The sequence below is a fragment of the Schistocerca americana genome, chromosome 1 (genome assembly GCF_021461395.2).
Source record: "Schistocerca americana isolate TAMUIC-IGC-003095 chromosome 1, iqSchAmer2.1, whole genome shotgun sequence".
In the NCBI taxonomy this organism is placed as follows: domain Eukaryota; kingdom Metazoa; phylum Arthropoda; class Insecta; order Orthoptera; family Acrididae; genus Schistocerca; species Schistocerca americana.
The window spans coordinates 349,428,395-349,500,483 of record NC_060119.1 but is presented as its reverse complement, the minus strand read 5'-3'; the positions used below and the strand labels follow the sequence as shown (position 1 = coordinate 349,500,483).

The 72,089-nt window shown below is 39.2% G+C and overlaps 1 protein-coding gene across 1 annotated transcript; it reads left to right on the top strand.

Moving 5' to 3' along the window:
- The first annotated feature begins 51,125 nt into the window (after positions 1-51,125).
- LOC124622541 lies at positions 51,126-58,748 on the top strand. Its single transcript, XM_047148280.1, has 2 exons — positions 51,126-51,261; positions 57,940-58,748. Exons 1-2 carry the CDS (start codon positions 51,258-51,260, stop codon positions 58,338-58,340), a joined length of 405 nt encoding a protein of 134 aa, XP_047004236.1. The 5' UTR covers positions 51,126-51,257; the 3' UTR covers positions 58,341-58,748.
- Positions 58,749-72,089: the final 13,341 nt, after the last annotated feature.

Below are 72,089 nucleotides of genomic sequence, written 5' to 3'. Positions count from 1 at the left end.
AGGACATAGAGGTTGGGACTTTTGTAGGATAAAATGAAGTGAAACATGAAAATGCATCAGTATAAACTAAAAATAAGTTATCATTTTGGATCTTGGAAGCAGTCCTGTCAAAGACATTTTCTAGTGGATTAAATGTCAGCAACCCGATTTTCGAATTCTGAGCAAGTTTCCTCTAAGCACAATATTTACAAGTTGCAATCTGTAATTATCATCTGTGTCCATATTTTGGCATATTGTATTTCTAGTTTTAAAGACACCTAACTGTCTCGCCTTTGGTGACTTATGAAAGTAGGTGAAAATATATAATACTAGCTCTTGAGGAACCACAATTTTAGTTTTTTTTTTATCTTATTGAGCATTACAGTATAAAATGCCATTTTTGAGAAAGTAGGGCTTCACTACTTCATCTTTCCTTAATGGCACAAATATCTTGGTATTCTATAATTCCTTTAAATAACTGGCATGAAACAGTAAGTATCAGATTGATAGCTTGTGGGTACTACTTTATGCTACTATTTCTTGCTCAAACATCCAACTAAGAGTATCTATCATGATATTATCATTCCCTTGACTCTTAACTGCCCTTTCAATAATGCATCCTGTCTGTTGGAGTTGAACCAACACCCAACTCAGAGCTTGATTATCAATTTCTAGATGGAAATTAGTATGCTTTCTCCAGACCAAGTAGCACCACCAAAACTTCAAGTTTATAAACCAAATAGTTTTTTTTCTAGTTCATTCAGGCCTCTTGTAAGCTATAGTGTGTCTCCCCTCCTCATTTTGTTGTAGTGAAACTGCTCTGATTTCCAACAATAAAGCATAAATTTGAAGTTTAAATTGTTTATTAAACTCTGGCAAAGCTAGGAGTGGAGCTGAATGTAATGCTTGCTTCAAAGCTGTGAAAGTTGTACTCTGTGATTCATCCAACTCCAACTTTTGAACTTTCTTGTGCAATTCATTTAATGGTGTCACCTTTAGGGCATATCCAGGATTAAATTTTCTAAAGAAGTTTGCTGTTCCAATAATCCAGGCAATTCCTGTACTACTTTTAGGAGGTGGAAAGTCCAGGACAGATTGTACCTGTTCCAGATCTATAGTTACTATAGATGGCTAAATCATCTAAATAATTTTAGATATAAGAAACATTAATATCAGAAAATACTTGGTTCATCAATTGAGAGAGTTCAGTAGCTCTGGTTGATAACCAGAATGGGACTCTATTAAACTCATAAATATGCCAATCAGTGGTAAGGGCTGTAAGGGACTTAGATTGCTCTGCTAATGGTATTTGATTATATGCTTGGTTAAGAATCATGGTAAAAAAAACTTGAGCTCTCTTAAATCGTCCAAAACTGCAATGTAAACCAAGTAAGGGAACCAATTTCATGGGAACTTTTTTATTTAACTGTCTGTAATTGACCATAGGTCTACTCTCACCATTAGGCTGGGGCACTAAAAATATGGAAGAATGATTTATCTCTTTATCCAACATTAATCATTTAGCTGTTTTAATATTTTCATTTGTGGTATCAACAGTGTATTTGGAGGTTTATGTACAAAAATATTATCAGTAACCTCAATGCGATATTCTACTAAGGAGTTTGCCACTAACTTGGTAGTTAAAACATCTTGAAATTCCTGGCAGATAGCTTTAATTTACTCCTTAACCTTACTATCAAGATGGCCAAAGGGATTGATTTGCGTTTACGTAGACTATTTACCTAGCCAAATGGCTGCTTGTGTTGACTGTCCATAATTTTGCCCTGTCCTTCATTATGCTGGCAAATGAAGATATTAGTATCCAGTTTAAATTTGAAATAGTAGTTATTACCTGCTGAATCAGCATGTTATCTTGAACGGAAAGTCATCATCAGCTGTAGAAGTAACTTCAGGTGTGCACCAGGGAAGTCTATTGGAACCTTTGCTGTACATGTTGTATATTAATGACTTTGCAAACAATATTGATAGTAAAATCAGGCTTTTTGCAGATGATGCAGTTATCTGTGATGAAGTACTGTCTGAAAGAAGCTGCATAAATATTCAGTCAGATCTCAATAAGATTTCAAAGTGGTATGAAGATTGGTAACTTGCTTTGCACTCATGTGACCAGTTCTAGAATATTGCACAAGTGTGTGGGATCTGTAGCAAATAGGACTAATAGGGGATATTGAACATTTACAGGGAAGGGCAGCATGAATAGCCACAAGTTTGTCTAATTCTTGGGAGAGAGTCACAGAGACACTGAAAAAACTGAACTTGAAGACTCTTGGAAATAAACTATCCTGAGAAAGTCTATTAGCAGAGTTACAGGAACTGGATTTAAATGATGACTGTAGGAATGTACTACAATCCTCTATGTATTGCTCACATAGGGATCATGAGGATAAGATTAGAATAATTACTGCATGCACAGAGGCATTCAGTCAGTCATTCTTCCTACATTCTATACATGAATGGAGTGGGAAGGTACAGAGGGATGTAGCCTCTGCCATTCATTTCACACTGGTTTGCTGAGTGTAGATGTAGATGTAGATGAAATAAGCCCCATTTTAGTAATGAAGTTGGATCCTAATATACAGTGTATGACTAGAACTGATATTGTTCTCATTTTACCTATCTAAGTACAGGGGCCCACCCTAATCTTTATGAGAGCCTGTAACTTCAATACTCATACTACTGGTGGTATTGTGTCTTGCGCATTTTGTAAGGGCAACTGTTTATAGTGAATTTTATGTTCTCTAAACAATTGTTCATCTAAGGCAACCAAGGAACTTCCAGAGTCTCATAAAGCACATACTGGCTCTTCATATATAGCACGACATACAAATGGCAGCCTTCCTTGGTTTCTACAACTAATTCCCTTAATCACATTTAGTAGGGTGACCCTCTCTTTTCTGTTTTCAATGGGTCCCTTCCACACTGACAGTCTTTCTTATGCTGCATTTAATGTCTGCAGTCACTTTCAAAATGACCTTCTTTCCCACAATGCCAACAATGCGAGGTATGATCCTATCTGTCCTTGAACGTCTAACGTTTTTTGGACGACCGGAGACAGTGTGGTATTGAGTTGCGAGGCTCACATGTGTCTCAAATCAGTTAACTTGCACGTTGTGTGTAGCCGATCCTCTTCTCCGGGTAATCAGCTACGTTGATCTCCCAAAAGCTTCTTCTTTGAAGACTATAGCTGGTTAAAGGAATTTATTAAACTACTTCTCCATTCTTGAAACAATTTGGGTACTCATAGAATACTTTTCAGTTCAGTCACTTAATATTTTCAACTTTCACAGACAACAACTTCTGCAAGCTAACTTATTCCTTAAACATTAGACTCATTTACACATATTCAAATAGCATACATGTGTCTTGATTTGTTCATAGCCAAGACATGAAGTAATTGAAAAGTCTCTAGTCTCAAGTGAGTCCAATACATGAATGAACATAGAAACCTATATTCAATTGTTCATTAGTCTTTTATCAATCAACACAGACAGTAAAGAGCTCAGAATACTACATAAACTTTCCATGTTCTTCTCGACCTGTACAGGGAAACTCTGTGGACCATACAAGAGGTACTTGTCTGATGCTATTCGGCTGCCGAGTCCATCTTTTTCTTGTAACTGTTTTTAAACCTGCTCATACAAATAGGCGACACACAGTGGGGTGTATTCATTTCTCCCACTCACCTCTAAAATATGGGGTGTTCAAAATGGTGGAAGGCATAGTGGTTCTAGAAATTACTCCGAAATACTCAAAGTACTACATATTCCCTCCCTTAAATCGAACACTCGATATTTTATATAATCATTATGTAAATTTATATCATATACTGTTCTAACAGTATAAATACCAACATAGATCTATGTACTCATTTAGAATAAACTGTAGCTAATCTTTCATTTATTCTACTCTCACTCTATTTTGACATCAAACTCGAATGTTAAATGGTGACCTGGTAAGTTTTCCTAATATTTAGGATTTGTTAGGACTCTGTCTCAATTTCCAATTGCAAACTCCAGGTGTTCACGACATTTGAGTACTTTATTCTTTATTCTAATTTTTTATACTGCTTCTTTATTATGCAATGGTCTTATTATTTATAAACTTTTTGTAGTCTGGAGGAACTCTGGGCAAAATAAAAGTGTTCCTATTGACACTCATAAAACATAATAATGCTAGTGAAGTATAGAATTGAAACTTACAAGAATTATTTCTACAAAATTTTGTGACTTTTGTCATGATACTGCCCTTTCCCCTCTAGAAACAGTACCTTTACCTCAAATATGGGTTGATCCTATGAGTACCCTTTCTCCTTCCGTTTTGGTAGGTATGCCCCATTTTTAATTTCTATTTTCCTGTGGTACAGGTCAGTCCTCTTCTTGGTGCCCCTGTCCGCCCAGTATAGGTCAGGCTTTCTTAGGTCTGCCTATATGCCCTTTTCATCCAATACATGCTGGGTGCCCCAATCCCCTTATCCTTCTTGAGTAGGCCTCATGGTTCAGTCCAAGTAACTAGGCGATGTATTTCCTATATATACATGTTAATAAATATCTACATGATAGTTTTTCCTAGTAACTAGGCAATGTAGAACCATCACAATAATCAACCATAAGTGCATATTTCTCTATGTGCACATTCTCTCCCCCTACAACACCTCACAGTTGTCATATACTTTTAATTTTTGCTTTCATTGTTTGCATCTTCGTGTTATGGTGTGTGTATGTGGAAGTGTGTTTGTGTAGCCTGATTCTTTGGTCTACTTATATGAAATAAGTTGAAAGTTATTGGAAACCATGGAAAATAAGGACTTCAGTGTTAGAAGTATATGCATATGGAAAGAGGGAAAGATAGACCGGTACTCAGATCAGAAGTGAGAGAGGAAAAAGGAGAAATGGTTGCTAAGATCAAAGAAGAGAAAGAAGATAGCCCCAAAGACAGGAAACCCATCTCATCCCCTTTCCCCAGGATCCCTACTTTGCCAGTACTTGATTGTGAAGTCGGAAGACATATGATGTTAAACGTCTCCTACAGAATGGACATTCTCACCTTCAGCTTTGAAGTCCCCGAAGAAAAATCTTAGCAACCCCTACGGAATGGCAAATGGTGAAGAACCAGTCACACTTGTCTGCGAGGGTTGTCTGAAAGGTGTGGCGTGTATTTAATGTTAGTCACGCTTGTACTTACACTACCCACCCCTTCCGAAACTAATGCAAACCCTCCCATCTACTTGATATCTCATAAAAGATATAAAATGTTCTATAAAAATAGAAAATTATACACTATAATAACATAGTTGTTTAGTCATTCAGTTTATACTACAGTTTTATACACACATAAAATCCTCTATTCATTTTATGTCGTCTTGACATCACTCACTTTAAATAGTGCCATCATATTATACCTTTCACTCAAATAATATTTTATTCATTTCATTTCATGTGTAGAGATCACTGTTCCTCTGTGATTCTCTTAAGTTTTCTACTTTACCATCATATCCAGTTTTCTATGCACTAAAATTATAGGATAGTTTAAGAATTCAAGGATAGATTACAGGATAGTTTAAGATTTAAAGGGAATTCTGTGCCGGAAAAAACTGCACTGAAGAAACACCAAAAACAACTAGGGATCCAACAGTCGTCACTCCGCTCATTAACACAGAACGTTAACGTCCCTGGGAGACTGATGTGATCCCACCTGGATCCCATGGATCTGATCTTAACCTTGCTTGAACCAGTGCAAACCATTACTACTCATTAAATTTTGTGTGAAGGTTTCCCTACAACAAAACAACCACCACTTTACTAGGAAACACAACATTAGGTAAGGTTATTCTATTTTCTGCTTTGTCATGGACAGATTTGAATTCTTCGCACAAGTCATCCACAACCTTGCTAGCATCATTAAGTTCGGAAAAAGCGACCATCAAAATGTTTCTGGAGATTATACTCTCAGTAACTTTCGATCTTTAATTAGTTCAAATGGTTACGCCAAACTACTTACATTTATAATGTCCAAGTTGGCTAGTTTCTCTTTAACATCCCTTTCCATGGTATCAACTCAAGTGTTGATGCCTGCAATTTGTGATTGGACAAAAGAAATTAGCTTATCCTGTTTTTCAACACTCTCCTTCAGGATGTGCAACCTCTGATTTACAACATCGAATGTAACATTGCATATGCTTTGAAAATATCCTAATTTTTTGACAAGTTTGGTTTCTACATTATTAAATTTATCTTCAATGTCAAATTGTAATTTATTTGCAAAATCCTGAAATTGGTTACTCTGTGTCTGACTAAAGTCAGTGAACAGCTGATTGATGTGACTACTTAAAGAGCTAGTTAATTCACCTTTCAAATCTGTCTTAAAATTTTCCCCTTTAGTGGTTAAAATATCAAATTCAGTCTTCAAATTTCTCATACCTTCATGTAACTGGCTAAATTCCTTATTTTGTTCATCTACTTTTGCACTTAACAATCCTAAAGTCTTATTCTGAACGTCCAATTTATTATTTACTTGCGTATTCACTGTGTCTATTTCTCTACTTAAATTAGCACTCTGTGCATCTAGCTTTTCACTTAAAGTTACACTTTTTGCTTCTAGTTTTTCACTTAAATTCGCACTCAGTTCATCTCTCAAGGAATCATTTTGAGCATTTAAATATTTACTTAGAGTAGTAAATTGAGCATTTGACTCTGTTCTTACTGAGTCTAACTTTAGACTTAGTTCTTTGATTAAATTTTCTACTTCAGCCCTGTCTGGCGTTTCCTTACTCACTGCAATAGCCATGACTGATTCTGCTAGTTGCTCTTCTTGATGCATAACTTTATTGATTTTAGACCTAGTAATCATCTAAAAGAAAATTAACCACTGAGTACAATAACTACACTAACAGTTTATCATTCAACAGTTCCCTCAACTTTACCAAACAATTATAGTTTTTTGCTCACTCAGTGTAGAGTTCTAGCTGCGTTGGTTTAACGGATGTGTAATCAGCACCAGTGGACAGCACTGGCGCCGGCGTCGTCGAATGTTGGTTTTCTGCATCGTTGTCGACAAGTGGATGTGAAGTCAGCACCGGTGAGCAGCAGCTGGTGCAATTGGTGTCAGTGGCTGGTTACTGCATCAGTGTTGGCATGATGTATGTGTGTGAAGATGGCTCACTCTCCACACCCAATCTTCTTAGTCGAAAGGTTGAGGTCTTATCTCTGGTTTTTTTGCCACTGTTACTTTCTCATGTCTTTTACTGTGATGCACTTGCAACTTTCTTCCATTGGTTTATTGGACTCAATACAATTACTGGAAACAGTTCTCATATCTTGTTAGGCCTTGTTGCTATGGCAACACCTAATATCTTCTTCCCGTTTCATCTTGAAATTCCCATTTTCCTCGGGTCCTGTCACTTGGGTCGCCACGTTCTAACATTTTTAGCGACAGAAAATAATATCTTCTTATTTCTGTAATCTACTGATCACATATATGAACTTTAGTGTCAACGTACTCATTTGATTAATGATGTACTAGAACTGCTATGCGGAACAAAATTCTCTTCTTAGACATATAAATATCTTCGTCATGTCACTTGTATCTCGAGCATTAGAAATAATTAAGCACATTGAGACATGTGAATTGGTTTAAAACCATATGAAAATATGAACATGTGTCTTGACTTCTCCAAGTCCAAGACATGAAGTAAGTTAAAAGTCTCTCATCTCAGGTGAGTCCAATACATGAATGAACATAGAAATCTATATTCAATTGTTCATTAGTCTTTTTACAATCAACACAGACACTAAAAAGCAAGGAACACTACATAAACTTTCCTTGTCCTTCTCGACCCATACACAGAAACTCTGTGGACCATACACCAGGTACCTGTCTGCCGCTGTTCGGCCGCCGGGTCCATCTATTTCTCGTAACTGTTTTTAGACTCAAACATACAAATAGGCCATGTGCAGTAGGGCATATTCGTTTCTCCCACTCACCTCTAAAATATCGGGTGTTCGAAATGGTGGAAACTTCAAATATTGTTCTAACATCTTGTGTTAACAATTTGGAACCATGTGGTCTGTTTACTCACATGCAAAACATCTAATTTGGTTCTGATGACCAATCTGCTCCCATACTCACCTCGTCTCTCATCCACATATGTTATCCCTTGCACATGATGTGCTAAACTATTCAATTCTTCAAACGTCTCTAGTTTTTTAGAAGCCTGTCCTGTATCTATCTTCTGGTCCTAGCCCATTGAGTATGTGTTGTAAAATTTCTCCCTCAATAAACAATAGGCACAATTTCCATGCATCCTTTCTTATTCTGTCGACATAAGTAGCAACTGTTTCCTCCATACTCTGCTGACAGACATACAGAGAATTTGTTAATGTCTGTAATGCTCTGGGTGGCACCATAATCGTGAAAATCATGTATTGCAACTCACTGATCCCATGTTCTTGCTGAAGTTTCTAAAACCTAGTTTGATAAAGACCCTTTGATTTTAATGATCAAGATTCATAATATGTCACAGTCAGTCATTACCATTATGTGTGTTTAGTCTTGCAAGTGAATTAATACATTCAATAGCATAACCACCTCATTGACAGAATCACATGACATATTTGTACATTCTCTTAGGTACCCTTGCAAGAGACGTGATAATTTGACAAACTTCCCCCTATCAAAAGGTACACTGCTCAATGCTTATGGTTTGGTACCATCACTCATTTTTAAGTGTGAAGGGAAACCTCACCTAACCACTGACTAAGTTCTGATATTTGTGACTGCAGTTCATAACTGTCACCAACAGCTAGGCCTGCCAACCTTCTAACCTTTTCACATTGTGATCTAAAAAAGTTTGCAACCTTCTAACCTTACCACTAATGGAATTTGAATCAAGAACCAACTCTCAGTCATTCACATTTCACTAAGTGCAGCATGAACAACAGCAACAGCCAAACTTACCTCTTTATCTCCTTGTAAGTTAATGTCAAGAGGTTTACCAGTATTCTGATGTCATTTTTATATCAGATCAACAATATTCAGTCATGATTCACTGCCCTTTCTGTAAAATTGATATAGGGAGTTCATCATCCCACAGATAAGCAAGATCTTACACAATATGACTATCCATTCTGAAACAATATTTACAGGAACAATATTTCGTACTTCTGTCTGTCATTCTTCAATAACCTCCTGATCTGCTACCAATGAAGTGTAAAGATTGAGTTTTGGTTATGATGTGTTTCACCTCATGCATGATCTCTCACTTGGTTAATATGCGTGCCAACTTTTACCTTACAAATATCTTGTGGTCATCATTCTTGAAGTTATTTGCTGTAGTGGACTTCCTATGCAGTGAATCTAGGCATGACGTGTGACTTCTTCACATTTTGCAGTGGACAGGCGCTGAAAGAGAGCTCCCATCTATGTTGTTGTTGTTGTTGTGGTCTTCAGTCCTGAGACTGGTTTCATGCAGCTCTCCATGCTACCCTGTCCTGTGCAAGCTTCTTCATCTCCCAGTACTTACTGCAACCTACATCCTTCTGAATCTGCTTAGTGTATTCATCTCTTGGTCTCCCTCTACGATTTTTACCCTCCACACTGCCCTCCAATACTAAATTGGTGATCCCTTGATGCCTCAGAACATGTCCTACCAACTGATCTTCTTGTCAAGTTGTGCCACAAACTCCTCTTCTAACCAATCCTATTCAGTACTTCCTCATTAGTTATGTGATCCACCCATTTAATCTTCAGCATTCTTCTGTAGCACCACATTTCGAAAGCTTCTAGTCTCTTCTTGTCCAAACTATCTATCATCCACATTTCACTTCCATACATGGCTACACTCCATACAAATACTTTCAGAAACGACTCCCTGACACTTAAATCTATACTCGATGTTAACAAATTCCTCTTCCTCAGAAACGCTTTCCTTGCCATTGCCAGTCTACATTTGATATCCTCTCTACTTCGACCATCATCAGTTATTTTGCTTCCCAAATAGCAAAACTCATTTACTACTTTAAGTGTCTCATTTCCTAATCTAATTCCCTCAGCATCCCCCTACTTAATTCGACCACATTCCATTATCCTCGTTTTGCTTTTGTTGATTTTCATCTTATGTCCTCCTTTCAAGACACTGTCCATTCCGTTCAACTGCTCTTCCAAGTCCTTTGCTGTCTCTGCTAGAATTACAATGTCATCGGTGAACCTCAAAGTTTTTATTTCTTCTCCGTGGATATTAATACCTACTCCGAATTTTTCTTTTGTTTCCTTTACTGCTTGCTCAATATACAGATTGAATAACATCTGGGAGAGGCTACAACCCTGTCTCACTCCTTTCCCAACCACTGCTTCCCTTTCATGCCCCTCCACTCTTATAACTGCTATCTGGTTTCTGTACAAATTGTAAAGAGCCTTTCGCTCCCTGTATTTTACCCCTGCCACCTTCAGAATTTGAAAGAGAGTATTCCAGTTAACATTGTCAAAAGCTTTCCCTAAGCCTACATATGCTAGAAACGTAGGTTTGCTGTTCCTTAATCTTTCTTCTAAGATAAGTCGTAAGGTCAGTATTGCCTCACGTGTTCCAATATTTCTACGGAATCCAAACTGATCTTCCCCGAGGTCGGCTTCTACCAGTTTTTCGATTCGTCTGTAAAGAATTCGTGTTAGTATTTTGCAGCTGTGACTTATTAAACTGATAGTTTGGTAATTTCCACATCTGTCAACGCCTGCTTTCTTTGGGATTGGAATTATTATATTCTTCTTGTAGTCTGAGGGTATTTCGCCTGTCTCATATATCTTTCTCACCAGATGGTAGAGTTTCATCAAGACTGGCTCTCCCGAGGCCGTCAGTAGTTCTAATGGAATGTTGTCTACTCCCGGGGCCTTGTTTCGACTCAGGTCTTTCAGTGCTCTGTCAAACTCTTCATGCAGTACCGTATCTCCCATTTCATCTTCATCTACATATTCTTCCATTTCCATAATATTGTCCTCAAGTACATCGCCCTTGTATAGACCCTCTATATATTCCTTCCACCTTTCTGCTTTCCCTTCTTTGTTTAGAACTGGGTTTCCATCTGCGCTTTTGATATTCATACAAGTGGTTCTCTTTTCTCCAAAGGTATCTTTAATTTTCCTGTAGGCAGTATCTATCTTACCCCTAGTGAGATAAGCCTCTACATCCTTACATTTGTCCTCTAGCCATGCCTGCTTAGCCATTTTGCACTTCCTGTCGATCTCATTTTCGAGACATTTGTATTCCTTTTTGCCTGCTTCATTTACTGCATTTTTATATTTTCTCCTTTCATCAATTAAATTCAATATTTCTTCTGTTACCCAAGGGTTTCTACTAGCCCTCGTCTTTTTACCTACTTGATCCTCTGCTGCCTTCACTACTTCATCCCTCAGAGCTACCCATTCTTCCTCTAATGTACTTCTTTCCCCCATTCCTGTCAATTGTTCCCTTATGCTCTCCCTGAAACTCTGTACAACCTCTGGTTTAGTCAGTTTATCCAGGTCCCATCTCCTTAAATTCCCACCTTTTTGCAGTTTCTTCAGTTTTAATCTACAGTTCATAACCAATAGATTGTGGTCGGAGTCCACATCTGCCCCTGGAAATGTCGTACAATTTAAAACCTGGTTCCTAAATCTCTGTCTTACCATTACATAATCTATCTGAAACCTGTCAGTATCTCCAGGATTCTTCCATGTATACAACCTTCTTTCATGATTCTTGAACCAAGTGTTAGCTATGATTAAGTTATGCTCTGTGCAAAACTCTACCAGGAGGCTTCATCTTTCATTTCTTAGCCCCAATCCATATTCACCTACTATGTTTCCTTCTCTCCCTTTGCCCACTCTCAAATTCCAGTCACCCATGACTATTAAATTTTCGTCTCCCTTCACTACCTGAATAATTTCTCCAATCTATACAAGCTACTAAAATGACATAAGCAGTTTTGCAAGTACCCTTCTGTATTATAATTGCAGTGTTTCCTGTGTACAATTTGATTAAAGTTTAGGGTGATGCAGATATCTCAAAACTTGTTGCTCACAGTAGATTGTAACATGTACTGCTGTATTCTTTAACAGTAGAGAATGACTATACTTATGTACAATCTTCAACTGTTGTGGTGATGACATTATCACTCATGATACCACCAAGCCATCATGTTAAAGCCTAAGCAGGCATCCACAGCAGGTAGAGCCATGCACTTGCTGTTGTGGCTTCTCAGTGTTCTAAGCTGTGATGTATTTTGCATCCATCTGCACACGCGGCAAACAGTGAGATGTTCCACAATTAACAACTACGTAAACAATGTTTCTGGTTTCCCCAAACATCCTTTGTCAGCCTAAATGGTTAGAAGGGGAATATGTTATTCCACAGAATCAATATGGTACACCACAGATGCCACTGAGATAAAAGATGTAATGTAATCCAACTTTCTTGACTAATTGCAAACATCTCATAACGTTAAAAACTGTTCATCAAATAATAAATTTAAATCTTCACTCAGTTATTTTCATCAGCTGCACTTAATGCCCCTTAAGACCAATCCCTTTATTATATCCCCAAACAATGTTAACATGTATAAACATAATGCTTTTCTTTCAGTTCTTGTAGTTAATGAATATTAGAATTGAATTGAATTGAATTTTATTTGATCCTGTAAGATTACATTGTGTACAGTAAATGTACATGTAATATAGGACATGCCAAAGTATTAACATTCATTATCACTTATTTCCTGTGACAAAATTGACAGTTATCACCCACTCTGTCTCTGCGTATTTATCTGTACATATTAACAAAATCACCATTTCTTTTCTTTGCAACATAAGCCTTGCCTTATCATTTCTTGCATACACATTCTTTTTTCATAATTCATAAGAGCTAAGCTCTCTCCTTTGGATTTTCACTCTGGAAAAAAATCCATAACATATTCCAGCATGCTTAGTAAAAGATAGTGTATGTCTTTAATAGCCTTGTTCCATACATAAAATACTTCATTCAAGATACTGATGCATGTCTATTCAACCATACTGTTGTTAATTTCATAGCTTTCCCATTTCACATTTTATTGTTCTATTAGTGTAGGATTTCTGTTTGCATTGTTATCCAATTATTTTATATGTACATTGTTCCATTTTTGTAGATAAAAACGTGAGAGATATTTGTTCTCTTTGATCAAGCTATATCATTATTTCAGTACTCTTATTCAAAGGTAACAGTATTTACTTCGCTTTCAACTCCTTGATAACAACAGCATAATTTTCTCAAATTGATTGAGACAGAAAACATTTAGCTTCATGTTTACCATAAAGACTTAGATGCCGACATTTTAATCTACACCAATGTCTAAAATTTCAAATCTCAGATCTGTGGTGAGTCAGACATGTGCAGATATGCAAAAGAAAAGAATCATCAATGCCCCAGCAAGTCTATTAGCCTTTAACAATTTTGGAACACACTTCAACAGTGTGACTAACAGTCACTGTACAGCTTCCTGCCTCTGTAATAGGTCTATCCTCCTCCTCTCTAATAACTACATGAAATTGGGAACACCCCATTTCCAACCCCTTTTTCTACCTTTTCGCCCATGCTTCTAATAATGCCATAACTTACACATATTCTGTGAACCTAATAATAAGTTTTCTCTCATGTTATTTCTCGTACATTGATTTTACCACTTCTTACTGATAATATTCCTCCACATTTCTCCAAGTAGTCTTCACCTTTGAATAAGTACTTGTTGTCAGTGACTGTGCCAGAGATCTACCCACTGCTATTAAATAATCAGTTTTATCTTAATCCTTTATCATCAAAATGGTCACATTCTAACCACATAAAAAATGCAAAAATGTAGTTCCACACTGGGAACCAATGTCTCAAAGGTATTTTTTTCTCTTCATTTCCTTAAACAAATACTTGCAATATGTATTAAAAAGTAGCTTCTTGAGTACTTTTGAGAATAATTCTAAGTTTGCTCTTAGTCTCTATTTAATCTATACAGTTTTTATAAAATAAGATGCATATACTTAATAACTCATCATTCCTTCAATTTTATTCCTCTCAACACATTATATAATTAACTATGGCCCTTTTATTCCAAACAGTGGAAAATCCAGGATGGAATCTAACAATATTATGAAAAGGATAGTTGTGACTCACCATGTAGTGGAGATACTGACTCACAGATACGCGCAACAAAAAGGCTGTCACAAAATAAGCTTTTGAACAACAAGGTTTTTGTCAGAAATAGCAGAGCATGATGGGAGAGGCAACTAGGTGGGGGTAGGGAGGAAGCTGAGGTGAGGAGGGGGAGGGATAGCAGGGTAGGAGTGGGGGATGGTAAAGTGCTGCTGGGGAGCATGCAGGGATGCGGTGGAGAGAGGGTAAGGCAGCTATGTGCAGTCGGGAGCTTTGACAGAGGGGGAGGGGGGGGGGGGTAGTGGAAAAGGAGAGAAGACTGGTGCATTGTGGGATAGTGGGGAATGGGGAAGGAGCTAGATTGGTGAGGACAATGACTAATGGAGGTTGACATCAGGAGGGTTACAGGAACACGGGATTTATCACAGGCAGTGTTCACAACTGCGCAATACAGAAAAGCTGACGGTGGTGGGAAGGTACAATGAGAGGTAGTTGAAACCCTGCTGGAGAATGTAATTCAGTTGCTCCAGTCCTGGTAGTACTGAGTTAAGAGGGGAATGCTCCTCTGTGGCCGGACGGTTAGACTTTGGGAGATGGTGGTGACTGGAAAGATAAGGCATGGGAGATTTGTTTTTGTAGAAGGTAGGGGGGGGGGGGGGGGGTAACTGCAGTGTGTGAAGGCCTCAGTGAGATCCTCAGTATATTTCAAGAGGGACCACTCATCACTGCAGATGCGATGGCCATGGGTCGCTAGGCTGTGTGGAAGGGACTTCCTGTTACGGAACAGGTGGTAACTGTCGAAGTGGAGGTATTGCTAGTGGTTAGAGGTATTGATTTAGCCATCTTTGAAGTTGAGGTCAACATCTAGGAAGGTGGCTTGTTGGGTTGAGTAGGACCAGGTGAAGCAAATGTGGGAGAAACTTTTGAGGTTCTGGAGGAATGTGGATAGGGTGACCTCACTCTCGATCCAGATCACAAAGATGTTATCACTGATTTTGAACCAGGTGAGGGGTTTAGAATTCTGGGTGTTTTGGAAGGGTTCCTCTAGATGGCCCTTGAGTACCATATTTACTCGAATCTAAGCCGCACATGAAAAATGAGACTCAAAATCAAGGAAAAAAAATTTCCTGAGTCTAAGCCACACCTGAAATTTGAGACTGGAAATTCAAGGGGAGAGAAAAGTTTTAGGCCGCACCTCCAAACTGAAACAAAGTTGGTCCATTGTAATATGAGACACACTTTAGGTAGAATGAATGACGATACAGCTACAGTAGTTTGTTTTGAGTCGTAAGCTTAGCAGTTAAGCTTTACCAGGTTGCCATTGCTATGCGTCAGGCGCTCTGTCCGTATTTATATGGATACCTGTCCTTTTTTGCGTTCTTCATCTGGTTTGAATTGATTGCTCATTTTTCTTCGATCTGATAAGTGCCGTTCTTTTTGTTATAGGTGTTTATGTCACTCTAAGCTGAAAATGCATTATTGTACTGTCTCATGCATTGTTTGTCACAGTCTGATAATGAGTGTTTACCGCCTGTTGCCGCTCGCGGCATGACTTGATTTTGTGCGCGCTACCACCGCTTACAATTAAAAACAAAGAGAGAGAAATCATCTCATTAGTGAAACAATGGCAAGAGACTGTTATTTGTTGTTACTTGCACTGCTGCTTTCTTTGATAATGATCAACAAGAGCTAAATAATATACTGTGTATGATAGAAGTTGTTCTTAATGAGAGTTTAGCAAAAATTTTTCTCCATTTGAAAATCTTTGCAGATGCCTCTTTAGTACATTACATTCTGCGCAGAAATTAGAGTCATCTTAGATTTAAAAATCTAGTCAATTGCCGTGCTTCATTTCTGACTGTATCAGTGGCTGTTCACATGGACAGACAGCTTGTTTGGTTGCTGTGCCCACATAGAATGCAGCTCAGTGGTTGCAGCTTAGCTTGTAGACCACATGACTGGTCTCACAGGTGGCCCTCCTTTTGATGGCATACATGCTGTTTGTGACTGGACTGGAGTAGGTGGTAGTGGGAGGATGTATGGGACAGATCTTGCTTCTAGGTCTATTACAGGGATATGAGGGGTTGGGAGCTGGGACTGTGTAGGGATAGATGTGTATATTGTGTAGCATTGGTGGATAGTGGAATACCACTGTGGCAGGGGTGGAAAGGATAGTGGACAGGATATTTCTCATTTCAAGGCACGATGAGAGGTAGTTGAAACCCTGGTGGGAAATGTAATTCAGTTGATCCCGTCCTGGGTGGACCTGAGTTAGGAGGGGAATGCTCCTCTGTGGCCAGACTATGAGACTTTGTGAGGTTGTGGGTGACTGGAAAGATAAGGCACAGGAGATTTGTTGTTTTTAGAAGGTTAAGAGGATAACTGCGGTCTGCAAAGGCCTCAGTCAGACCCTCGATATATTCCAAGAGGGTCCGCTCATCACTGCAGATGCAATGGCTGTATGGAGGGGACTTCTTGGTATGGTACGGGTGGTAGCTGTTAAAGTGGAGGTATTGCTGGTGGTTAGTAGGTTTAATATGGACAGAAGTAGTTATGTAGCCATGCTTGAGGTGGAGGTTAATATTTAGGAAGGTGGGTTGCTGGGTTGAGCAGGACCAGGTGTCGTATGTGTGTTTGTTGTCTATTTTTGCCAAAGGCCTTTTTCTCAGGAAGCTTATTTTGTCACAGTCTTTTTGTAGTGCCTATATGCTACTCAGCATCTCCACTATATGGTGAGTAGCAACTATCCTTTTCATTCCATTCCAGATTTTCCATTGTTTGGTTTTGGCTGACAGCTTTCTCCCGTCTTAACCAAACGCTGTTTTTCTTTCTTACTATTTTCTAATGCATTACTATACTCAATATCTGTCCTTCTTTCTCTTCTTTCCTGTGTTTCTCTTGTTGCCTCTGCACTGCATGCTGTACTTATGAGGCACACTATCAACCATCTCGGGCACACACAACAAGCAGCTACAAGACCATGTTGATTGTTGGTGCAGCATGTTATGTCCTGCTTTACCCCCACTGATATCATTAATCCTGTACCTTCAAATTGATGACTCTCCCTGCATCACTCTCCCATATTCTCACTTGTTATTTCCTGCTGCTTTCCATTGCCATGCTATCTTGTATCTCATCCTACCAAACCCCTCCCCACCCTCTACTTCTTCTCCATTCTACCACAGTTCATGTAATATCACATCATCCAGTCCCGTTTGCCTTTCCTTTTCCCCTTCACCGCAATTAGCCATCCTCAGATTTGCAACCCATAGAAAAATATTTTTTTATTTATATGTTTTCTTTGTGACTTCGCACCAATTTTAGTGGGTTTTTGCCTTTCACTATTGTTTACCTCCCTCAGATTATATCTTGTTCCCCTCCCCCTCCCCCCCCCCCCCCCCCCATTTCAGCCTTTTCGTGATTTTTCTCATGTATTTGTGTGTATTTTGGCAAAATTTTCAGACATAATTCTATGTTATTTATGTATTTTTTTTTCGTTTTTTCCCTATCCACTATGGATCCTTGCTCCATCCATCTGTGTCAATAGAGAAAAGTTCCCTTATCCCTAGGCAGAACCCAGTCCCACATACTGTTGCTGCATTGTTGCTTGGCTCATGCGATCCCCCCAAATGTCCTTACCATCAAATTACTCATCTCCAGCCTCCACCCTTTCTTCCACAATGACCTCCATCTGTTCATATTCTGCCAATCCTTAGTCCTCACTGGCACAGTTATGCAAAACTATATCAATCAAGCCCAAACCTCCTTGCAGCACTTTCTCGCCTTCCATAAAATTATCTTATTATGCAGTCCCAAATTCCTGGAATGCGTACCACAAATTGAAACCCTTGCCCTCCAGGAACTAGAACAACCTGCGCATCACCCCTATCACTCCTACATGTTTCCTAAAGCCCATAAGCCCAACCACCCAGGACACCCCATTGTGGCAATCTCTGCTTTTGTAGACAAACACCTCCAGTCAATTACCTGGAACCTACTCTCTTATATAAAAGATAGCAATCATTCCCTTCACTGACTCTCCACAGTTCCCGTTCCTTTACCACACAGTGCCCCAGTGCCCTGCTCATCACTATTGATGCCATCTTCCTTTACACACCCACAATTACTTCTCCTACCCACACTCCTCCAGAACCTTAACAGCTTTGCCCTCATTTGCCTCATGTGGTCATACTCAACCTAGCAAGCCACCTTCCTAGATGTTGACCTCCACCTCAAAGATGGCTACATCAGTATCTCTGTCCATATCAAACCTACTAACCACCAGTAGTACCTGCACTTTAATAGCTGCCACCTGTTCTGCACCAAGAAGTCCCTTCCATACAGCCTAGCTACCCATGACTGTCACATCTGCAGTGACGAGCAGTCCCTCTCGAAATATACCAAGGGTCTCACTGAGGCTTTTTCAGACCATAATTATCCTCCCAACCTTCTACAAAAACAAATCTCCTATGCCTTATCTTTCCTGTCACCAACACCACCCAAAGTCTCACAGTTCAGCCACAGAGGAGCATTCCCCTCCTAATTCAGTTCCGCCCAGGACTGGAGAAACTGAATTACATTCTCCACCAGGGTTTTGACTACCTCTCATTGTGCCCTGAAATGAGAAATGTCCTGTCCACTATCCTTCCCATCCTTCCCACAGTGGGATTCCATCATCCAGTGAACCTACACAATATACTCATCCATCGCTACACAACCCCTGCTCCCAACCTCTCACCTCATGGCCCATATCCCTGTAATAGCCCTAGATGCAAGACCTGTCCCATACAGCCTCCTATCACCACTACCTACTCCAGTCTAGTCACAAACATCACTTATCCGATCAAAGGTAGAGCTACCTGTGAAACCAGTCATGATCTACAAGCTTAGCTGCAACCTCTGTACTGCATGCTATGTGGGCATGACAACCAACAAGCTGTCTGTTCGCATGAACAACCACCGATAAACTGTGACAAAGAAATGACTAGACCACCCTGTCGCTGAGAACACCACCCAGCATGATATTCTTTATTTCAATGACTGTTTCACAGTCTGTGCCATATGGATCCTTCCCACCAATGCCAGCTTTTATGAAATGCATAGGTGAGAACTCTCCTTGCAATATATCCTATGTTCCCGTAACCCTCTTGGTGTCAACCTTCACTGGACATTGTCCTTATCCATCTAGCCCCTTCCCTGTTCCCATTCCAGCACTACACAGCCCTCTAATCCACCAATGCATCCAGTCTTTTTACTTCTCTCCTTTTCCACTCCACCCTTCATCTAACCTTCTGACTGTACCTAGCTGCATTACCCTCTCTCCACCTCATCCTTGCACACTCCCCGTCAGCATTTCACCATACCCCACCCCTACACTACTATACCTCCCCGTCCCCACCCCAGCTTTCTTCTTCTTCCCCGCCCCTAGTTGCCTCTCCCATCATGCGCTGCTGCTGCTGCTCGCAGTCTGACTTCAGCTGCCAGAGGTGTTGCCATGTATGTGTGAGTTGTGTTTGTGTGCATGAGTGTGTTTGTCTGTTGTCTATTTTTGACAAAGGCCATGTTGGCTGAAAGCTTATTTTGTGACAGTCTTTTTGTTGTGCCTATCTGTGAATAAGCATCTCTGCTATATGGTGAGTAGCAGCTATGCTTTTCATAATATTGCTTTTTTATTTCATTTACTTGTATCCTTTTTCAGTAATATTCCCTCATCACAGTTAAACTGAGTCTTTTGCATAATTTTTTGTATTACCTGTTAAACAAACTGGAGATAAGAACAGTTTTAGCTGTGGCAGCAAACCAACTGACTCTCCAAACTACTATTTTATTGCTTACACATTAGCAGGTCATCTCCACTTAGGGAATAGTTTCCTTTCCCGTCCACTCTCGCCTGCTTATGTGATATGCCTAATGTATATTTTAACATTAAACATGTCCGTCTCACTTAACAGTATATGAATTTGATCATTATAAATGTGTTACTTCCCTGAGCTTTTCTACATAGGTTGTAAATACCACAAAGTGATCTGCATATGAGAATGTGAAAGAGAGATGTAAGAAATGAGGAATGGATGTGGTAGGATCAAAGATAGAAAGACCTCCAAAGACAGAATCCCATACCCCCCCCCCCCCTACACACACCACACACACACACACACACACACACACACACACACACACACACACACACACACACCAGGATCCACTTGGTGATGATTTTATTTGCTGACAAGCCAGAGGATGAAGAATGTTTGGAAAACCCTACAGAAAAGACTTGTCCTAACTCCACCCTAGATGCCCCATAAATTGACCCTGCGGCGGAGGTTTGAGTCCTCCCTTGGGCATGAGTGTGTGTGTGTTTGTCCTTAGGATAATTTAGGTTAAGTAGTGTGTAAGCTTATGGACTGATGGCCTTAGCATTTAAGTCCCATAAGATTTCACACACATTTGAACATTCGAATTAACTCTGACATATCCCTGTGATTAATATGAAGATAGGAAATAATAACACATTCATAATTTGTTGCACAGTCTTTGTTATAAGTAAGTACATCTCTCTGTTGTCATTATTTCCCCAGGCTGTTATTGCTTATAGCATGTAGTATCCTGTATTAAAAAGTCATGTAAACTCAACCATTATTTTTATGGAATGAAAAGGAAAGGTACTAAAATCTCTTGTAGAAAACATACAAATTAACCTTCCAATAAATAAAGGAAATCTTTGCAGATATTTGCTATGTTTTATTGCATGTGTGTGTGGCTGAGCACACACAATCACACTTTAAGAAAAATATTAAATATTTATATTGCTTTTAATCACCATTTACTAACATATGTCTTTCATGGTTACACCTTAAGTAGCATATTTTTATGGTGACCTTATACCTTCTAGGTCTATATAGAACCTTAATCAGTTGCATTTATCTATAGGATAGGACACAAAACTGCTCGACAGAAAATGAAGTATGGAATACTGAAACAGGTAACTCTGGTACCTGACAGACATCGGCCCTCCAAATCTGCAAAGATCACAGATTCTCTTGGGGATATGAATTTCTGTAACATGTCAGTATTGTATAATCCATTTTCTTGACCAGTCTCTGGGTCTACTAAGAATACTGCTTTTGCATGAGGAACCATGTGCTTAGCACCCTGAGGGTTCCTCAGCATTGTGGAAAAAATTTGCTTGTTTCCTTCTTCAAATAAGAGCTAGGATGGAAACTCTTAATATTTCTAACTCATCAACCATGAATAAAGGTGTAACTGCTTTTTTTATTGGATTTTTTCTACTGTACTTTCCTACTGTTTTTGTAAATTTATCATCATCATATTTTGTAAATACTCTGCTTTAATTTCTATTTACATGTACATCCACAAATCACACTTAGGTGCCTGGCAGAGAGTTCATCGAACCTTCTTTACAATAATTCTCTGTTATTCCACCCTCAAACAGTGTGCGGAAAAAACAAGCACCTATGTCTTTCTGTGCAAGCTCTGGTTTCCCTTATTTTATTATGATGATTGTTTCTCCCTAAGTAGGTTGCCATCAATAAAATATTTTCATATTTGGAGGAGAAAGTTGTTGATTGAAATTTTGTGAGAAGATTCCGCCACAACAAAAAATGCTGTTGGTTTACTGTTGTCCATCCCAAATGCTGTATCATGTTCATGACACTCTCTCCCCTGTTCACAATAATACAAAATGTGCTACTCTTCTTTGAACTTTTATGATGTACTCTGTTAATCCTATCTGGTAAGGATTCCAGGTCCACAGCAGTACTCCAAAAGAGGATGGACAGGTGTACTGTAGTCTCCTTAGTAGGTCTGTTACATTTTCTAAATGTCCTGCCAATAAAACACAGTTTTTGTTTGCCTTTCCCACAATATTTTCTATGTGTTCTTTCCAGTTTAAATTGTTTATAATTCTAATTCCTGGGTTTTTAGTTGAATTTATAGTCTTTAGATTACACTGATTTATTGTGTAATGAAAGTTTAATAGCTTCCTTTTGGCACTCTTGTGGATGACCTCACACTTTTCATTATTTAGGGTCAATTGCCAATTTTTGGATAATTCTGAGTTGTTTTGAAATTTCTTTTGATCTTGTGATGAGTTCACTAGACTAATTCACAGCATAATCTGCAAACAACTTAAGACAGCTGCTCAGATTGTCTCCTAAATGGTTTATATAGATAAGGAATAGCAGAGGGCCTATAATACTACCTTGTGGAATTCCAGAAATTACCTCTGTTTTACTCAATGAAGTTTCATCAGTTATTACGAACTGTGACTGCTCTGATGGGAAATAACATATTCAGTCATATTGAGACAATATTCCATAAGCACGCAATTTCACCACAAGCTGCTTGTGTGGTACAGTGTCAAAAGCCTTTTGGAAATCTAGAGATACTGAATCAATTTGACAATAGCACTCAACACTTTGTGTTGTGTGTGTGTGTGTGTGTGTGTGTGTGTGTGTGTGTGTGTGTGTGTGTAGATGTTTTCTAAATTTATATTGACTGTGTGTCAGTAGACCATTCTCTTTGACGTAATTCATAATGTTTGAGTACAATATATGTTCCAAAATCCTGCTGCATATTGTCCTCAATGCTATGGGCCTGTAATTTAGTGCATTACTTCTACTACCTATCTTGAATATTGGTGTGACCTGTGCAACTTTCCAGGCTTTGGGTACGGATCTTTCATCGAGCAGGTGGTTGTATATGATTGTTAAGTGTTGAGCTATTGCATCAGGAACCTAATTGGTATACCATTTCGACCAGAATACTTGCTTTTATTAAGAGATTTAAGTTGCTTCACTACTCTGAGGATATGTACTTCTAAGGTACTCATGTTGGCAGCTGTTCTTGATTTGAGTTCTGGAATATTTACTTCATCTTCTTTGGTGAAGGAATTCTGGAAGGCTGTGTTTAGTAACTTGGCTTTCGCAGAACTGTCAACTATAGTATTTCCATTGCAATCATGCAGAGAAGGCATTGACTCTATCGTGCTGCTAGCATACTTTACACACCACCAGAGTCTTTTCAGATTTTCTGTCAGGTTCAAGATAAAGTTTCATTGTATAAACTATTATAAGCATCTCACATTGATGTTTTAACATGCAATAGGCTGTTTGGACCCTGTATATTCTCAAATTTACAATGTTACCCTTTTTTCAATCTTATATGAAATGTTTTAAACTCCAACTGTATAGTAGTATAGTCATGCTAACACAATTAACCCCTGTGATTAAAAATGAAATTTCATAAAATTACTGTACTACAAAAAGATAAACTTTTGTTTATTTGAATATATATCATAATTGTTCTTTTGTGCTGCTGAGTGAATTTCATTTTCTGTAAATTATTTTAGATTTATTGTTCTATATTTCGATCTTAGTATGACTATATCTTTACTGATGTACTTTGGGATGTTAACTGTGGGTGAGTTGGTGTGTGTTTCTCTGTGGGAAGGTAGGAATGAGAGGGTTTTAAATGTTTTTCTGTTGTGGACAAATTGTAAATTCAAGTTGCGTACAAGTGGAATGTATTTCACTGAGTGAACATTGTAATTGACGACAGCAAGGCATCTAGGAGTATTAAAAATGAAAGTTACATACAAATTAGTTTGTCATCTATGTTATAAAAGAAACAGACCTACTAGAGAATCTGGTTTCCAGACAGAAGAAATTCAGACAATGGAATGAAGGAGATCCTGAAAAAACAAGATGAGTATTTTTTCTTTAAAACTACCACTAGATCCGACCAATATTTTTTACTCTATGAACATTTATTACAATTAACAGTCACCCAAATGTGTGTAACAAAGGAGGTCATTAAACTGGTGCCATCATGACCAGGATATTTGTACATTTGGATTTTTGACAGTATTTGTGTTTCAGGTGACCAAAGAGCATATAATTGTATTGCAAATATGTAATTTGACATAGTAAATGTGGAGAAGTTTTGGAATAATGCAACACTATGGACATACATGGCTGTAAAGGTTGAAGCATTGTTACTAAAGTTGATGCCACCTACCCAATCCAGGACAATAATAAGCTAAGTACCAAATAAAACATTTATTTTTGTATTTTCTCAGTGCAGTGTTGTGTGAACATTTTGACCAGTCTTTTTTTTTTTTTTGCATTGATAATTTACGAACAAATTTACAAAAACTGAAACGTGATCAGAACAATGAAATAAATATGTCAAACCTACCAGTTTCAACTAGTGACTTTAAACAGGACATAGCATTGATATGTTTGAGGATGCATTAGACAATAGTCAACCAAAACACTTAAACGAAATCAGTCCAGACTCAGGATTTTTAGACAGTAGCATCTTAGATTCAAGTCTAGACCATGAAAAACAAGTACAGCCATACATAAGTAAAACAATGCTGAGTGAGAAACCCAAACATACATGTTTACTGCATTAATGTCATCAATGGAAAAAAGTAGTGAAAAAAATTAAAAAAACTGTCGTCAATGAAAGAAAATAGTGAAAAACTTGAAAAAAAGGGCATCAATGGAAAAAAAAATTAGTGGAAAACTTGAAAAGTCAATAGTCTCAGAATGTAATCTCAATAGAGCAGAGCTTAATGCACAATGTTAAAAAAGACTTAGTTGGTGCGTGTTCTCAAGTGAAAGCTGTAGATGAACATGTGAAAAAAGTAGAAAGGAGGGTAGAGGTTTCAAAATCCAAAATACAATCATTAGAGACAAAAACAGGGGAAATAGACAAGGATCTCAGATCTGAAATAGGTGATGTTGAAGTTAGGTGTAAAGATGCTGTTGGAGACACTAGTAAACAAGCTGTAACCTTTATAAATAAGTTAAAATGAAAAAATAGACTGTAATGCATCAGAAGTAGATGAAAAAGTTCAGAAGATAGTTGAGATAACAGACTCAAATGTGTCAGCCTTACATAGTGATGTCACTATTATTAAAAAAAAAAAAAAAAAAAAAAGTACGACGGCTACAAGGTGGGACTTATCTAAAATCATTCTGTAATGCAGGACACCAAAGCTTTCCTACTATGCCACTAAAGTGTTTCCCCAGTGCCCAGTGACAAGCATTTTCATCCAGTTGATTTTATAAAACATTGCCATGATAGTTTTCTCCCTGGTACGAGTGAATTAAAAATTATATCTAAAAACAAAGATGATGAGACTTACCAAACAAAAGTGCTGGCAGGTCAATAGACGCACAAACAAACACAAACATACACACAAAATTCAAGCTTTCGCAACAAACGGTTGCTTCATCAGGAAAGAGGGAAGGAGAGGGAAAGACGAAAGGATGTGGGTTTTAAGGGAGAGGGTAAGGAGTCATTCCAATCCCGGGAGCGGAAAGACTTACCTTAGGGGAAAAAAGGACAGGTATACACTCACACACACACACACATACCCATCTGCACATACACAGACACAAGCAGACATTTGTAAAGGCATAGAGTTTGGGCAGAGATGTCAGTCGAGGCAGAAGTAAAGAGGCAAAGATGTTGTTGAAAGACAGGTGAGGTATGAGTGGCGGCAACTTGAAATTAGCGGAGGTTGAGGCCTGGTGGATAACGAGAAGAGAGGATATACTGAAGGGCAAGTTCCCATCTCCGGAGTTCTGACAGGTTGGTGTTAGTGGGAAGTATCCAGATAACCCGGACAGTGTAACACTGTGCCAAGATGTGCTGGCCGTGCACCAAGGCATGTTTAGCCACAGGGTGATCCTCATTACCAACAAACACTGTCTGTCTGTGTCCATTCATGCAAATGGGCAGTTTGTCGCTGGTCATTCCCACATAGAAAGCTTCACAGTGTAGGCAGGTCAGTTGGTAAATCACGTGGGTGCTTTCACACGTGGCATTGCCTTTGATCGTGTACACCTTCCGGGTTACAGGGCTGGAGTAGGTGGTGGTGGGAGGGTGCATGGGACAGGTTTTACACCGGGAGCGGTTACAAGAGTAGGAGCCAGAGGGTAGGGAAGGTGGTTTGGGGATTTCATAGGGATGAACTAAGAGGTTACGAAGGTTAGGTGGATGTCGGAAAGACACTCTTGGTGGAGTTGGGAGGATTTCATGAAGGATGGATCTCATTTCAGGGCAGGATTTGAGGAAGTCGTATCCCTGCTGGAGAGCCACATTCAGAGTCTGATACAGTCCCGGAAAGTATCCTGTCGCAAGTGGGGCACTTTTGTGGTTCTTTTGTGGGAGGTTCTGGGTTTGAGGGGATGAGGAAGTGGCTCTGGTTATTTGCTTCTGTACCAGGTCAGGAAGGTAGTTGCGGGATGCGAAAGCTGTTTTCAGGTTGTTGGTGTAATGGCTCAGGGATTCCGGACTGGAGCAGATTCGTTTGCCACGAAGACCTAGGCTGTAGGGAAGGGACCGTTTGATGTGGAATGGGTGGCAGCTGTCATAATGGAGGTACTGTTGCTTGTTGGTGGGTTTGATGTGGACGGACATGTTAAGCTGGCCATTGGACAGATGGAGGTCAACGTCAATGAAAGTGGCATGGGATTTGGAGTAGGACCAGGTGAATCTGATGGAACCAAAGGAGTTGAGGTTGGAGAGGAAATTCTGGAGTTGTTCTTCACTGTGAGTCCAGATCATGAAGATGTCATCAATAAATCTGTACCAAACTTTGGGTTGGCAGGCCTGGGTAACCAAGAAGGTTTCCTCTAAGTGACCCATGAATAGGTTGGCGTACGAAGGGGCCATCCTGGTACCCAGGGCTGTTCCCTTTAATTGTTGGTATGTCTTGCCTTCAAAAGTGAAGAAGTTGTGGGTCAGGATGAAGCTGGCTAAGGTAATGAGGAAAGAGGTTTTAGGTAGGGTGGCAGGTGATCGGCATGAAAGGAAGTGCTCCATTGCAGTGAGGCCCTGGATGTGCGGAATATTTGTGTATAAGGAAGTGGCATCAATGGTTACAAGGATGGTTTCCGGGGGTAACAGACTGGGTAAGGATTCCAGGCGTTCGAGAAAGTGGTTGGTGTCTTTGATGAAGGGTTGAAGGTGTTGATCTACATAGGCAGAGATACGTTCTGTGGGGGTTTGGTAACCAGCTACAATGGGACGGTTGGGATGATTGGGTTTGTGAATTTTAGGAAGAAGGTAGAAGGTAGGGGTGCGGGGTGTCGGTGGGGTCAGGAGGTTGATGGAGTCAGGTGAAAGGTTTTGTAGGGGGCCTAAGGTTCTGAGGATTTCTTGAAGCTCTGCCTGGACATCAGGAATGGGATTACCTTGGCAAACTTTGTATGTGGTGTTGTCTGAAAGCTGACGCAGTCCCTCAGTCACATACTCCCGACGATCAAGTACCACGGTCGTGGAACCCTTGTCCACTGGAAGAATGACGATGGAACGGTCAGCCTTCAGATCATGGATAGCTTGGGCTTCAGCAGTGGTGATGTTGGGAATAGGATTAAGGTTTTTTAAGACGGATTGAGAGGCAAGGCTGGAAGTTAGAAATTCCTGGAAGGTTTGGAGAGGGTGATTTTGAGGAAGAGGAGGTGGGTCCCACTGTGATGGAGGACGGAACTGTTCCAGGCAGGGTTCAATTTGGATAGTGTCTTGGGGAGTTGGATCATTAGGAGTAAGATTAGGATCATTTTTCTTCGTGGCAAAGTGATATTTCCAGCAGAGAGTACGAGTGTAGGACAGTAAGTTTATTTATAGATCATTAGAAGGGGGAAGCCTTTTCATGGGCCAACCAACTTGTCTGCAGCAATTTATCCATAGATGAGTTTGAAAAGTGTTTCTTAAAAAAGTGTTTCTTAAAAAAGTTTTTGTCTGATACTGAACAGGCAAGGATAAAGAGTGAGGTTTCAAATGGGCCAATGTACAGGGAGCAGAGCTTTGCGAAGACCCGGTCATAAAACTTGCACACTTAGACAAACCTTCTGATGAATTAATTCAAGATGCACTTAAGAGAAGGATACCAGATGCAAAATTCTGCAAAATACACAGATATACTGTTTTGTAGAACACAGGAAGACTCAGATGTTTGGAAATTATGCTGGCCAGAACACTTTATTGAAAATTAGTTAGTTATACTCTTGAAAGCTATGGACATTTTTGTGCACAAAAACATTTACAAAAATTACAAGAAATCATTTATTTTTATAATATGTCAAAACATGTGAAGAAAATTATTGCTAGTTGTGACAAATGCCAAAGAGTAAAGGTGAGTAACCAAACTAGTCAAGGTTTGATGCAGAATGTTTTATGTAAAAAACCATTAAGTCTCATGGCTGTCAATCTTTATGGACCCCTTCCCACATCAAAAGGAGGATACAGTTACATTATGGTGATGGTAGACATTTTCTCAAAATTTCTTAAACTCTACCCTATTAGGAATGCCACTAGCCATGCATTTGCATTAATAGTTGAAAATAAGTATATCCCTACAGTAGGTAAATCTGAAGCTATGTTATCAGTTATCAGTTATCAGTTATGGAAGAGGATGTAGATGAAGATGAAATGGGAGATATGATACTGCGTGAAGAGTTTGACAGAGCACTGAAAGACCTGAGTCGAAACAAGGCCCCCGGAGTAGACAATATTCCATTGGAACTACTGACGGCCGTGGGAGAGCCAGTCCTGACAAAACTCTACCATCTGGTGAGCAAGATGTATGAAACAGGCGAAATACCCTCAGACTTCAAGAAGAATATAATAATTCCAATCCCAAAGAAAGCAGGTGTTGACAGATGTGAAAATTACCGAACTATCAGCTTAATAAGTCACAGCTGCAAAATACTAACACGAATTCTTTACAGACGAATGGAAAAACTAGTAGAAGCCAACCTCGGGGAAGATCAGTTTGGATTCCGTAGAAACACTGGAACACGTGAGGCAATACTGACCTTACGACTTATCTTAGAAGAAAGATTAAGGAAAGGCAAACCTACGTTTCTAGCATTTGTAGACTTAGAGAAAGCTTTTGACAATGTTGACTGGAATACTCTCTTTCAAATTCTAAAGGTGGCAGGGGTAAAATACAGGGAGCGAAAGGCTATTTACAATTTGTACAGAAACCAGATGGCAGTTATAAGAGTCGAGGGACATGAAAGGGAAGCAGTGGTTGGGAAGGGAGTAAGACAGGGTTGTAGCCTCTCCCCGATGTTGTTCAATCTGTATATTGAGCAAGCAGTAAAGGAAACAAAAGAAAAATTCGGAGTAGGTATTAAAATTCATGGAGAAGAAATAAAAACTTTGAGGTTCGCCGATGACATTGTAATTCTGTCAGAGACAGCAAAGGACTTGGAAGAGCAGTTGAATGGAATGGACAGTGTCTTCAAAGGAGGATATAAGATGAACATCAACAAAAGCAAAACAAGGATAATGGAATGTAGTCTAATCAAGTCGGGTGATGCTGAGGGAATTAGATTAGGAAATGAGGCACTTAAAGTAGTAAAGGAGTTTTGCTATTTAGGGAGCAAAATAACTGATGATGGTCGAAGTAGAGAGGATATAAAATGTAGGCTGGCAATGGCAAGGAAAGCGTTTCTGAAGAAGAGAAATTTGTTAACATCGAGTATAGATTTAAGTGTCAGGAAGTCATTTCTGAAAGTATTCGTATGGAGTGTAGCCATGTATGGAAGTGAAACATGGACGATAAACAGTTTAGAGAAGAAGAGAATAGAAGCTTTCGAAATGTGGTGCTACAGAAGAATGCTGAAGATTAGATGGGTAGATCACATAACTAATGAGGAAGTATTGAATAGGATTGGGGAGAAGAGAAGTTTGTGGCACAACTTGACCAGAAGAAGGGATCGGTTGGTAGGACATGTTCTGAGGCATCAAGGGATCACCAATTTAGTATTGGAGGGCAGTGTGGAGGGTAAAAATCGTAGAGGGAGACCAAGAGATGAATACACTAAGCAGATTCAGAAGGATGTAGGTTGCAGTAGGTACTGGGAGATGAAAAAGCTTGCACAGGATAGAGTAGCATGGAGAGCTGCATCAAACCAGTCTCAGGACTGAAGACCACAACAACAACAACAACATGTTATCAGATAATGGATCACAATTCATTGCAAATAACTGGAGGTATATGATTCAAAGAACAAAAATTAAACACATTTTTATATCTGTCCAGTAACCCAGCAGAGAGAAGCACTCAAGAGATTGAGAGATCGTGTAGAACATACTGTAGTCATAAACATACATCCTGGATTGAACACATTGCAGATTTTGAGGATGTTATAAATATTTTACAACACTCAACTACAGGTTTTTCCCCATCTGAAGTTATGTTTACTAGGAAGCCACCAAATTTCATAAATGAATCCATAGATTTCCCAACTTGTACACCCATTTTGGCCCAGAAAAGAGAAGAAATTGTTAGAAACATAAAGAAAAAATAAGGTGATGCTAGGAAAAAGTGATGTGAGAACAAAGTAAAATCCACTCAGATAAATCTTGGTGACTTGGTCGTTGTTAAGACTCATGACTGATCAAGATTACTCACTTCTGATCTTCTTCCGTATTTACATTGGACCCTTTTGAAGTAGTTGAAATCCTTCACCCCAATGCATACAGACTGGTATACCCTAAGTCCAGAAAACTCCTAGGTTTGAGAAATATTACTGCTTTGAAATCTTACATCCAAAAAACATAGTTTTCAAAATTTGCAGAAGACAAGTAGGGGATCTCAAGATATGTCTGGGACACTTCAGTGGCGATGTCACTTGCCCTTATTTCTATCCTGTCATTAGTTTGTAAAAAGTTAGGTAGTATCTTCAACTTTCTTAGCTTTTGGGTAATGTATGGTTAATATTTTGAGAGAGTGACACATATATTTTGTGTAGAAACATAGGGAAACAGTCATTTTTGACAGTAAACAGAAACAATAAAACCTATATATTATGTAAAATTCTGAAAGTTAACTCCTATTTCATTATTTTCTGAGTACAAAAGTAATGCAGGAGGATGTTTTTCTGTTTGTAGTGAAAAAAAGTTTTTTGATTATACCAAAAAGTTAAGGTAAGGGAATTTTACAAAATGTACAAGTATATCAAATTTTGTTGAACAAGTAAACATGAAAGTGTAAAAGTTTGTATACGTATATTGTAATTGCAGGAGTAATGAGATTAGTGCACAATTTTTGGTAAATATTGAGGAAGTATATGGTATATATAGCTATTAGCAGAGGAGTACACTAGAGGTGTTTAGTGTCATGCTCTAGTTTCCAAAGTGTTTGTATAATGTAACAGGTGAAAGTACAGTTGCCTAGTGAAGTGTATTTGAAAGTAATGAAGTGATTGAAGGGAGTGTTACCTTTATGACTCTTAAGTTGAAGTAATATGATTGTACACAGTAATGATTTGTGCAAGCAGTGCAGTGATTACATACAGTAAAGTAATAAAACATGTAAATAGTGTAATATCTGTTTCTATTGTTAGAGAAGAAGCTATACCAGTTGTGAGGTCTGCTGCTATATGGTGTTATTTTGTGAGGTTGATGTATTGTATAACATGAAGCAGGTGATTTTTCTTCGGTGATTATTATTATGGAGTATTTAGTGGAGTAATGAGGTGCTATTATGAGGATATGAGGTGAAGTTATTATGTTGATGCAATGAGGAGATATTTTATGTATTTAATGAAGTATTGGTGTATTGCTGAAGTAATGAAGAGAATCATGTTAGGTAAGGACTGGTTAGGGAACCTTTCTTTCATTACTATATATAAAGTTTATGAAAGACACATATAGTCACCAACATTTGTAATGCATACTGTTTCTGATTTGAAGTAACAGATACAAGTAAATACTCACTTGTATTTATGCAGAAACGTTGATTCTATGTGAAGTGCAACAACTTTTGTAATTAGACAACATGTCAGTAATCTGTACACTGAAAAGTGATTAAGTATCTTGCTGGTAATTAATGTGAAGAACATGACTTTTGAAAATAGGAAGTACACTGGAGAATGTTTTTAGTGAATTAACAACTATACCTATAACCACTACATATTTGTACACTGGTGAAAGGTAATGAGAAGTTAAAACTGTTTATTTCTGAACTTACAAAATTTTTTGTACTTACAATGAACCATATAAGGTAAGTCAGGATGACATATCTGAACACTTGATGGTTGATGTATTCAGTACTCAAAAGACTATATAAATTGAACTACTTATTGTATCAGACTCTACACTTGAACATATGATTGTCTCATTACTCTTTCTGAAAATCTGATGAGAGGTGGGAGTTATTTTGTTACTTTTATGAAAACATGATGATGTATATACTACGTTTTTGAAACATTTTACCCCAGATGGGGCACTTTATACTGGATTTGTCTTGTGCTTGATGTGCTCCAAGTGTTTCAACCATACAGTAACTTATTGAAACACGTAATGATCAACATTTATCTGTACAGAAATTCTAGTTTTTAAGTGTTTCGACAGAATAATATCCCACACAATGACTTGTAAATATCCTAGTGCTCTTACATATTTTCTTTGATGTTTTTTTATTTATGTAACCAACTATAAGTATGGGGGATTCTTGAAAGATACTAACAGGTACAAAGACTTCTTTGCCATTGAATACTATACCCACACCCCATAAACACTACATAAAATTTTATAATTTTTGTAAATACCTTTATGATTCTGTCTGATAACTAGTAATATATATGTATACTATGTAATGTTGATTTAGCGTAATGAGTAGCGTTACTGCCCAGTATTGCGTTAGTAGTTGGGCGGTGGTTCCCGTCTTAATACTTCCAAAACTTTTTGAACATCAACAAAAACAAAACGAGGATAATGGAATGTAGTCGAATTAAGTCGGGTGATGATGAGGGAATTAGATTAGGAAACGAGACACTTAAAGTAGTAAAGGAGTTTTGCTATTTGGGGAGCAAAATAACTGATGATTGTCAAAGTAGGGAGGATATCAAATGTAGATTGGCAATGGCAAGGAAAGTGTTTCTGAAGAAAATTTGTTAACATAGAGTATAGATTTAAGAGTCAGGAAGTCGTTTCTGAAAGTATTTGTATGGAGCGTAGCCATGTATGGAAGTGAAACATGGATGATAACTAGTTTGGACAAGAAGAGAATAGAAGCTTTCAAAATGTGGTGCTGCAGAAGAATGCTGAAGATTAGATGGGTAGATCATATAACTAATGAGGAGGTATTGAATAGGATTGGGGAGAAGAGAAGTTTGTGGCACAACTTGACTAGAAGAAGGGATTGGTTGGTAGGACATGTTCTGAGGCATCAAGGGATCACCAATTTAGTATTGGAGGGCAGTGTTGAGGGTAAAAATCGTAGAGGGAGACCAAGAGATGAATACACTAAACAGATCAGAAGGATGTAGGTTACAGTAGGTACTGGGAGATGATGAAGCTTGCACAGGGTAGAGTAGCATGGAGAGCTGCATCAAACCAGTCTCATAACTGAAGACAACAACAACAACAACAACAACAATTCTTTGTCTTTGAACTACTTGTAAACAGTGCAGAATGCACCATGCAATTTTATGTAGATGTCTGTGACACAGAACAAACAAATCCTATCTTCACTGAAGTGTGTAAAAGATATCAGAAAAGGTATTGAAATCTGTGGGCACTTCTTTCCCAAAATTTGAAACGTATCATCTATGTACAGCATATAATTTTGTGTATTACCTAAGTGGACATTTTCCAATTCCATCGAGCTTTAAGTGAATTTTCAACTGGAAATAGTATGTAAATTTCAGACAACTCACGGTTTGGGGAGGACATTTTCATTTTTGTGCGTTAAGTGTTAGTTACATCACATTGTTCTATGGACATCCACCATAGTGCTTATAAATATAAGTTATTTCAGTGATGTTGCATAGTATCCTCAACCATGAGTTGAAGCAAATTGATAGTGAACTTAGCTGTGTGTTTAAACATACTAAACATACTACTTGGTATCCTCAACTGGACATGAACTTAAATTGTCACAAAGAACTTTTAGTTATGTGATAGATTTTACTGTATGGTATCCTCAATTGAAGTTGTGCCATGTTAGCACTCCGGACTTATATTTGAACTACTATACACATAATCTAGTATCCTGGAACTAAGTAGTGCTTGTGTAGCACACAGAACTTTATCAAATGCTTTGACATTTTAGTCATGTCTATGCTGCACACAGTATTTCATAAACTATTGACACTGTACAATGGTATTGCAAGACATGGTAGTGCCAAAAAGGCACAGAGGACTTGCTTCTGAAATGGGGTATCACATTTTTTGGTAGTGAAATTGGTATCATAATCTACAATATAGCAAGTGGTACCATATTTTACAGTTACAATGAAAGTAGCAGAAAAGACTGTTTTCAAAATAGTATTAACTTTTCAAAAATTGAGTAACTTTAGGAAGTCAGGTGTATAAGAGAACAAATCATTTATCTTATTATTTTCTGCAACCAAGTTAAAATTTAGTGATTGTTGAGTGCTAGTTTTAGTCTTTTGTCATCTATGTTATAAAAGAAACGCATCAACCTATGAGGTTTCCAGGCAGAAGAAATTCAAACAATGGATTGAACGAGATCCTGAAAAAACAAGAGAAGTATTTTTTCTTTAAAATTACCACTAGGCCCAACCAATACCTTTTACTCCATGAACATTTATTACAATTAACAGTCATCCAAATGTGGGTAACAAAGGAGGCCAGTAAAATGTCCACTCTAAATTTTGAGCTTCTGTAAAAGATCACGTGATACAAAAAAAAAAAAAAAAAAAAAAAAAAAAAAGAGAGAGAGAGAGAGAGAGAGAGAGAGAGAGAGAGAGAGAGAGAGAGAGAGAGAGAGAGAGAGATACCCTTCAGTTGCTTAATTTCGGAGGAGGAATTTGGATGAGCAGCGGAGGGGTAATCATATATCAGCATTGTCATAAGCAGCACTATGCACAATGGAATTAATGTGAAGAAGTATGTAAATTTAAGTGATGAATATTGATCTTAAAAGTATTGATATTGAAGGCCTGTTGATATTAGTACCAGTTAAAGTTCGCCCAGGATATGAGTACCCTCCAATTTCTTTCAATTATTCTTTCCAATTAATTTTCTTTAATTATTCAAGCACCACTAACCTAGGTCATTGACCACTACCTCTTCCTTGGAAATGGTGGGAAAAGGACTCACTCTGTGTCAGCTTGCTGGAGAGAGGAAGGAGTGTACTTTTATTTACTTTCAGTGGGAAGTTGGAATAATTTAATTAGGGATGGATTTCATGTAGTTTATTTGTTACATGAATACAAAATACTCTACCTGGTGTACTTGGGGTCACAGTAAATAGCCTACAGACATGCAAACTACTCATAAATGACCGAAATAATGCAGTCCACTGATGTACAGACACGTAGATAACTCGTAAATATTCAAAATAATGCATGTATTATGCTTTGCTATCAGACTAACTAATTGTAAACAGTCGAAATAATGCATTGCACAGCCTACAGGACTGCAAACTACTCATAAATCAATGAAATAATGCAGTACACTGATGTACAGACACAAAAACAACTCGTAAATTTTCCAAATAATACATGTATAACACTTTGCAAACACACTCATTAATTGTAAACTGCCAAAATAATGCATTGCACAGCATACAGACCTGTTTACAAAATGATGCAGTACACTGATGTACATATATGCAAACAACTTGTAAATTGTCAAAATAATGCCTGTAAAATGATCTACAAACATGGTCACTAATTATAAACAATCGAAATAATGCATTGCACAGCCTACAGACCTGTCTACAAAATAATGCAACAGACATGTTCACTACTCGTGAAATTGTCAACAAAAAAAAATCATGTGTAACACTATGTAAAGACTCTCACAATGCTTAAAAAGCCAAAAATAATGCAGGGCCCAAACAGTCATTGCATCTAAAAACACCACTTAGAAATTCGATTGCAACATATCAGCAATATGTGCCCTACAGAGGTCCCAAGGCATGCACGCTGGTGGGGTGTGCTCACACAGGTCCCATATGCGAGACGTGTCTTGCTGGTGCAATGATGCTTAGGCTTTGTACCTGTGGTCCAGCAAAGACCTAGTTGCTGAGCAAGAGATGTTTGCTTAATTACTCACCATTGCAACTGCAGCTAAAATGTTGTCAGTGTTATACTGACATCACATGTCTATGAAAATAACACCCAAGTCTCCCTCTCCTATATCATAAATTCTTACAGGAATAGTTAACGGTCGCTTTTGTTGTTTTAGGAGCTTTCGTGATGTCTCAACTTGTCTGCATGGAAATTCTTGCCCTAACAGGACTTGTTCACAAGAATTGCCTAGATTAACACTGAATGCATTCTTCCTGGGGTCCTAACCAGGCACACCGTCCATCACGTTACCTTTCCTGGAAATCGGGACGTCATCCTTTCAACAAACACCTCCAAAATGGTAAACATTCTCAACACTGTGTAGAGGCTCCTATGTTGCAGAACAAAGGCTTTCTTTAGAAATCCGAAATTTTAGTGAGGTGCAGCGCGCTGTAAACCACTGAGTAATTAGAAATGAATGGAGCATTCTGATTTGGCTCTTACTGAATTTACCCACCAAATTACTGATGCTGCCAGTGTGGGAAGCACTATCTGCCTTTTTTTCTGCAGATGAGGCTTTCAGCGGTAAAACTATTTTGTACAGATTGCCATATTCCATTGACAGTCAAACCTTGCAAAAGTGGTCTACAGACCTCAAATATGAAAAGATACTCCCGCTGATGGCAGAAGCTTGAATATTTCAGTGTCAAACTGATATTCAACTGGGCTATATATCGCCACATACCGTTTTGATGTAGTAAGCACATAATTCTTATCCTGCACTATATAAATCACCACTTCTGCATCTTGCATATAGCTATGGACCAGCAGACAGCCGTACGTGTACTAAGAAGACAGAGAGCATAAGCACATGGACCGTTTATAGACCTCGCAGTATTAGATATTTCCCATGAGTTCGGTAGGTCATCCACTGCATCTGACAGCCACAAGTCATCAGCCCCCCCCCCCCTCCCACCACATGCACACTGGCTTGACATGTACAAAGGCTAGGTTGGTTCCCCTCAACACAAAGTTGTTACTGTTTCTGGTCCGTACCTGCTTGTTTGCTTACTTTCTACACCCATTCTCAGACTCTGGGTTACAAGAACATATGTATTTTCAAATGGTTTGCCAAAATATCATACCATTTTTGTGATACTTCTCAATATCAAGCACATAGCAGTATGCTATCAATCACTTGCACAATATAATTCTAAAAATATAGACTGGAAATTATTTCTTTAGAAATCCGAAATTTTAGTGAGGTGCAGCGCGCTGTAAACCACTGAGTAATTAGAAACTTATCCTATCCATGAAGATCTTTACATGAAAACTCTATAAAAATAGAGAAGCCAATATTTCCACTCATGAATACTGATGTCGATGATGTAACAGTTTCGAAATCATCCTTATAATTTACAAAGTCAACTAAGGCATTTCTCATGTCTAGAGAAGCAGCAAGCATGTCTTCCACCCGTCTTTCACCTGCCAGATTTACACAACAAACACCACAATTGATGTTCTCTCAACCAAATAAAGACAGGAAATGTGCAGAAGCAGCCAACTGGACAATTTACATGGGAGGAGATAATGGTCCAGCACAAACACACATCCATATTGAATCTTCTGAAATTTTCATGGGCAACACACGCAATCACAAAGACTGTCCAACACATACTGACTATTAGTTTGCTATTCAGCCATCTAGAGGATGACAGAGTTAGGTCAGGTACATTCCTGTACCCCAACAGGCCTTTCCATTCAGAGAGTGCCTGCCGTTAGCCGGATATCTGAATACCTACTGCCACAGGCCAGCGCTATTGCCCACCATGCACCACTGGACAAAATCATCCTAGGAAAGTGGTTACATGCATATTTTATTACTGTACTTACAATTAAATATTATGATTGTGATCTCAGTTGGATGACATTTGACAGTGATCGAAGTATCGGAAATACCCCCTGTTTACAACTGTGGTTCTGGAAATAGAAATATCTGTACCATTCTTATGACCTGACATACTATTCCATATAATAAAAAAATCTTCCATTCCCTTTGCTACCACAGTTTTGCATGTCAAATCCATACCCCCCTTACAACTGGGCATAGTCATTTTCTTTGCACAAGTAGGAACATGCACACACACATACTTTATAAGCCTGATGCTCAAGGTGAACCTATCATGCATCCGCTACCACTAAGTATAATACTTCGCCAATAACGTATTGCTGGTGATATGAAACAATACTGACTGAAAGTTTTTCTTGTGAGTGGCACCTCAGTGTCTTAGAAAAAGAAACATAACTGTCTTAAAAGCTTCCAGATGGTAAAAAGACGATCGCAGCAACTTTGTTACTGTCACAAGTGGTCTTGGTTCTACAGGCACTCATAAGTATCACAAATGATATCCATCTCAAAAACTATACAAGCCTTATAAATCAAGGTATGGCATTATCTCCAAATGAAGTGGTTTTTCTGGACAAACACAGTTGATTTTCAGGCAGTATTGTGTCACATCACCAGCAATCAGATATTGGCAAAGTATTATACTTAGTAGTAGGGGATGCATGATAGGTTCACCTTGAGCATCAGGCTTATAAAGTATGTGTGTGTGCGTGTTCTCACATTTGCAAAGAAAATGACTATGTATGTCCAGTCGTAAGGAAGGTATGGATTTGACGTGGAACACTGCCATAGCAAAGGGAATGGAAGATTTGTTTTTTACTTGGAAAAGTATGGCAAGTCATAAAAGTGGTACAGATATTTCTATTTCCAGAGCCATAACCATCAGCAGGGGGTATTTCCGATACTTTGCTCACTGTCAAATGTCATCCAACTGAGACCACAATTGTAATATTTAATTGTAAGTACAGTGGTAAAATACGTATGTAGCCTGTTTCCTAGGACCATTCTCTCCTGTGGTGCATGGCGGTTCAGCACAGGCCTGTGGCAGGAGTGATTCACGTTTCCAGCTAACAACAGGCACTGTACAAATGGAAAGGCCTGTTGGGGAGAGCAATGTGCCTGACCTAACTCTGTCATTCCCTAGACGGCTGAATAGCGAACTAATAGTCAGTATGTGTTGGACAGTCTTCTTGATCATGTGTGTTGCCCATGGAAGTTTCAGAAGATTTGTATTTGTATTTATTTATTTATCCTGTGGATCACATATTGTACAAAGTACACATGATATAGGACAAGTCATTTTTCTTAACAAATATGTGGTTTGGAGAAAAAAATAGGCAATGGACTGCCATTTAAAAAAATGTACACAAAATTGTTCATTGATGAATATAGTAACTTCACATACAGAGAATACAAACAATTTACATGGGGAACTAAGAAACATGTAGGCAATGTAGTGCTACTTTAAATTTACACAAATAATCACTGAGATTACAGAATAGTGAAAATATCAACTGAAAACACAACAGAAACATGTAGGCAATGTAGTGCTACTTTAAATGTACACAAATAATCACTTAGATTACAGAATAGTGAAAATGTCAACTGGAAACACAACAGAAGAACAATGTCATTTAAAAAACTTCATTAAACATGAAATTAACATTGAGATTTCACAGACAATTAAGTTTTAATACTAATAGAATGTGTACTTGTACATTCAAAAAGTGAGTTAAAAAATTTGGGGAAGTGAAACTGAAACATAGTTGTGTATAGTAGAAATTAGGTTATTATTTTGCCTACAGAATGTTTTACTCTAATCACAGTATTTACAAAGGAACTTTATAATTTTTCATTTCCAGGAATTCTTGTACTGAATAGAAACAGTGCTTTGTCACAAATGCCTTTAGTTTATTTTTAAATATTGGATCTGGAGCAGTTTTTATTTGTTCTGAAATTTTATTGTGTAATACGACGCCCAGATGAGTTATATATTTTTGGTATGATGATGTCCTTGAAAAAATTTGATGGATATTAGATTGCCCTCTGGTATAATGAGCGTGTATATCATTGTTTTGGATTAATTTGCCTGTTCTTGAGAGGTATTCCCTGGTGAATAGGATTGTTTCTTGAATGAATAGGGATGGGATGCTTAGAACATTAAGTTTTATAAATTGACATTTACAGGATTCCAGCTTTTTGAGGCCACAGATCATCCTCAGTGCTCTTTTTTGTAGTTTAAATATATTTGTGCTGTGAGTTGAATTTCCCCAAAAGATGATTCCATAGCGGAGCAATGAGTGGAACTGCGCATGGTATGCTTGCATTAGTGTGGATTTACTTGTAGTAGATTTTAGTATTCTTATTCCATAGCACAATGATGAGAGTTTCTTTGATAAGTTGTTTATATGTGTGTCCCATTTTAAATTTTGTTGGACCCATAGACCCAAAAATTTTGTTGCATTTACATTTTCAATTTTATCATTATTTAACTTTACTTTGATAGTTTTTTGATTGGATGTGGGAATTAAATGGAAGTTGATACATACAGTTTTCCCACTATTAACAATTAGGCCATTTTTGTTAAACCACCCAGAAAGTTTTTTCATGGAGTTATCAGATATTGTCTGAAGGGATTCAGGGCTAGATCCAGTCAACACTATGCTTGTATCATCAGCAAACAGGATAGTTTTTTGTGGGCTCATATGTTCAACAAGATCATCTATGTAAATGAGGAAAAGTAATGGCCCTAGAACAGAACCCTGGGGAACACTATATGTTATTGTTCTTTCCTCCGAGAGGAAAACTGTATTATTTATTTTATTCTGTACATTAATATCATATTGAAGTGATACCTTCTGTCTGTGGTTTTGTAGGTAAGAGCATAGCCAGTTGTGAGCCACACCTCTTATTCCTCTTCTTTCCAATTTAGCAAGCAGTATTTTATGATCTAGTACGTCAAAGGCTTTAGAGAGATCTAAGAAGATACCTGCAGCTATATTATGTTGGTCAATTGATTTCAGTATGTGGTCCAACAGTTCAAAAATTGCTGTCTGGGTGGATAAAGATTTACTAAAACCATGTTGTTGAATGCTGATTGGTGTGTGCTTTTTTATGAAATTTATAAGCCTGTCATAAAAAAGTTTTTCCAGGATTTTTGAAAAGTTGCTTAATATGGATAATGGTCTATAATTGGATACTAAATCAGGGGAACCTTTCTTTAGTAATGGTGAGACTTTAGCTATTTTGAGAGCATCTGGAAAAATGCCAGTTTTTAATGATTGGTTGTAGATGGTTGATAATGGCTTTACTATATGGGAAGCACACACCTTTAATATGAGGTCAGGTACTTCATCATAGCCACTAGAGATTTTATTAGGTAACAATTTTATTATGTTCCTAATTTCATCAGGGTTTGTTTCATAAACAAACATTGTAGCATTAGTGCTGTTTGACGTATTGGTGGAATTGAAGAACGATACCTTGCAGTTTGCCTGAATGAGATCTTCTGCTAGTGAGGTGAAATATTCATTGAACTTGTTTACAACTGTGTATGGATCTGTGACCTTAGAGTCATTAAGTGTTAGAGAAATGTTTTCCTTTTTAGGTGTTGAACTACAAGTTTCTTTTTTAATAACTTTCCACATAGCTTTCATTTTGTTTGAAGAGTTTCTTATGAAATTGTCATTCCATAAAAGTTTTGCCTGTCTAATCACTCTAAGATAAGTTTTTTTGTAGGCTTTACAATAGTCAGAAAATTCTTCAGTGACTATGTATTTTTTGGAGCAATATTGGAGAAATCTGCTTCTCTCACTAGAAATTTTGATTCCTTTTGTTACCCACGACTTTCTATTTTGATTGCTTGAAGTTTTTGTTTCAAAAGGAAATGCTGTATTAAAGTAATAAAGGAAGGTGTTGTGGAAGCTTAAGAACATACACTCCTGGAAATGGAAAAAAGAACACATTGACACCGGTGTGTCAGACCCACCATACTTGCTCCGGACACTGCGAGAGGGCTGTACAAGCAATGATCACACGCACGGCACAGCGGACACACCAGGAACCGCGGTGTTGGCCGTCGAATGGCGCTAGCTGCGCAGCATTTGTGCACCGCCGCCGTCAGTGTCAGCCAGTTTGCCGTGGCATACGGAGCTCCATCGCAGTCTTTAACACTGGTAGCATGCCGCGACAGCGTGGACGTGAACCGTATGTGCAGTTGAAGGACTTTGAGCGAGGACGTATAGTGGGCATGCGGGAGGCCGGGTGGACGTACCGCCGAATTGCTCAACACGTGGGGCGTGAGGTCTCCACAGTACATCGATGTTGTCGCCAGTGGTCGGCGGAAGGTGCACGTGCCCGTCGATCTGGGACCGGACCGCAGCGACGCACGGATGCACGCCAAGACCGTAGGATCCTACGCAGTGCCGTAGGGGACCACACCGCCACTTCCCAGCAAATTAGGGACACTGTTGCTCCTGGGGTATCGGCGAGGACCATTCGCAACCGTCTCCATGAAGCTGGGCTACGGTCCCGCACACCGTTAGGCCGTCTTCCGCTCACGCCCCAACATCGTGCAGCCCGCCTCCAGTGGTGTCGCGACAGGCATGAATGGAGGGACGAATGGAGACGTGTCGTCTTCAGCGATGAGAGTCGCTTCTGCCTTGGTGCCAATGATGGTCGTATGCGTGTTTGGCGCCGTGCAGGTGAGCGCCACAATCAGGACTGCATACGACCGAGGCACACAGGGCCAACACCCGGCATCATGGTGTGGGGAGCGATCTCCTACACTGGCCGTACACCACTGGTGATCGTCGAGGGGACACTGAATAGTGCACGGTACATCCAAAACGTCATCGAACCCATCGTTCTACCATTCCTAGACCGGCAAGGGAACTTGCTGTTTCAACAGGACAATGCACGTCCGCATGTATCCCATGCCACCCAACGTGCTCTAGAAGGTGTAAGTCAACTACCCTGGCCAGCAAGATCTCCGGATCTGTCCCCCATTGAGCATGTTTGGGACTGGATGAAGCGGCGTCTCACGCGGTCTGCACGTCCAGCACGAACGCTGGTCCAACTGAGGCGCCAGGTGGAAATGGCATGGCAAGCCGTTCCACAGGACTACATCCAGCATCTCTACGATCGTCTCCATGGGAGAATAGCAGCCTGCATTGCTGCGAAAGGTGGATATACACTGTACTAGTGCCGACATTGTGCATGCTCTGCTGCCTGTGTCTATGTGCCTGTGGTTCTGTCAGTGTGATCATGTGATGTATCTGACCCCAGGAATGTGTCAATAAAGTTTCCCCTTCCTGGGACAATGAATTCACGGTGTTCTTATTTCAATTTCCAGGAGTGTATTATCAACAGTTGTTTGCATGTAAACACTGTCCCAATTTTCCTTAGCTAATAGGAAGTTAAAAATCCTAATATTGTCATCTGAAAAGTTTCTTCTTTGAAATACTTTCTTGGGGCTGATTTTACTATTTTCCATGTCAACGCTCAGTAGCTGAGCATCATGGTCACTGTATCCCATGCTCAGTACTTCGCCAGTGAATTTGTAACCAGTATCAGTTATGAAGATGCAATACAGACATGTGTTTGTGCTTGGCCATTATTCCCTCCCATGTAGATTGTCCGGTTGACTGCTTCTGTACATCTCCTGTCTTTATGTGGTTGAGAGAAGATCAATTTTGGGGAGTGTTGTGAGCATCTAGGAGGCGAGAGATGGGTGAAGGACATGTTTGCTGGTTCTCTACACATGAGATACACATTAGTTGACTTTGTAAATTATAAGGCTGATTTAGAATTTTTTTTTTTTTTTTCACGTAAAGAGCTATGCAGATGGTGTAAGTTTCCAGTCATTCAGTTGTTTATAGCACACTGCACCTTGCTAAAGTTTTGACTTTCTGGAGAAATAATTTCTAGTCTATATCTTCAGAATTATGTTGTGCTAGTGATCGGTAGCATACTGCTATGTGCTTGATATTGAGGATTATCACGAAAATGGTATGATATTTCAGCAAACTATTTGAAAATACACATGTTCTTGTAACCCCAGAGTTTGGAGATGGGTGTAGAAAGCAAGCAAGCAAGCAGGTCAGGACCAGAAAAATAACGACTTTGTGGCAAGGGGAACCGACCCAGCCTTTATACAACAGTTCAAAGGGTAACCTCATTCTGCTGAGGTTGCTTTGCATCAGGCCAGTGTGTGTTTGTGTGTGGGAGGGGGGGGGGGGGCAGATGACTTGTGACTGTTGGCTGCGGTGGATAACCTACAGAACTCATGGGAAATATCAAGTGCTGCTAGGATTATATTGGTCCAGGTGCTTATGCTGTCTGTCTTTGAAGTGTATGTACATCTCTGTCTGCTGGTCCATAGCTATAAGCAAGATGCAGAAGTGGTGATTTTATACGGCACAGGATACGAATTATGAGATTATTACATAAAAATGGTATGTGGTGATATATAGCCGAGTTGGAGATTGGTTTCACACTGAAATATTCAAGCTTGTGTCATCAGTGGCAGTGTCTTTCCATATTTGAAATCTGTAGATCACTTTTGCAAGGTTTGACTGCCAGTGGAATATGGCAATCTGTACAAAATAGTTTTCCTGCTGAAAGTCTTGTCTGCAGAAAAAAAAGGCAGACACTGCTTCCTCACTGGCAGCATCAGTAACTTGTTGGGTAAATTCAGTAAGAGCCAATCATAATGCTCCATTCATTCACAGGACACCCTTTGTGCTGGGACATAGGAGCCTCTACATAGCGCTGAGAAGGTTTACCATTTTGGAGATGTTTGTTGAAAGCATGCCAACATGATTTCCAGGAAAGGTAACATGTGACGGACAGTAAGGCTGGTTAGGACTCCAGGAAACGTGCATTCAGTGTTAATCTGGGTATTTTTGTGAACAGGTCCTGTTAGAGCAAGAATTTCCATGCAGACAAGTTGAGACATCACGAAAGCTCCTATAACAACAAAAGCGACTGTTAACTATTCATGTGACACTTTACAATTTAGGAGAGGGAGACTTGGCTGTTATTTTCATAGACATGTGATGTCAATATAACACTGACAACCTTTTACCTGTACTTGCGATGGTGAGTAATTAGGCAAACATTTGTAATTCGGCAGTTAGGTCTTTGCTGGACAACAGGTACAAATCATATGCATCATTGCGCCAGCAACAGTCGTTAGGTAAACACATACATGCCCAGACACATCTCGCATATGGGACTGGTGTGAGCGTGCCCCACCAGTAGGGAACGTTTTTCTGGTATGTTGCAATCAAATTTCTTAACGATAGTTTGAAAGTGTTTATACATGCAATGACTATTTGTGTCCTGCATTATTTTCACCAGTTTAAGCATTGTGAGTGTGTTTGCATAGTGTTACACAAGCATTACATTTTGATAGTTTCACAAGTAGTGAACGTGTCTGTTACATTAATTTGTGAACAGTTCTGTAGGCTGCGCAATGTGTTATTTCCACAGTTTACAAATAGTAAGTGTATTTGCAGAGGATTATACATGCATCATTTTGACAATTTATAGGTTGCTTTCATGACTGTACATCAGTGTACTGCATTATTTTGGTGATTTACAAGTAGTTTGCAGGTCTGTAGGCTTTTTACTGTGCCCCCAAGTACACCAGGGAGAGTGTTTTGTGTTTATCTAACAAATAAACATGTTGATGGAGCTTGGGTGGCGTGTATAGGTACAGCTGCCCATGCAGCTTCAACACAATACCACAGTTCATCAAGAGTAGTGACTGGCGTATTGTGATGAGCCAGTTGCTTGGTCACCATTGATCAGACGTTTTCAATTGGTGAGAGATCTGGAGAATGTGCTGGCCAGGGCAGCAGGTGAACATTTTCTGTATCCAGAAAGGCCCGTACAGGACCTGCAATGTGCGGTCGTGCATTATCCTGCTGAAATGTAGGGTTATACAGGGATCGAATGAAGGGTAGAGCCACGGGTCGTAACACATCTGAAATGTAACGTCCACTGTTCAAAGTGCCGTCAATATGTACAAGAGGTGACTGAGACATGTAACCAATGGCACCCCATACCATCATGCCGGGTGATAGGCCAGTATGGCGATGACGAATACACGCTTCCAATGTGTGTTCACTGCGATGTCGCCAAACACAGATGCGACCATCATGATGCTGTAAACAGAACCTGGATTCATCTGAAAAAATGACATTTTGCCATTCGTGCACCCAGGTTCGTCATTGAGTACACCATCGCAGGCATTCCTGTCTGTGATGCAGCATGAAGGGTAACCGCAGCCATAGTCTCCGAGCTCATAGCCCATACTGCTGCAAACGTCGTCGAACTGTTCGTGCAGGTGGTTGTTTTCTTGCAAACGTCCCCATCTGTTGACTCAGGGATCGAGACGTGGCTGCACGATCCATTACAGCCATGCGGATAAGATGCCTGTCATCTCAACTGCTAGTGATACGAGGCCATTGGGATCCAGCATGGCATTCCGTATTACCCTCCTGAACTCACCAATTCAATATTCTGCTAACAGTCATTGGATCTCGACCAACGCGAGCAGAAATGTGGCAATATGATAAACTGCAATTGCAATTGGCTGCAATCCAACCTTTATCAAAGTCAGATATGTGATGGTACGCATTTCTCCTCATTACACATGGCATCACAACAATGTTTCACCCGGCAACGCCAGTCAACTGCTGTTTGTGTATGAGAAATTGGTTGGAAATTTTCCTCATGTCAACACATTGTAGGTGTCGCCACCGGCGCCAACCTTGTGTGAATGCTCTGAAAAGCTAATCATTTGCATATCACAGCATCTTCTTCCTGTTGGATAAATTTTGCTTCTGTAGCTCATCATCTTCGTGGTGTAGCAATTTTAATGGCCAGTATTGTATTGTCCAGCGCTACAATGGCAGCCTACCTCTAGACAAAACAAAAACACAAGAGAGAGTTCAATCAAAGCATTGTCTCTGATCTTCATGACCTATGTTACACAGAGATTATACAAAAACTGTTTTTTTTTAATTACTTCAATATTTGTGTTTGGATGATAATAATAATTTACATTGTTTACTATTTGTTATCCCCCCCATGAACCATGGACCTTGCCGTTGGTGGGGAGGCTTGCGTGCCTCAACGATACAGATAGCCGTACCGTAGGTGCAACCACAACGGAGGGGTATCTGTTGAGAGGCCAGACAAACGTGTGGTTCCTGAAGAGGGGCAGCAGCCTTTTCAGTAGTTGCAGGGGCAACAGTCTGGATGATTGTCTGATCTGGCCTTGCAACACTAACCAAAATGGCCTTGCTGTTCTGGTACTGTGAACGGCTGAAAGCAAAGGGAAACTACAGCCATAATTTTTCCCGAGGCCATGCAGCTTTACTGTATGATTAAATGATGATGGCGTCCTTTTGGGTAAAATATTCCGGAGGTAAAATAGTCCCCCATACGAGTCTCCGGGCGGGGACTACTCAGGAGGACGTTGTTATCAGGAGAAAGAAAACTGGCGTTCTACGGATCGGAGCGTGGAATGTCAGATCCCTTAATCGGACAGGTAGGTTAGAAAATTTAAAAATGGAAATGGATAGGTTAAAGTTAGATATAGTGGGAATTAGTGAAGTTCGGTGGCAGGAGGAACAAGACTTCTGGTCAGGTGAATACAGGGTTATAAATACAAAATCAAATAGGAGTAATGCAGGAGTAGGTTTAATAATGAATAAAAAAAATAGGTGTACGGGTAAGCTACTACAAACAGCATAGTGAACACATTATTGGGGCCAAGATAGACACAAAGCCCACGCCTACAACAGTAGTACAAGTTTATATGCCAACTAGCTCTGCAGATGACGAAGAAATTGAAGAAATGTATGATGAGATGAAAGAAATTATTCAGGTAGTGAAGGGAGATGAAAATTTATTAGTCATCGGTGACTGGAACTCGTCAGTACAAAAAGGGAGAGAAGGAAACATAGTAGGTGAATATGGATTGGGGCTAAGAAATGAAAGAGGAAGCCGCCTGGTAGAATTTTGCACAGAGCATAACTTAATCATAGCTAATACTTGGTTTAAGAATCATGAAAGAAGGCTGTATACATGGAAGAACCCTGGAGATGCTAAAAGGTATCAGATAGATTATATAATGGTAAGACAGAGATTTAGGAACCAGGTTTTAAATTGTAAGACATTTCCAGGGGCATATGTGGACTCTGACCACAATCTATTGGTTATGAACTGTAGATTAAAACTGAAGAAACTGCAAAAAGGTGGGAATTTAAGGAGATGGGACCTGGATAAATTGAAAGAACCAGAGATTGTACAGAGTTTCAGGGAGAGCATAAGGGAACAATTGACAGGAATGGGGAAAGAAATACAGTAGAAGAAGAATGGGTAGCTTTTAGGGATGAAATAGTGAAGGCAGCAGAGGATCTAGTACGTAAAAAGACGTGGGCTAGTAGTAATCCATGGGTAACAGAAGAAATATTGAATTTAATTGATGAAAGGAGAAAATATAAAAATGCAGTAAATGAAGCAGGCAAAAAGGAATACAAACATCTCAAAAATGATATCGACAGGAAGTGCAAAATGGCTAAGCAGGCATGGCTAGAGGACAAATGTAAGGATGTAGAGGCTTGTCTCACTAGGGGTAAGATAGATACTGCATACAGGAAAATTAAAGAGACCTTTGGAGAAAAGAGAACCATTTGCATGAATATCAAGAGCTTTGATGGAAACCCAGTTCTAAGCAAAGAAGGGAAAGCAGAAAGGTGGAAAGAGTATATAGAGGGCCTATACAAGGGCGATGTACTTGAGGACAATATTACGGAAATGGAAGAGGATGTAGATAAAGATGTAATGGGAGATACAATACTGCGTGAAGAGTTTGACAGAGCACTGAAAGACCTGAGTCGAAACAAGGCCCCGGGAATAGACAACATTCCATTAGAACTACTGACGGCCTTCGGAGATCCAATCATGACAAAACTCTACCATCTGGTGAGCAAGATCTATGAGACAGGCGAAATACCCACAGACTTCAAGAAGAATATAATAATCCCAATCCCAAAGAAAGCAGGTGTTGACAGATGTGAAAATTACCGAACTATCAGTTTAATAAGTCACAGCTGCAAAATACTAAGACGAATTCTTTACAGACGAATGGAAAATCTGGTAGAAGCCGACCTCGGGGAAGATCAGTTTGGATTCCGTAGAAATGATGGAACACGTGAGGCAATACTGACCCTACGACTTATCTTAGAAGAAAGATTAAGGAAAGGCAAACCTATGTTTCTAGCATTTGTAGACTTAGAGAAAGCTTTTGACAATGTTGATTGGAATACTCTCTTTCAAATTCTAAAGGTGGCAGGGGTAAAATACAGAGAGCGAAAGGCTATTTAGAATTTGTACAGAAACCAGATGGCAGTTATAAGAGTCGAGGGGTATGAAAGGGAAGCAGTGGTTGGGAAGGGAATGAGGCAGGGTTGTAGCCTATCCCCGATGTTATTCAATCTGTATATTGAGCAAGCAATAAAGGAAACAAAAGAAAAGTTTGGAGTAGGTATTAAAATCGATGGAGAAGGAATAAAAACTTTGAGGTTTACCGATGACATTGTAATTCTGTCAGAGACAGCAAAGGACTTGAAAGAGCAGTTGAATGGAATGGACAGTGTCTTGAAAGGAGGGTATAAGATGAACATCAACAAAAGCAAAACGAGGATAATGGAATGTAGTTGCATTAAATTGGGTGATGCTGAGGGAATTAGATTAGGAAATGAGACACTTAAAGTAGTTTTTGCTATTTGGGGAGCAAAATAACTGATGATGGTTGAAGTAGAGAGGATATAAAATGTAGAGTGGCAATGGCAAGGAAAGCATTTCTGAAGAAGAAAAATTTGTTAACATCGAGTATAGATTTAAGTGTCAGCAAGTCATTTCTGAAAGTATTTGTATGGAGTGTAGCAATGTATGGAAGTGAAATGTGGTCGATAAATAGCTTAGACAAGAAGAGAATAGAAGCTTTTGAAATGTGGTGCTACAGAAGAATGCTGAAGATTAGATGGGTTGATCACATAACTAATGAGGAGGTATTGAATAGAATTGGGGAGAAGAGGAGCTTGTGGCACAACTTGACCAGAAGAAGGAATCGGTTGGTAGGACATGTTCTGAGACATCGCGGGATCACCAATTTAGTATTGGAGGGCAGTGTGGAGGGTAAAAATCATAGAGGGAGACGAAGAGAGGAATACACTAAGCAGATTCAGAAGGATGTAGGCTGCAGTGGGTACTGGGAGATGAAGAAGCTTGCACAGGATAGAGTAGCATGGAGAGCTGCATCATACCAGTCTCAGGACTGAAGACCACAACAACAACAACTATTTGTTATACATCGCACAAACATACTTAGTCTTTAGATAATTTATGGTTCACACACATCTCATAACAAAAACCTCTTTTCCCTTTCTCCAAATGTCCATTTATGTGATTTACCATCACAGACTATATGGTTACAGCAAGCAATTTAGGAGAGAAAACTTATGTATGAATGTGTTAAAAGAAGCTGACATGCCCATATAAATTGGTAACCATACAGGATAACTCCAATGGCCGAAAATAAAGGCTGTGCCCATATTGGCTATGGTTATCAACCTTCAAAAAGAGAAATAAGCTCAGACACTGTGCACATCTGTATGACATCAGAGTTTAGTGGGGGTAATTGTAACAGATAATTTTTTTTCCGTGTTTTTCTTAGTTCTTTTCTTTTTATACATGTAAGCCTCATATAACCAATGATAAAGTAACAAGTTATTTTGTGCCGGTGATAATGTTGTGATACAAAACAAAAAAGAAGAGATATGCTCTTCTGTTGATTAATTTTGTTATCTTCACCTTTTTGTTTCTATAAGTGGTAGTGGTCAGACATATGACTATCTCCAGCATTTCAGTATTATTTAAAAATGTGCATTCTAATTGTATATTAAAAAGTGTTATAAAAGTCAATAGGAATATCAAGTTTATTTAAATATGTATACAGCTATGCCAATAATACCCATCTGAACATCATTTCACCTGCACTTAGAATTGAAGCAGGCAAGTGGAAATCGCATGAGCAGCAGAGGGGCCATCATACATCAGCATTGTTGTAAGCAGTGCTATTTGCAATGGAATTAACATGAGTAAGTATATAAATTTAAGTCATGAATATTGATCATAAAAGTATTTATATTGAAGGTCTGTTGATATTAGTACCAGTTAAAGTTTACCCAGGATATGTGTACCTTCCAGTTTCTTTCAACTGTTCTTTTCAATTAGTTTTCTTTAATTATTCAAGCAGCAATTATTAATCAGTTTCCATTATGTAATTTCATCCCCCCACACATTCTGCCACTATTCATAGTTCACCGATAAAAGTTTAATTAATATCATCTACTGGTAATGAAAATATAGACATGTGGTGTAGTTCATTCAAAAATCTTGGAACATGGAGCCCATATGGTATGTTTGTTAGAACAATATCATCTACACAGATGTCCAGTCTTCTTCAAGGCTCATCACAAGGGTTGTGGGTGACATTTTGAAAAAGCTACTGTTTTATTCCTTCCCATTCTAGAAATTCTTTGAAGTCATTGCTTGTAAATTGCAATCCATTATTCATGAGGATTGAGTGATGCTTACCTACATTTTAAAACAGTCTCTTAAAAATTTCATTACTGTATCTGAATTGGTTTGTTTGATGGAATAGAGTTTAATATTCTTTAGCCAACATTCTCCAAGGACAAAGATGTAAGTGCTCCCTTCTTAACCTGTAGGTAACTGTCCAAAAAATCATCAGTCATTGAGTAATGTAACCATTTTGTTATTATTAGACTCATGTTGTAGATGGCTGTTATCATCTTTAACCCGCTCGCAGACTTCACAAGACTGTAGTAGCTTTACTATTTTCTGACTAAAGTTTTTAAAGTAATCAAATTTATTCAGTTGCTCTATGCACTTACAAATGCCTAAATGTCCATATCTTTGATGGACAAACTGTATTAGATCTTCTTCAACACTCTGTGGTACACACAGTTTCTAACTAGACACAGGATTATTTAATCTCCACAACAAACTGCTTTCAGAATGAAATCTGCCAGGAAGTTTCAAACTACTTTCAGTTATTGTCCATAATGCCATCTAAGCTGGTAAGAACAATGCCTGTTTGCACTGCTAAAATTTAATACTAAAATATTCATCTGTTTTTATTCCCTGCTTTATCCTTAAGCCTAGGTTTCCAACCTCGTTATTGGTATAACTTATCATTAAGAAATTAATTGTAAAAATAGCATCAAGTCCCTTAGCCTATCTCAATTTCTTTCATACCTAAAGATAATCTTGACAATGCATTGAGAACTTGGTTCTGAAAATTCTTTATGTAATTAATTTCTATTTGGAATTATTGTACAAACAAGGCCCACTTCATTAAACATAAAGAATTCTAATGTTTGATGGTCTGTGTAAATGATTATTTTTGATCCCCAAGCAATGTTTGGAATTTTCACATACTCCAAGCAATAGCTAGTAACTCCTTTTTTGTAGACATATAATGTAACTTCTGCTTGTTAAGGCTTCTACTTGTGAATGTAATAGTTTTATATTCCCCAACTTCAGGATTCCATTCCCTTTAAACAATTCTGAAGTGACTCTATATTCTGAAGCATCGGTTGCTAATAAATGAATCATATGTCACAGGATGGCTCAGTGTAGGTGGACTAATGCTTCTTTAATATTCTTGAAAGCTTTTGAAGCCCCTTCATCCCATATCCATTTATTCCTTTTTTCTTAATAATACTAATAGACAAAGATCATTCATTACTTGGCCATGCAGGGATCCATGATAAAATCCTACTAGCCCAAGGAATTGTTTCATGTTCTTAAGTTGTGGACAATCGTTTATAGCCCTTATCTTTTCAGGGTTGTGTTTAATTCCAAGAGCCCTATGATATGTCCCAAGAACTTAAATTCCTTCCTTCAATAATGAGATTTGGAGGGCTTGATGGTAATACCCTTCTCATAGAACTTATACAGAGTTTTTGTTAATAGAGCACAGTGTTTTTCCCATCTCTTGGACACTGTTAAAATATCATTTACATAGATAATCAGTTCTTGTAACAATTATTTTCCCAAACCTTCATATAAAGCATGAATAAATACTGAAACTGGAATATTTACTCCATAAGGCAGTAGTTTGAATTGATATGAATTTCTGTCAATAAGAAAGCTGTGTATTGTTTTGAATCTTCGTGTGACTTTACTTGTTAATATCCAGCTGTCAAATCCAGTGAACTGAAATAGCTGACTAGTTCAAACAATTAATTGATACACTTAGGCTCTATCTCTTTCAGTCTTGATATGTTTGTAGAGACTACACCCGTCTAAGAGCAGGTGCACACCAGCTACAGATTTCTTAATGATCAACAATTGATTGTTGTAAACATTTATACTATGTTCAATGATTTGATTTTCCATTATCTCATTTATTTCTTCTTGTACCGCAGATCTTAAACATAAAGGTACAGGGAAGGGTTGAAAAAATAATGGATTTTCATCTTTTATTTTAAATTGACAGAAGTGTTCTTCTGTTGCTCCTAGTGTATCTGAGAATACTGATCTATACTTCCATAGAATATTGTATAAATCTTCCTTCTGCTCATCTGCTAGGAAGTTAGGTTTATAAGCCTTACTTTGTACCTATTTAATTATTACTAATATCAGTATCTGTTATTGATTATTCTATGCTTTGAAAATGCACATTAGCAACTAAGCATATACTGTTTACCACTAGAATTTGTTTATCCATTGCCAGACTCACTTTAAAAGGAACTACTATCCAATGACCATCAGTTGTCCAAGCCAGTAGTTCTGCATCAAAACCTAAATTTACTTTATATTTTGATAATCAATCTGTACCAAATAATAGCTGTAAATTAACATTAGATACTATTAGCAAAGTTTGCATGAATTGAAAATTTTTTACACTTACAGGTATATGCACTTCTTGTCTGAGTACCTTATCATTGCTCCCCATAATCCCTATGAAAATACACTATTAACAGTTAGTATGAGACACAGGTCTTTATTTCTCATTTTTTGTAAAAAATCTTGAGAATCTGTACAAATCTATATAAATATCTACCTTACCACCATATATTTTCCCAATTGTTACACCGTCTCTAATGACCTCGTTGTCGATGGGACGTTAAACACTAACCACCACCACCACCCAATTTTTACAAGGTTTGGTTGACCTCCTTCCTTTTTGTCCTCCTGGTCCAACAATCACTCTCAGGCAAATATCTTATGCCTAAAAGCCGCAAACTTCTCTATATATGGGCCTATGGTTGTATCATCATGTCCTGGATCCTGGCCACAGTCCTAGGACATTCCATATATTTCATTATAATTACTGGATAATTTCCCTTAATAATTCCATTATTTGACAGAGATCCATTTACGTTTATTGTATTTTCCATATGATTGTTAACAGTGTTTGGTAAAAACACTTGAAACTCTATATTATTCTTTCTCCTGTCTTTTGAATGACTTTGGTTGCTATTTTGGTTGTGATCATGACATTAGTTAATTTCTCTTTTCATTGCAGGATGGCTGGGAAAATGCTTAACCTCCACATTATTATTGCCCCAGTTTTTTTCCTGGACATATTCATTGCTTTCTTTATTTAAAGTATCTAGTCCATCAGTGAAGATCGACAAATCACTTACTATTGTTCACCCTCTATACCAAATTACCTTTCTTATATAGTGTGTTAATAAATGTATCAGTACTTCCACAGGATGTGACTCTTCTAATGCACTTTCTATACCTTTGGATTGAGTCAGATGGTGATCAATGTATTTTTTATTACTTCCCCAAGAACTATTATGATATTTTGTGTCTAGTAATTCTAAACTCAGCTATACCTTTGTGCTGGAAGACCGTATTTCCTCTTGAGTTTTTCCTGAAAATCGTCCCACGATTAAAATCTTCCAAATGAGCAATTTTACATTATGCTCCATACCTACCAAATGACTAAGTGCAAAATCTATTTTCTTACAATCTTGCTATTTCTTAGGTAATGACATATAAAATACTCCTAAAAAATAAGATGGATGAACCTCACCACCAGGTTTGAATTTTAGAAATTTTTTTGACAAATTTGTGCCATTTTCTAGCTGGAATTCCCCTATTAAAACACTTGCTACTCCAGTATTATTGGTAGTTGTTTCCTCATTAAGTTCTCAATGGGTATTTTTTAAGGCTTCTAACAACTTTTGAAATTCATTCTGGTGTTCTACAGTATCTCTTGAAGAAATGGTGATTACATTAGTAGACTCAACCATCCCTTGTACTTTTTGTTCAACCATTTCCTGTAGATAATTCTCCAAACTAGTCAAAGTGTTTGGATCACAAATTAATTAACCAAATGCTCTACTTGCTCTGGTACCTATACTTGGTCCTGTGTATCTGACATTTGATTATGTATACTTTCAAATCCCTGGGTTGATAATTTCTATGTTTGTTGTAAGTTATCATTTACTTCTTTAACTGTTCTATAACCTCATGCCAAACTAATTCAAGTTGTTTAATTATGTCCATTTGTAACTCTTTAGGAAACTTTAAATTCTTCAGAGAATAAATTACTGTTGTTTGTTGTTGTTGTTGTTGTTGTTGTGGTCTTCAGTCCAGAGACTGGTTTGATGCAGCTCTCCATGCTACTCTATCCTGTGCAAGCTTCTTCATCTCCCAGTACCTACTGCAACCTACATCCTTCTGAATCTGTTTAGTGTATTCATCACTTGGTCTCCCTCTACGATTTGTACCCTCCATGCTGCCCTCCAATACTAAATTGGTGATCCCTTGATGCCTCAGAATATGTCCTACCAACCGATCCCTTCTTCTAGGCATATTGTGCCACAAGTTTCTCTTCTCCCCAATTCTATTCAATACCTCCTCATTAGTTATGTGATCTACCCATCTAATGTTCAGCATCCTTCTGTAGCACCACATTTCGAAAGCTTCTATTCTCTTTTTGTCTAAACTATTTATCGCATTTATCGTCCACTACATGGCTACACTCCCGACAAGCATTGGAATGAAGATGATGAATGCAAGAGAAGCGAAGGCAGTGAAACGACATCAGTCAATAGTGCACTGACAAGGATGTCACCATGATAGGAGCTGCATCTAGCTGAAGTCAATATAAGCGACACTCCTGCCATACTTGGCCAGACATTAGTGGACAGTATTTGCAGAGTATTAGAACAGCCTAGCAGAGAGTGCTATGATAGCAATTATTAGTGATCCACATACTGTATGTCAAACTTGCATGGACTTTGAATATAGTAAAGGACTCAGATTTATGTTGCATGTTGCCCATCACTTGCGACACCATTGTTATTTCAAAGTTAAATATTGTCAATCAGCTTTATGGAAATAAAACTACAAATGTTATTTGGCTGAATTGTAGTATAGCATTCTGAGGATGCAGCATCCCTTAGGCACCCTATATGTGACAAGTGGGTAGCCCTCTACATTTCGGTACGAGGATGGGATTTGTTGTCTCAGTACCAGTACGGTATGAGGTATGAGATTGTGTATTGTTTGACAGCTCAACATGGTAATGCAGACACACCTTCATTCTTCTGATTGGCCCTGATACAGACTTTGATGCTTCTGCTGCATCTTGTTGTCACATCAATGCTCAGGATTCTGAGTTGCTTCAACCTTTCCTACTGAACCATAATAAAATTGCTCAGGCCACAGAAGCTGAATCAGATTTGAACATTTTGTTAACATACATTAGCACATCTTGACCTCGTTCCTTGCATAGCATCAAGAACTCTGTAGTGCACTGATACTTTGCCCGTCGGCATAGCGTCACTGTACAGAAAGGTGTAATTATTGTTCAAAATGACAGTGGTCGATCGTGTGTGTTGATCCCTAAAGCTTTACAAAAAGAAGTGTTGCAATTACTTCACCAACGACACTGGGTGATTGTTCAAATGAAACAGTTAGCATGTTGACACTGTGCTTGGCAGGGTATGGACACCCAAATAGAACAGATGATGTCACAGTGTTATGCTTGTGCAGAAAATCAGTCCACTCTGCCACAAAAATTCTTTGCTTGGCCTAAGTCGCAATCGCCATGGCAACATGTGCACATAGACTTTGTGGGACCCTTTTGGAATGCTTGTTGGTTGATTGTGGTTGACTCATATAGCAAGTTTCTGTGCCGATGAACTCGACAATGTCATGTACTACAATTCAGGTGTCTTCATCATTTTTTACATTGAAGGTTTACCTGAAGTCATAGTGTCAGACAACGGATCTCAGTTCACATAAAATGAAATTGAAACGTTCTGTGAATGAAATGTCATACAGCATCTAACTAGTGTACCATTCTATTCACAGTCAAATGGTGAAGTGAACCTTCAAACAGCAGATGGCCAAACTTCTCTCCATGTGCACCAGTGATCAAACCTTGCAACTGTTTCTTGCCTCATGTTGTTCGCACCCACGGAATGGACCATTGCTGGTGGAATTACTTCATGGCTGCTGCCATCAGACACTGCTCCACCTGCTCCACCCTCCTCAGCATCCAACGCAAAAGGAAGACTACAAGTATCACTTTGCACTGCATGATATTGTCTTTTACAGGGTTTTTAGCAGCATCAGATGGTGGGCGCGAGGCGAGATTGTCTGTCAACTTGGCGCTTGCATGTATTTTCTTTCAGGTCCAGATGGTTTGCAGCACGGCCATTAAAATCAACTTCTCCTCTGTCATGTACACGATGGTCTTTCAGTGTCTCTTCCCTCAGATTCATGGGTCCAGAGGACAGCGTGGCCGCAGCAGCTGCCAGAGGGTGTCCTCATTCCACTGTGGGATGATGCCACGGAGATGGAGCCTTCGCCTCCTCTGCCTTCTCTTGTCCTACCGATGGAGCTGGACCCACCCACACCACAGCAGTTTCCACCTTCTACATCTTGTTCATGGCAGCAGGAGGTGGACGTGTACCCTTCTGGTCATTTTCTGGGGGACGTTTCCACCAGAGCACAGGTCAGATGGTGGAGTACGGCCAGAAGCTTGAGGTCCCCTGCAGCTACAGCTTCCGGCCCAGCAAAGCGCCCACACTCCTGCCTCCCTTCAAGGTTGCACTCCCTACATGACAATGGTCCACCACTTAGTGGGGGAGGAATGTTCTGGTGTAACCACAAGTGACAGAACAAAGATGAAGAATGCAAGAGAAGAGAAGGTGGTGAAGCGACGTCGGCCAATAGTCCACTTACCAGGACGTCACCACGATAGAAGTGGCATCTAGCTGAAGTGAATATAAGCACCACTCCTACCAGCCTTCACTGAACATTAGTGGACAGTATTCACAGAGTATTAGCATGGCCTAGCAGAGAGTGCTACAATAGCAGTTATTAGTGATCCACAAACTGTGCGTCAAACTTGCATGAATGCTGAATATAGCAAAGGACTTGGATTTATGCTGCATGTCACCCATTTCTTGTAACACCATCGTTATTTCAGAGTGAAGTATTGTCAATCTGCTTTATTGAAATAAAACTACTAATGTTATTTGCTTGAATTGTTGTATAGCATTCTGAGAATGCAGCATCCCTTAGGCAGCCTATATGCAGTGAGTGGGCAGGACCCCACAGTTGCGTAGTCAGCTGACCAGCCACTGCACTGCAAAACTGCTCTGTTGTCATGCTGGTTGGCTGGCACAGGGATGCAGGAGATTGCTGCCATTTTTTGTTGTTGAGCTTGTTGCTATGGTCAACTAGTATTCTTTCCTCAGCTCTTGATACCAATTAATGTACCTTTGATCTTAACCTAGTTAAATGTATTTCTTCTTTATATATTCAAGTTAATACAATCAACACCACAGTATGTGCTCATTTAGATTTTCCAAGTAATTGACTTGGGTTGCTTTGGGCAATGGTGTACCTTCTTTCATTATTTTCATCAAAATTCTCAAAAATTCTTGTTATTACTATCAAAGTTCTCTTCTTTTAGCACTTTTGATTTGTGCCCTGCACTAGGATGCCAAGTGACATATAAGACTTGGTAATGATGTGCCCCACCTCATGCACAGTCTATCACCAGAGTGATACATGTGCCAACACTTATCTTACAAATACCGTGTAGTCACCAATCTTGAAGTTACTCATTGTAGTGGAACTACTATACAGTGCCACCAGACTGGAATGTGTGACTTCTTCATTTTTTGCAGTTTGCGGGTATTGAAAGAGAGCTCATTTCTATTCAGGCTACTAAAATGATGGAATTAGTTTTGCAATCACCTTTGTGTATTATAACCATATTTTTTCCTTTTTGCAAGTTTATTTCCAATTTAGGATGATACAGTACTCTTATAACTTGTAGCCCACAACACATTACAACATGTATTGCTGGACTCATCTGGAATTAGAGACTGGTTGTTCTTATGTATGATTTTCAACTGTTTTTTTATTGAAATTATTTCCCATGCCCTTTGCTTGGTGGCTTCCAAGACACTGGCAGCCTACAATGCCAAAACGGGCCTCCAGAGCAGATGGAGACACACATTTGTTGTCGTGCCCTGTTTCTGTTCTGAGCTGACATCTTTTAGATCCATTGCACATATGGAAAACCAGAGTGCACACAGTGGGATGTTCCATACTTAATAACTATGTAACCAATATTTATGGATACCATGAACATCTTTCAGTGGCCTAAGTGATTAGAAATGGAACATGTTATTTCACAGAATTAAGATGTAACACCACACCACTTACATACTACAGCTTATTATTTCATGGAATTAACATGTTATACCACACCACTTATGTACAACAGCTTATTATTGGGAGGGGGAAGTTGGTTAATAAAGTGCAGAATAACATATTAACATTTATTAATTAAAATATTGTAATTACAAAAATCTAAATTTAAATTATTATATGCCATTTCAGTTAAACATTAGACAGTTTGCAATGAATGGCTTGTTTCACTCTGTTGAAAGAAAGTTTTTTCACTGGTTGCTGTCAGCCAATATTTAGTCATTTATAGTGACTCACAAGATGTTGTATACAATGGATTATCTGATAATCTGCAAAATAAATCACATTAAGATTTTATGTAGAAAAAAGGTTATATAATCAAAATATGCACTAAGTGTCTGCATCTGTCGGTGAAATTTCTTCCATCCACCTAATTGAAATACTTCATATCTTAATTACATACTACAGGGTCGGAGTTTGTTTAAATTAAGGACTAAAGACAAAGCTGAAACTACACATTGTTTGATTTACAGAAATTACAATTAAAATGTACTGATTTCAATTAACTGAAAACATGGAAAAATTCTTTCTTTTTAACAGTTTCTTCTACTACAAGAGTTCAGCCAAATTATTTGTTTAAATGATGAAATTAACATATTGTAATAACTTCAAGTTGAACAAATATATTTCAAGGAAGACGCAATACATGAAAGTCACAGATCAAGTAAACAGAGTAAGACATGTGTGCACTTTAACAGTCAAATCATAACTGAGTCAAAGTCTAGCGGCTGCTGGCTGGCTGGCCACTTAGGTGGCACTGCTGCTGCATGGCTGGTAGACAGCGCCGCATGTAGAGGACTCGCGTAACTGCGCGGCGGCACTTTGAAAGATCGGGAAGTCACAACACTTTTCCTCCCTTTGAATTTTTTGCACAGGTCTTGATGGAGGTGGCCTGTAGATTGCTAATGTCCATAGGTGTTGTTTGACTGGTCGTAAAGTCTCGAGGAGGAGGCTTCCCGTACGAACGGAAGTTTCCCCAATGATAACGGATCGAGATGACAGGAGATGTGGGGGTCGAATCTGGTGGGGCCCTGTGCACCAATCTGCCCATTGTGGCAAGTCCGATTGTTATAACAGGAGACATGGGCGATGTGTCCGCGTCCGTAGGAGAAGGAGGCGAGTAGAGTTGCTCTGACAGATAATGGTCATCTGGTTCCTGCATGGGCAGGTCTCCTGGTGGCATCAGTTCTTGGTCTGGCACCGATATGATGGTGAGAGGACCGCGTTGCGAGTAATGAGAGATTCCAGTATCCCAAGCATCAGGTAGAGCCGAAGGTGGTGTAGCGGCATCCAGAACAGGCGTTGCTGGCACACGAGGCCGAAGCTGGTCCGAATGATGCATTGCAACACCCGTGTCCATCTGGATTTCGTACAGGCGTCGGCCATGGTGTCGTAAAATGCAGCCAGGACTCCATTTTGCCGCCTGCCATATCCCCATACCCATACGAGGTTGTCGTTGGTGAACCGGCCAAGCGAAGGCACCCGCGGCCATGAGGTGGAAGGCCACAGAAGATGAAGTAGTGTGCGGGGCTGTCGGCCATGTAAGAGCTCAGCCGGGCTGTGGTCGCCCCTGGGGGTGAAACGGTAAGAAGCCAGTAATTGGAGAAGCGTAACATCAGCAGAAGAAGTCAGGAGTTTCCTCATCTGAGCCTTAAATGTGCGGACCAGTCATTCAGCCTCACCGTTTGACTGCGGATGGAACAGAGGGGCTGTGACATGCATGATGCCGTGACGGGCACAAAAATCCGCAAAATCGTAAGAGGCAAATTGCGGACCATTATCAGTAACATGGCCTTCCAAAGAGAAAATGCGAGCTAGAGCATTGGTGGTTGCTGTGGTGGTAGGCGACATGCAATGGACAATGAAAGGAAAGTTAGAGTAGGCTTCAATAGCGAGAAGCCAATAGGTACCTAAAAAAGGTCCCGTGAAGTCAGCATGAACACGCTCCCAGGGCTTTCAGGGTCGATGCTGGGCCAGTACACATGACAGCATGCCAGAGATTTTGTGCGAGAGACACCCCAGTGCCCTTGGCGAAGGCTGCACAAGAGCGAAGCACGCAAAGACTCAGGTACCACAACGTGCGGCGAAGTATTTTCGATGGAATGGTGGATAACACCATCCCTAGCCGTGATGCGGTAACGCAAAGCGTAGTAGTTCCGCAACAGATCAGAAGTCTTAGCGGATGGTCGATCTGGCCAACCCTTTTGAATACAGCATAAAACCTGGGAGAGGGTAGGGTCAGAACTCATAGCAGCTTCCAGCTGGTCCCCGGTGATGGGGAACCCGTCCACAACCCGCTGCTCAGCAACATCCAGGTGGGAACACAAAAGTTTGTCCCTATCGAATGCCAGAACAGGACCCATGGGAAGGCGAGACAGTGCATCAGCATTCGCATGTTGAGCTGTCGGCCGAAATGAATCTCATAATTGAAATGAGACAAGTAAAGAGCCCAATGCTGGAGGCGGTGTGCAGCCTTCTCGGGAAGTGATGTTGATGGATGAAACTAGGAAACACGTGGTTTGTGATCCATAACAAGATGGAATTTGGATCTATAGAGAAAAACACCAAACTTATGAAGAGCATAAATAATGGCCAAGACTTCTTTTTGAGAATACTTTCGTTGGGCATCCGTGATCATTTTGGAGGCATAAGCAATGGTTTGTTCAGAACCGTAAGAAAAATGGTGCATAAGGACTGCACCGACCCCATATTGAGAGGCATCTGTGGCAAGAAGAAGATATTGGCCAGGTCGATAAGTAGCCAGGCACGAGGCCTGTTTCAGCATAGTCTTCAATTTCTGAAAAGCCGCATCACATGACACGGACCAGTGAAAAGGCACGTTTTTATGCAACAGGTGATGCAACGGCTGAACCACCGAAGCAGCAGATGGTAAAACTTGTGGTAGTATGCTATTTTATCCAAGAAGACCTGCAGTTCCTTAACAGATGTAGGGCAAGCAAGGGCATCGATTGCAGCGACAGTTTGCTGAAGCGGACGAATACCATCCCGAGAGAGTTGAAACCCCAAGTATGTGATAGATGCCTGAAAAACACAGTGGTGGAGCCAGTGACAACAATGTCGTCCTGGTAATTTGTGCACCCAGGGACAGTGAGCAATAATTGTTCCAAGAATCACTGAAAGAGAGCAGGGGCGCTGGCAACCCCGAATGGCAATCGTTGGTATTGATAGAGGCCGAAAGGCATGTTAAGGACCAGAAACTTCCGGGAATCAGTGTCGAGAGAAAGTTGATGATAAGCTTCTGACAGGTCAAGTTTAGAAAAATACTGGCCTCCAGCAAGTTTAGTGAACAATTCTTCAGGTCGAGACATAGGGTAAGTGTCGATAAGGCATTGAGCATTTACAGTGGCTTTGAAATCGGCACAGAGATGAATATCACCATTTGGCTTAGCAATGACAACGACGGGAGAGGACCACTCACTGGAAGTGACAGGAAGCTAGACCCCTGAAGCAGTGAGACGATCCAGCTCCTGTTTGACCTGATCAGGAAGGGCCACAGGAATGGGCCAAGCCCGAAAATCTTAGGCCGAGCAGTGAGTTTGAGCGTGATCTGAGCTTCAAAGTCGTTTGCATGGCCTAACCCAGGAGAAAAAGGGACGAAAATGTTGTCGACAAGGAATCCAATTGAGCATAAGGAATAGCATCAGAGACGATATTGACAGAGTCATCTATGGAGAACCCAAAAACGCGAAAGGCATCAAAACCAAAAAGATTTTCCGCATTACTATGGTCGACCACAAATATGGGAACAGTGCAAACGACAGATTTGTAAGATACCTCAGCATCAAATTGTCCCAAGAGAGAAATCTTCTGTTTATTGTAAGTCCGTAATTGCCTAGTGACAGGTGACAGGATAGGAGAACCCAACTGAAGACATGTCTGAGAATTGATGATAGTGGCAGCAGAACCAGTATCCACCTGCATGCGAACATCTCGACCAAGTATTTGGACAGTGAGGAATAACTTCCCTGAAAGGGAATAAGTACAATTGACAGACAACACAGTATCAGGATCTGTGTCATGTTCATGAACATCATGTATGTGGTCGGATTTGCAAACGGATGACACATGACCGATCATTTTTTTTGCATCTGTGACACACGGCCCAATGTTGTGGACAATCTTCTCATGAATGTTTCGTAAAACACCGCGGACATGAAGGAAGTTCCCATGGGTTTTGCTGCAGTTTCTTAGAGGTTTGTTTGCGGTTAGGCCAAGGCTGCACTTGGGAGCATACTGTGGCCGCATCGGCCGGCGGGGACACGCCACACGCTTTGTCAACATTGCACAGAGGTTGTATTTCCCCGACGTCGCCCCATGCCTCTATTTGCGCTCCAGCGGTGCAAGAAATTTCAAAAGACTGAGCGATGGATAGGACTTCATCTAGAGTCGGATTTGCCAACTGAAGGGCACGTTGCCTAACTTCTTTGTCGGGCGCCGATCAGATAATAGCATCCCGTACCATGGAATCAGATTCTTTGTGAACTTCAGTAACAAATTGACACTTTCTACTGAGGCCATGAAGTTCAGCAGCCCAAGCACGATAGGATTGATTTGGTTGTTTTTGACAATGATAAAAGGCAACACGAGAGGCTACCACATGCTTTTGAAAATAGACGTACAGAAGTGAGCACATTTCAGCAAAGGACAAAGATGCAGGATCTTTCAAAGGAGCCAATTGCGACAACAACTGATACATTTGAGGTGAAATCCATGAAAGGAACAGAGACTTACATTTTTGTTCGTCTACGACATGAAAGGCCAAGAAGTGCTGTCAAAAACATTTTTCGTAATCAGACCAGTCTTCCACTGTCTCGTTGTAAGGAGGAAAAGTAGGGAGAGACAATGACAAGAGATGCCGCAATGAAATCACGATTCGCATTTGTGAGAAGAGTTTACAATTAAAACATACTTCCTTCAATTAACTGAAAACATGGAAAAATTCTTTCTTGTTAACAGTTTCTTCTACTACAAGGGTTAAGCCAAATTGTTTGTTTAAATGATGAAATCAACATACATATTTATAAAAAGAATACTTTTGACAAAACTGGTAATTACTTTGGAATTAATTAAGAGCTGGCATTGCTAACATGTTTTCAAATAGAGCCAAATAAATACTTAAAGAAGCTACTAGTTGTTCCTACAAATGTTTATAATTAGTACAGAATTTATATTTGTCTATGCTGACAATAGAATTTAAGTTATGAACAATTACTGATTTCACTCTACAATGAAAGATATTAGCTAGGAATAGTCAAAATAAATCAGGAAATTAATTACATACATAAAACTAAGAACAAAATTAGATCTGGTGTTATATTATTTAAAACTGGGGACAAACCATTCTCTTTTATGAAAATGCAGATTATACTCACATATGTTAATGGTAATTAGTCAGACATGAAAGAATGAATTTTAAGGAGGCAGATGGCAAAGCAAGAGAGGAAGTAAAAATATCCCAGCTTGCTTTGTCATAAGGTCACTTAGTTTAAATTTATTTCTGAACATCTCAATAAGAGTCTAAGGAATGGCAATTAACTTACGAGGGAAAGAGGGGATGGGACAGATGCTGAATGATATGTCACTAGTTGTAGAAAGATGGAAAGTGGAGGTGTCAAATGATATTTTGTTTTTGTGGAAAAATAGAGGGAAAGGGGTGCCAAACAATATGTTGTATGTGTGGAAATATGTTCTAGAACTGGCCCTGGGCACAAGATTGGAAATTGCATCTCACATTTCTCTTTCCACAGTAATTAATGATCTACATTTTGTATTGATAATTGCCAATGCTGACATACCTACATAACATAACTAGCTTGCTGTAAAAGGTACCAAAACTCATAGACACCTATAACATATTTGTGGATATTCATGATTTAACCTCCAAACCTCAAGTAGTGATGAGGAAGCAAACTTAAATTTCATTGTAGAGCATGAAAAAAGACCAACAACTCACTCTTGTTCTTCAGTGTTAATATTGATGGAAATTCTGCACTGAAAGGACCTTTGATCCTGTTGTGTCAACCAGCTTCTTCTGGGATGTAGGCTGCTTCAGAAAGTAATTATTAATTAAATGATCCACAGATACAGACTTCAGTTCTTCACACAAATGAAAGTCATTCCTTTTTAAAACCACGTAACAATGTGAAAGGGGAAATGTAATGAATATCTTTATCATCCAAAGTTTTCTTCCAATGTAAATGTTTCTTTCTAAAACCTGAAATTTTGTCTGAGAGTTGCATTCAATGAACTGAGTTTTTCAGAGATGTCACAGCTTCACAATGAGGTCACTGTCTACAAACTTCTCGGAATACAAATCTTTCCCTTGAACAATTTTTACATAATTTTATGGATATTTTCATATAATTTTAGTGATAACTTTCTTAGCTTTTTAGGCCATAGAAATCCAGGCGCTGTGCACATGTGTCATTTTCAATATTCACAATGATTCTCACTTCAGCAGGATGTAGAAGAAGTTCAAAGGATGCCTCATTTTGGATTCTTATGAAGTAGGGGAGATAGTGTCATGGGTATAAGTGAGTTAGGGAGCAAGATTAAAACAAAGGTGTTTTTCACTAGAGTGAGAGCTATTCATGATTTTACAATCATCTTTTTCTTCCCTGAATGCAGAAATATTTTGTTCACTCTGATCCACATAATGATAATGATAAAATAACAGAAATCAGATCTTGTATTGATAGATTTAGGTGTTCATTTTCCACATGTGCTATTCAAGGGGGTAACTATTGAGAAACAAACTAAAAGTGATTCTGTGAATCTTCTGCCAAAGAACTAAGTGCGAATTGCAGAGTAATGTTGCAGATGTAGATATAGAAGTGTAGAAAGGTTCTTGAAGGGAGCTTCAAGTTTGTCTGAAAATCACACATTTGCATTTTGAGAGGAATTCCAGTATGTTGTGTTGCTAGGATATGCTGCAGCTTCTGGTGATTTCTCCCACCACAAATCTCAGATTACAGAACAGTTGTTAAAGTCATCTTACACCTGCTGAAAAATTTGGCATGAATTTTAGGTATCCCAAGAAATTCCCATCTTAAGCAGGAAATTGTAATAAGAGGAAAACATGTAGGCTGCTGAAACTTTTTTATTACTCTCTAAAAGCACAACTGGTCACTTTTAGCCTGCAGGGGTATTTTCAGATGTCTCTGTCAGAATATGTGAGCAATATATTAATCAAATTTAGTAATGCTTGACCAGTTAATATATTATACAATGACAATCATTCTAGTGCAAATGCATGTGGCACTTTATAGGTTTTAGTGTGTTTGCATTTTGTACCACAAGGAAACACATGCACAGGCTGTGATGGTTATAATTGCAGATATTTTTATTAATAACTGAGGACAGTATACTGAACAACATTACATAGGTATTTAATTCATTTGCAGACTTGTAATTACAGCTGTTAACAGAAGTATGTTTCCAGCAAGGGTAAGTTGTTAATACTTATTTTCCCCTGGGCAGCAGGTTTGGGGTTGGAGTGTGGACATGTTAATGCAACACAGTTAGTTTGTACTGACGGGTACAGTCAAATTAGTGCTGCAGTTATGACCATGCAGAAAACATCAGGTAGTAAATTATGTGGTGTTTTTGTGGGAAGACACAGAGAGAGAGCAAAAAACCAACATATTGATGTGTGTGTGCATAATAAGGTGCAACATATAAAAATATCTGCACTTACACTCATTACATCTTGTGTAACAGAACTACCTTGGCTTCAAAACATGGCTGTCAACCTGTGTGTGGAAAGCATTCAGCCTGCCTCAATGAGTGACCCATTCTGTCAGTCTTAAAACAGCACCTCATGCTGGCCTTTAAAGCTGATTTCTAATTAAGCCCCTCATACAACTATCTTTTCGTGCACTTCCTGACAACCACTGTGTCCCCTCATGCCCAACTTTAGTGCAACATCACACACTTTCCTTTACCCAGTAACATCTCACATCTGTTCCACTCATTATCCTCTCATGCCCATTTTATAATGAGACTTCTTAAGTCAGGCTTAGATCCTACCTTCTAACACAACCCATCACACCAACTTTCACATTTTTATGTCTTTCCCTGCCTTATTCCATTATCCCTCCTGCTTTCCATCTTCAAATACAACCATACATGCATAACTTCTAATTTTACCACTGATGCCCACCTTGAAAAGCAACCCAGCATGCCCACCATCAGATGCTAACCCTTGAAGTGTATCATCTAATGCTACCCCTCAGGACTGCCTTTAATGTGTGAGCGCAACTTCCCTAGGTGGCTTCTCATAACTCCTTTTGTAAGGGAAGCTCTCTTGTCCATCTACTGTTGCCCTGTGACAGGACCTCTGGTGCTTGCTTCTAAGTTGGGACTATCAAGAATACGTTACTGGTTTCTCAGCTTTTCCATGTCACTCTCCTGTTGGTCAAAGAAACCTGTGACTATTTGTGCTGCCCTTCTTTCTGTTGTTGTTGTTGTGGTGTTCTGCTTGTAGGTTGCTTGTATGCAGCCCTTCATCCTAGTCCACACTATGCAAGCCTCTTCATCAAATAATTACTGCAACCTACATCCATTTGAGACTGCATACTATATTCATCCATAGGTCTCCCTCTATAATTTTTACCCCTCCCGCACACTTCCCTCTAATACCAAACTGACCATTTATTCACATCTCAGGATGTGTCCTATCAACTGATCCCTTCATTTAGTCAAGTTGTCCCATAAATTTCTTTTTTCCTGCAATTCAGTACTTCCTCACTAATTAGTTGATCTACCCACACAATCTTGAGCATTATCTTTAGCAGCACACTTCAAAAGCTTCTGTTCTCTTCTTGTCTGTATTGCTTATCATCTGTATTTCACTTCTGTACAAGGCCACAATCCAGGCAAATAACTTTGATAAGACTTTTTTTGCATTCAAATTTATATTTGTTGTTAACAAATTCTTATTTTTCAGAAACGCTTTTTGTGATAAAATTCCAGTCTGCACTTAATATCCTCTCCATTTCAGCCATCAGCATTTTGTTCCCTGTAAGGCAAAACTCACTTGCTATTTTTAGTGTCTCATTTCCTAATCTGTCTCATTCAGCACCAACTGATTTAATTAGACTACATATCATTACCTTTGCTTTTACTTTTTTGGTGTTCATCTTATTCTTTTCAAGACATTATCCATTTCAATCAAATGACCTTCCAAGTCCTTTCCTGTCTCTGTCTGAATTACAATGTCATTGTCAATCATCAGAGTTATAATTTTTCTCCCTGAACTTTAACTTCCTCTCAAAATTTCTTCTTGGTTTCCTCCACTGTCTGCTCCATGTACAGATTAAATAATATTGGGGTTAGGCTAAACTCTGTCTCACTCTCTTCTCAACCACTGCTTCCTTTTCATTTGCTTTGATTCTTTCTAAGCATTCAGTATAATCTTATTTGGTGTGGTTCACTTGCAACTGAGTAAATATTCTCAGATGGGTGGCAGGAGTGATTTCAAAGCAGTCTTCTATAAATGAACTTATTGCATTTTCCCAGTAGACTGCCAATGAATTGAATTCTACCACCTGCTTTACATACGTCTCAGCCTGCGTGATCATTCCACTTGATATCATCACAAATTTCAGACACTGTCATCTGTGTGAGTCAGCTGGTTACAGTTATGATGTACTGATATTTTAGTCAGGGAATGCATTTTTTATCATTTTGTGAGAACACAATTTTATATTTCTGGACGTTTAAGTAAGTTTCCAATCTTTTGTAACGTTGTTGATGACTTGAATACACAATTGCTGCAGCAGTGAGGAAAGTAACACCTCGCCTCGCACATTTCCTACCTCCATCCTAGGTTCCAAAAACACTGTACAGAAGGCCAAAAGATTCAGTTTCCTTCAAAAAAGGCTTCACGGACATATATTCATATTTTGGGTAGAAGTTTGGAAAATTTGTCTCAATTTTTTCTGTTCATCAGATGCACTACTGTTCCCTCTGATTTTTCTCATCACAGTCTCCAGCTACTGGTAGTTGTGTGTCTACTAGTGGCACCATAAATTCTGATCTTTCTGCCTTAGTTGTTTTGATAAACAAAGCTCACAACACATGAACACTGTGTTACTCCAAGCAAGCCGTAACTATAACGTGTGTCATTGACCATGAAATTTCACGTTTATGTATGTGGTTGGGTGCAAACTGCTCTGCACTGCCCACAGGTGCAGTTATTGTTACATCCCAAACAGTCAAGAACTACTTATTTTTCAAGCCTGAAGTTCTAGTTTCAGGATGCAGCACTACCCATCACAATAGTATTATAACATAAGATGTTTCATCCCTCGTACCGCTGCAATAACTGAAATTCTTGCAGTCCACCCTATAACACAGCCCTCTGAATAAGGTTCTGATGCGATCACTCTTGTTCATCTTCTAACATAACCCCCATTCCTGCCCCCTTGTGCCCTCCTTATAACAATGTTCATTAGGCTTGTCTTTACAAGAAGATCCCAAATGCTTACCTTATAAAATAATCCATTATATCCCACCTTCTGATGCAAAAACTCACACTTGCCTTCTGATGAGATCGCTGGAACTTGCCTTGTAAAGTGTTCCCTCATGCTCATCATCACTCAGCGACCATCTACTAGAGCAGGTACTCACTTCTGTTCGATGTGAAGGTTAGCGTAAGGAGGGCTGTGCGTGAAGCGTTCAGTGAATTCGAAATTAAAATTCTATGTACCGACTTGACAGAAAATCCTAGGAAGTTATGGTCTTACGTTAAATCAGTAAGTGGCTCGAAACAGCATATCCAGACATGATGATGGCATTGAAACAGAGGATGACACGCATAAAGCTGGAATACTAAACACCTTTTTCCAAAGCTGTTTCACACAGGAAGACCGCACTGCAGTTCCTTCTCTAAATCCTTGCACAAACGAATAAATGGGTGACATTGAAATAAGTGTCCAAGGAATAGAAAAGCAATTGGATTCACTCAACAGAGGAAAGTCCACTGGACCTGACAGGATACCAATTCGATTCTACACAGAGTACGCGAAAGAACTTGCCCCCCTGTAACAGCCATGTACCGCAAGTCTCTAGAGGAATGGAAGGTTCCAAATGATTGGAAAAGAGCACAGGTAGTCCCAGTCTTCAAGAAGGGTCGTCGAGCAGATGCGCAAAACTACAGACCTATATCTCTGACATTGATCTGTTGTAGAATTTTAGAACATGTTTTTTGCTCACGTATCATGTTGTTTCTGGAAACCCAGAATCTACTCTGTAGGAATCAACATGGATTCCGGAAACAGCGATTATGTGAGACCCACCTCACTTTATTTGTTCATGAGACACAGAAAATATTAGATACAGGCTCCCAGGTAGATGCTATTTTCCATGACTTCTGGAAGGCATTCGATACAGTTCCGCACTGTCATCTGGTTAACAAAGTAAGAGCCTGCGGAATATCAGACCAGCTGTGTGTCTGGATTCAAGAGTTTTTAGCAAACAGAACACAGCAAGTGGTTCTCAATGGAGAAACGTCTACAGATGTTAAAGTAACCTCTGGCATGCCACAGGAGAGTGTTATGGGACCATTGCTTTTCACAATATATATAAATGACCTAGTAGATAGTGTCGGAAGTTCCATGCAGCTTTTCGCGGATGATGCTGTAGTATACAGAGAAGTTGCAGTATTAGAAAATTGTAGCGAAATGCAGGAAGATCTGCAGAGGATAGGCACTGGTGTAGGTAGTGGCAACTGACCCTTAACACAGACAAATGTAATGTATTGTGAATACATAGAAAGAAGGATCCTTTATTGTATGATTATATGATAGCGGAACAAACACTGGTAGCAGTTACTTCTGTAAAATATCTGGGAGTATGTGTGCGGAACGATTTGAAGTGGACTGATCATATAAAATTAGTTGTTGGTAAGGCGTGTACCAGGTTGAGATTCATTGGGAGAGTCCTTAGAAAATGTAGTCCATCAACAAAGGAGGTGGCTTACAAAACACTCGTTCGACCTATACTTGAGTAGTGCTCATCAGTGTGGGATCCGTACCAGATCGGGTTGACGGAGGAGATTGAGAAGATCCAAAGAAGAGTGGGCCGCTTTTCGTCACAGGGTTATTTGGTAAGCGTG